The sequence below is a fragment of the Xenopus laevis genome, chromosome 4L, assembly GCF_017654675.1.
Source record: "Xenopus laevis strain J_2021 chromosome 4L, Xenopus_laevis_v10.1, whole genome shotgun sequence".
Lineage (NCBI taxonomy): Eukaryota > Metazoa > Chordata > Amphibia > Anura > Pipidae > Xenopus > Xenopus laevis.
Window position 1 is genome coordinate 29893286 of NC_054377.1, and position 56677 is coordinate 29949962.

At 39.2% G+C, this 56677-nt stretch overlaps 2 protein-coding genes across 2 annotated transcripts; both read left to right on the forward strand.

The window, feature by feature from the left end:
• The first annotated feature begins 5935 nt into the window (after window positions 1-5935).
• Window positions 5936-9784, forward strand: cd248.L (CD248 molecule L homeolog). The gene has a single exon (XM_018257703.2). It carries the CDS (start codon window positions 6497-6499, stop codon window positions 8828-8830), a length of 2334 nt encoding a protein of 777 aa, XP_018113192.1. The 5' UTR covers window positions 5936-6496; the 3' UTR covers window positions 8831-9784.
• A 38834-nt stretch (window positions 9785-48618) lies between these two features.
• On the forward strand, window positions 48619-52069 carry foxa4.L (forkhead box A4 L homeolog). The gene is made up of 2 exons (NM_001087494.1): window positions 48619-48771; window positions 50337-52069. The coding sequence occupies exons 1-2, from the start codon at window positions 48703-48705 to the stop codon at window positions 51465-51467; spliced, it is 1200 nt and encodes a 399-aa protein (NP_001080963.1). The 5' UTR covers window positions 48619-48702; the 3' UTR covers window positions 51468-52069.
• The last annotated feature ends 4608 nt before the right edge of the window (window positions 52070-56677 follow it).

The following is a 56677-nucleotide window of genomic DNA, read 5'->3' on the forward strand; positions in this document are numbered from 1 at the left end:
ACAAGTTCCAGACAATGTTCAGAAGTCCAGAAACTGAAAAATGGTGAACAAAACAAACTGAAGAAGGCCCAAACTTGGGGCATCGATCTAGAAGAAACTTCTTTGAAGAAGGCCCCAATAAACGGGCATCAATCTAGATGAAAGAAAACAAAGACAACCCTCAAGGAAATCTCAACAAACTGGAGTCCAGAGAGAGCTGTGCAAACATAGAGGGGGTCTTACACCCGGAGGAATTACAGTCACACCTCCTCTAAGGAAGGCTTTTCGATCCCTCTCCCAAGGCATGATCTGGCCCGTGTGTCCTCATATGAAAGGTAGTAGTTGGGGTGCGGCTTGTCAACGCGGCCCCCATTGGATATAAGCTCACTAAGCCCAAAATGCTTCTCTTCCTGGAACTTCCCGCAGCTTTTGACATAGTGCTTCAGGATGGTACGGCCGTACCACCACTCATGAACTACATTGCTTAGGAAGTTCAGGTCACGCTCCCTCTTGGTAGCGTCGCTGTGGAAGAGGCCTCCAGAACCAATACCCTCCTTCCGTAGGAGCTCCCCGTAGATCCATTCATCAAGGTGCTTTTCCATCTCGTCATACACCCATTCGGGGGCATACGGCATGTAATAGCCCCACTGGTCATACACCTTTATATTGATGATCCTCTGGATCCTTGAAACGGTGCGCTGCTTCTTAGGGTCAGCACGCCCAGGGGAGACCCAAAAGGAATTGTCTACTTCAGGGCTCTTAGGAGGCAGTGGCTCAAAACAGAAAAACCTTGTATCATTCGATGAAGATGGAGTTGGCAGAGGTCCAAAATCCATTTCGGCCCAGTCTGGCTCTGGAGATGCTATAGAGAGAAAGCTGCTCTCCGCAGAGGAACTGGGTTGGGAGACATTAGCATTCCCCTTAGTGGAAGCTGTGCTCCGTGGAAGCGTGGAGGAAGTGCGGCCGCGGCCCCTACCACGTGTGGCAGGTGTTGCATCTTTAGCGGGAGGATCCAGGGAAATGCCCCCCATAGCAACAGAGGCTTGTTCTTCACCCACAGCCGTGGGACTTGAACAGCGTGGCATCGGTGATGGACAGGCAGGGGGTGCAGGCTCATTGCCAGTCACAGCTGCGACATCAGGCACCCTGGGGACAATCTCTTCTGGTGCGGGAGGTGCTGGGGACATGATCATTGGCCCTGGGGACTCCTCTACAACAGCTAGGGGCCCCATCCAGCAACCAAACCCACACACATGGCACGAAGAGCTAATTCTTCGGAAAGCTCTATCCCCTTCAGCACCGCAGCGGCCACAGTACGCCACAATCACCTTACATTCGGCAGTGATGTATTTTTCCCCAAAAGTGCCGTTCCACACATACCTCTTATTACTTGTTTCAGGTAGTGGGTCTTTCAGGGTAAAGTTGTTGGAAGCAGAACCGGCTTCCGGATCAGGCCAGCCGTCCCATCCATGATCCGCCATCTTTAAATCAGCCGCTCGCCACGTGGCTAAAGATGGTTGGCAAATGGTGTACCCGCAGCCGCAGGGTAATGGACAAAGCCGGTGTGGACTCCGCACAGGATCCGGCCACAGCCGTGGACCGGTAAAGGTGCGGCACTGAGGACCTTGACAAGTTGGTATAACCGTCTGGGTATCCGCAGTGAGGAGCGGGAGTAGCTAAGTAACTATCCGCTGGTAGAGTGGAGTATAAGTACCTTACAATACTCTCCGTAGCAGTCGCTAGGTTTGTAGAGCAGGCCAAGGCGGGAGCTGTGCTAATACACGTCCTTCCTCGTGAAAACACTCTACAAAATGGCGGCGGTGACGTATTGTCATAGACCGCCTCCTTTCCCAAGCGCGCCAAACAGTATCTGCGCGGGACAAGATGGCGCCTGCGAAATCTCGCAAGGGCGACAATGGCGCCAGCAAAGACTCACAGTGCAAAACAAAAACGCCAGCGAATATGCGCCTGGCGGAACGTTAGTGGCGCAGGCGAATAAGGGGAACGGGGAGAACCACCAAGCCCGAACCCACGGCCTTACTATGCGCACACCAAAAATAGCAAGTGCGTGCAGGACTGCCCTTTGCCTAACGGGTCCGGCAGCCTGTCAGCAAAATTTAAAGGTACAGTGCACAATTTCACAAAAATTGTAAAAACACAATATAGCCTGGATTGGGGGCGGGGCCCCACGTTGGGCGCCAAAATGTAACGCTTTCTTGGCCTATCCCGCCAATTAGGGGTTAAGGGTGTCCAGCTAGTGTATGAGCATGGGTTACACTGTGAAACTACACTCAGGGAGGAGCCTTCGCTAAATGGAAGCTTCCCCTTTAAGATGGTGTAAAACTACAACCCACAGGCTAATTAGTGTGAAAGATAGAATAATGGACGCCAGGAGGTTCTTAGATAGTGAAAACAAGTGAAATGGTTTATTTAGCCCAAAAGGATATGCAAAGGCAATTGACCACAGGTTTACTCACGCAGGAGTTGTAGTAGGATTTAGCACATCACAGAGGAGAAAGGATAGCATTGATGATGATGCAGCATGTACAGATGTCACTCCTCAAGTCAAACAGTAGGAAGAATATCTCACTCCCAAAGACCAGCGACCAAAGTGAAACAGGATCGATCAAGTAGGGGTCAGGCAGTGCTCTGCTAAACTGAATTCCCTATCACTGAGTTCCTTACACTAAAGGCACCTTAAAAGCCTTTGGGAGGCTACTCCCTGCTATTCTCCTCGTTGGAGCACAGAACTGCTCATGCTACCTTAATCTAGCTATCTCTCTCTCCTAGAGAGACTATTACAGATCTGCCCTAATGATAGCTAATCCTCATTCACGGGATTGCCTGGTTCCCGACTTCAGCACCAAAGGTACAGGTCCCTTTGGGGTAAATGGCTTTACTGGGGCCTTGGTGATCCCAGGCTCAATGGGAAACACCTAGCAGCACAGACACCAGGAGCCAAAGAGGAAGAGGCCACTCCCTACACAGCACTATATAGCAGTGTGGCAGGGGAGTGTCATTACACTCTTTGTCCAATAGGTGTGGTTGTTACACTTTACCAGTTACAAGGGCTTGGCCCAATAACAAGGGAAAAGAGAACTACATACAAAAAGGTAGGGGATTAACTCTATAGGGATAGGATATCCTATAGGTCCCTACACAGCAATGCAAAATCCAGGCATACAGGCAAAGCTATTAAATAGATGAATGAAGTATGCACACATCTGTGTCTACATGCAAAAATGCAGATCAGACAGATCTACTTTATATAAATAATGGACAACACTGTGTTAATTTTGCTGTGAGCCACAATGCACCTAAAGCCTATATCTACTTTCAGCCAATGAACAAGTTACCACCATTCATTCTCGTTAGTCTTTGCCTATGGCTGGATCCCTTAAAGGAGAACTAAAGTCTAAAAATGAATATGACTAAAAATGCCATATTTTATATACTGAAGTTATTGCAGCAGTCTAAAGTTTCTGCTTCTCAATAGCAGCAATGATCCAGGACTTCAAATATGTCACAGGGGGTCACCATCTTGGAAAGTGTCTGTGACACTCAGTGCTTTCTGAGCAGCTGTTGGAAAGCAAAGCTTAGTGGTCGTCACAAATTATACAGCAGAAATTAAGGTTGGCCTGTCATATAAACTGATGCTACAGGGATGATTTTTAAATTCTGATGCTAGTTGCACTGGTTTCTGTGCTGCCATGTAGTAATTATCTGTATTAACTACTAATCAGCCTTATATTGTGACATTTATAATCTATGTACTATATATTTTGAGTTGGTCCCTAAGCTCAGTAAGTGACAGACAGTACAGAGCATGTGCAGTGAATCAGCAGAAAAGAAGATGGGGAGCTACTGGGGCATCTTTGGAGACATAGATCTTTACTGCTAAAGGGTTGTGGTTGTCCTGTGTTCCCTTCCCCGTTTCACTCTGATAACTGCTCTAGATATTGCCATCTGCAAACAATTAAAAGCATGTATATTCTCTACGGACTTCCACAATTGGGAGAATTGTGTAGGATCAAGTTTAACTCCTCTCTGCCTTGGAGGTGAAATTCCACAATGGCTTCCCTTTTATTAGCTTGTTCTTCAAATATTGTTTCTGTTTGTCAAGCAATATCCGTCTTGATTTAGGTCATGGTGAACTCTAATAACATTCAATAATGGGTGCAATAGCTGAAAGAACATTTGCCTTTTGTATAATGTAACTCAATCAAAAACCAAATACAAAAATGCGCTCAAATCCTATCACCTTTCTAAATTGATTAATAACATGCAGACTTAATTCCTGCAGCGCTCACCTCTTTACTGAGTGGGTCCGGGTGCAAATGCACCGATCCTGTCGCTTAATTCATCACATTCAATATGCATTGATTATATACAGTCCACTCACCGCTCCTGGTCTCTGGTCCGGGTGCATTGGGAGGCTTTCACAACCAACACGAAACCCTTACCCATGAGTATGTGTGGGATCACACAAAACATGTTAGGAAGATTGTCTGGTAAATAAAACTGTTTTACTTCACCGCTGTCTACTGATCTGTTGAGTGCACGCCGTAAGGGTATCGAGGCCTGTTAGCTATATGCAACCCTCCAGTGCATTGTAAGGCCCCCAGCATAACATAGACACCATTGTTTAAACAGTTAGTTCACCTTCCGGTTAATGTTTATCTTATAGCATGTCCTATCCCTAGCAACTTGTTCTACTTTTATTCTGTTAAAGATATATCAATTTTTTTTATAGTTTTTGAGTTATTTGTCTTCAGGGAGGTCACTGACCCCAGCAGCCAATACTATTGCTCTGTGAGCTTACAATTTTATTATTATTGTTACTTTGTAATGCTTATTTTTCTATTCAGTCCCTTTGGCGGGGGACCGCATTGGCTAATTACTGTGTTTCTCGTCCGGCAGCCTGATCTACCATCATCCAATTGTTTTGCCCTCAAACCACAATGCTACAATTCCTTTCACCTGCAGCATACCTCACATTATAAGCTGCATAAATAAGACACTTTGTACGGGGCACGATACTCCAAGTATTATCAACCCTAGCCAGCGTAGTGAACAACAAGAAAGAGTACCTTGTGCATGTTAGCCCCAAGGAGCACAAATAAACAAGTGCTCCAAAGCTTGCAAAAATACAGCAGGAGGTGAACTATACTATGGTATATTCTAAGGCAGCTCAGAATAAAGCAATATGCATTTTAGGGCTTCATCGTTTTACTAGGCACCCCAGAAACACTGTAATCCAAAGGTGGCGGCATTCACAAAAGAGCTGTGAAAGAGCAAGGGGACAATATTCAAATCATATTGTATTATATATAAACAATGTATTTATTAATTTCCAAAAAGATTATGCCCTTCAGAACACACACACACACACATACTGTATATATGCACAATGTATTATAATATCTATGAGGCTTTTAAACTAGAAAAGAAAGGTCCAACTTTAACTTCAGTAATCCAACCCATATCTCGTTTATTTATTGCCCTTTAGTTCTCTAACTCTAAACAGTAAGTGAAACTCTTATTTCATATTAGGCACAGTTCTACAATCAGATCATGTATATAGGTACAATGCCGTCACAATACACTGTTCTCATACATGTATACTGCATACAGTATCCCTCTACTTCTTTCATTGTAACTCTATTCACAATTTCTCTCTCTCTCTCTCTCTCTCTCTCTCTCTCTCTCTCTCTCTCTCTCTCTCTCTCTCTATAATATTTAAATAGCCTCTTATTCCTTCTTTCACATCTATATCAATTTCTTTACTGATTCTCCTTTCACTAACTCCCCTACTCTCACTCTCTCGTCCCCCCCTCCCCTTGTTCCCTCTTGCTGCCAGAATAGAAATATTTGTTAAATCTCAAGGGGTCTAAAAGCAGGAGTAAATGAGAGGAGAGGAAAAGAAAAAAAAAAAGATAGAAACAAACTTTGTCCATACAAGGATGAAAAGGGGGAGGCAGGGGTAAGCTGAACATGTGGGAGAGAAAGACCTCCCTCCCAAATCCAGAGGCACACAGATAGACAGAGCGATTCATTTTAGTCTAACCTTCTGTAAAAAGGATCAAGAACAAGAGAGAGCAAAGCATAGAGAAAAGGCAACTGAGAGAGAGCAGGCACTACAACCTCAAAGACTGGGAGACCACAAGAGAAAGAAGCTGCTTATAAATCACTGCAGCTGCTACAGGGAGACAAGCAGAGACTATAATAAAAGACAAAACCATCCTTACCGAGAAAGGAAGAAGGAGAAAAGGGATAAAATTACAATCACTCACTAAGATATTTCAAAAGGGTCTGCACGAAGAGGCAAATACATCCAGCAAAGATATCAAATGGAACTTCATAAGCCAAAAATAAACTAAAGGCTCTATAAAGAACGAAACATATTGCAAAGCATTCTACAAAACAGACTGAGAAACAGACACAGCTAGAGGCACTACTGGATATCTTTGCTTCTAACAGTCTAAACTACTATACTGACATATTGCAAAAAAACTGTATGCAATATACTAGGAGAAAGAAAATGATCACATTGAAGTTCATCCTTACATTTCTTGTTGTCATTCCACTGTCATCCTCTAATGAGATTGGGGAGCATGATGCTCTCTGTGGTCCTGGTGACTCTTGCTATGCACTGTTTTACCAAAGGCGTGGTTTTCTGGAGTCCTGGAGAGCCTGCAGAGAGCGTGGGGGCAATTTAGCCACCGTAAAAAGTGACCAAGAAGCAGCTTTAGTTGAGCAACTTCTCACCTCTTCATCAAAATCTCGTGGTGATGTGGATCAGCTCCAGCTAAGGTTTTGGATTGGGCTACAGCGTCAACCTAGGCAGTGTGCACCACAAAAGCCCTTACGTGGCTTCACCTGGACTACTGGAGACCAAGACACAGCATTTACCAATTGGGCCCTTCAGCCTGTGTCTTTGGGGCCCCCTGGCTCCTGTTCAGCCCCCCGCTGTGTGGCTATAGGTCTGGGTTATGGAAAACCAGAGGATGATTTCAAATGGCTGGAAGGTACCTGTACTTTGCCTGTTGATGGGTTTGTGTGCAAATTCCGCTACCAAGGAATGTGTCCAGCACTGTCTGAAGGTTCTGTCCGTTATTCTGTGCCCTTTGGCTATCATGGTACTTGGCTTGATCGCCTTCCTTTTGGCTCAGTGGCAGCAGTGTCATGTGAGGGGCAAAAACAAGATGTTTCTGTACTCTGCATGTTAAAAGAAGATGGTACTGTGGGGTGGAATGTAAATGAGCCACTTTGTCACACTTCTCCTGACCAATGTAGTCGATGCCAGCATCTTTGCGGGGATGGAGGTGCTTGTGCTTGCCACGAAGGGTACAGTCTGCAGCTGGATGGATATTCTTGTGAACCAGATGATGACATGAGCTTTGAGGATCATGGCATAGTACATGGATGTCCATGTCAATATCGTTGTTTAGACCTTGAAAAAGGCAAAGGATACCAATGCATATGCCCAGAGGGTTACATTCTGGCTGCTGATGGGCATCGCTGTGAAGATATAGATGAATGTGAAGAAGATGATGAAGGGCAATGCGAGCATTCTTGTCAGAATACCCTAGGTTCATATGTCTGCTCATGTGACCTTGGATTTTCCATCCTAGAAGAGGATCCTAGTCGTTGTGTGGATGTAGACGAATGCCAGATTGCCAGGGTATGCCAACAGATGTGTGTTAACTATGTGGGTGGCTTTGAATGTTTCTGTAGTGAGGGCTATGAGCTGGATGCAGACAGAGTGACTTGTAAGCCTATTGGGCACTCAGAAACTAGATATCCACCTGGTGCACCTTTTAGCACATCTGAGGAGAGTGAGGAAGAGGATGATGCATGGTATGGAGAAGGGGTTGAAGGGGAAAGTTTTTTGACACAGTGGGGTATGCCAGAGACAGAAACCAGAGGAAGCAAAGTTAGATGGGATTCCAGTGATAATGCAGAGAATGAGTATGGGTTGACAAGACAGGAAGAAAGTTGGGATGCCACAGTTCAGCCAGAGGTTGTCATAGACACCACCATGACTCTGCTGGATGAATGGGAAGAGGTGACATATCCTGTGGTATCATCAACACATAAGCAGCCTGGGATAAGTTATCCTCCTTCTGCCTGGGAGGAGGAGGAGGAGGAGGAGGAGGAGGAGGAGGAGGAGGAGAAGAAGATGGATCCTGTTGTCTTGACCACAGCTTTGTTAGCCCAGAACACATTAGTTGCAGAAAGATATGACAGTGAAAAGGCAACAGATTTCCCCACAACATCAATGAGCTCATCTACAGCTTCTTCAGATCTGGCACAGCAGCTATCAACAACTGTCAAATTAGCAACAGACAAAGTCAGTGTTACTGAAGTCATAGAAGCAGTCACCACTGTTAACCCTATAAAAGAAAACACTGAATGTTCCACATGTTCATGGAAAAGTACCAAGGGCCCGTCATCATCATTAGACCAAAATAAAAATATGAACCATCCACCAACCACATTGGGGCTGAATGTAGCAATAGACAATAGTTCAACAACTGTGGCTCTACCAGGACACCAGCTTAATAACTCTGTGGTGGATACTCCAGTATTTTCCACATTTTCACCTATGCCACCTCAGGAATCAAAGGGTAAGAGGGATAACCGGTGGCTGATTGTAGCACTGCTGGTCCCTCTGTGTGTTTTCCTGGTTATTATGTTAGCCCTTGGTATTGTTTACTGTACCCGATGTGGAGGGGAAACAAAACCACGTAGTATCACTGACTGCTATCACTGGGTGACTGGAGCAGGACCTGAGAAAGGTGTTGCCCCCACAGGTGTAGAAACACAATATACACAAGCAGTTGTTTGAAATGGAATCAATATTACATTGTAAAAGAGAATAGTTAGAGGAATGTGTAATTCTTTTTCCCTCATCTTGAGATACGCTGTCTAAAACAGAGTTTTGGGTAGATCTGGGACCACTGTATCTAGCTTTTATGTATGTGTGTCAGCTCCACTTTATACCTCTCTTCATTTTGCCTTCTGTTCTTTCCCCTATGCAGCTCCATCAAGTTTGACGCTATCCCTAATTCCAGTATTAGCTATATCAAGTATACATTTCTCCTTTATCTACAGTGGCTATAAGGCACTTACGGAAAATAAAGCTGTTGTAATGGTCCCATTGTCACTAGGTTTCTGAAATAAACCAAAGGTGTATAATGTTTAATGTTTCTATTACCTTGGTGTGACCATTTAAAGGAGCCAGGTCACAGTAAGGTGACTAAAACTTTGGGCATTAAAACCTATGGTTTATATCTTTTGCACTAATGCATGCTGTCTGTCATTTACCCTTTATCTCCAAAATCAGTGACTTCATGGAATAAATGACACGCTATCCTAAAATGAATGAATGAAGTCAATTCACAAGATAGCAAAGCATGCATGCCATATTAACGGGGTTATTTATCAAAGGTTGCGTTTGTGAGGTTTTTATACCTCGAATAAACTCACAACTCAAATGTTTTCTGATTTATAAAAAACTTGAATGGGAAAAACTCAAATTAGTGAATTTGGGGTGAAAATACTTGCAAACCCAAAGATCTTCAAGGCGTTCAAGGGACCTCTGCCATTGACTTCTATTTAGTTGGAGTATGTTCGGATTCGAGCCATTTCCAGCTTCAGGTTATAATAAATCTCGAAAACTTCAAATTTAAAAATAAATAAATAACCCCCTTAGTGTTGATTATTATCACGCATAGCATTTTACAAAAAATTAATTTCACTCTCACATTGTTTTCTTAGGTTCATGTTGTTGTCCTTGTTTAACCCACAGCAAGAGTTCTGTGTATGGAGGTGCCCCTTGCCCAAAGTGTGCCAATGCATCATTTTTCTTATACTAGAAGTTGAATGGATCAGTTAATTAACTGATAATCTTGTAAAGTCATTTATGTCATTGGTAATTCCTTTTATCAACACGTAATGTAGTTTGCCAATGTGGCAGCAGCACACCCTGTTGGAATGGGAACCTGTGCTCTTAGATGTTAGTCAATGCTTTAATTTTTTTTTTCATTTTTAAAAACATTTAATTTGCCTGTTCTTTTATGTTTTGTTCTTAAATTGTGTTGCATACCCACTGCACTTATATATAATCCTATAACAATTTTTTAGATTTATTACAAAATGTATTTTTTTGTTCTATTTCTTCCTTTAGATGCCAGTGTTATTATGGCATAAGTGGTGCAATGGGTCAGTAGAGAATATCAGGCACATAAATGGCTAATTTCATGTCTGTAATGCTTCTAAGCACTGGGATACATTGCAGTGTGATGTAATAATGGTTCTCTTGTTCTGAGTGGGGTTGCTGTTATATTGATATGTTATTTTACTGAGTAATGTATTGCGCTAAATATAATTATGGGGGGCGGAGAAGTCATCAAGCCAAAATACCCCAATTGTTCTGTTCTGTGAATTGAACGAAGCTGTTTGAAAGTTTGTCTGGTTCTTTTCTCAAGGGTTCAATTCACAAGTGTAATTATACTCAGGTAAACTCACAAATTTTGTATATTTTATTCTAGTAACCAATTGCAACGAGTCAGAATGTTGCTTTCATTAGTGTTTCTGCAGTGGATCAATGATTGATTGGTTGCTAAAGGTTTTGTTAGTCTCACATCTGTTTTGGAGCAATAATTATTTGCCTTACCTCCAAGCAGTGAGAAAAAAAATTCTAGAGAAAAAGGATCAGGTGTATTTTCACACCAGGCACATTAATTCACAAACAATAGAGGAATATTGTAATCATGTTTCAATCTTAAATCGTATTATAGCTCATGGGGGGTACTTGTCTCCTATGGACATATTTATAAATGGTTGAACAGACCATTCACCACAACATTCCTTCACCATTTTCATTTGTATAGTACATTAGAGCTCTCTTCTGGGAATGTTGTGGTGCTCTGTTCACCCTTTAATAAATATGTCCCTTATTAGTGAGAAGATATGATAAATGTACTTACTTACTCAAGGTAATTTCTACAAATTAACAAGTTTGTTTGTTCTTTTTATCTGTTTATCCCTGCATGCACCTCACCATTTATTCTTACAGAAAGAGTCAGACTGGTCCTCCTACGGTCCACTAGAGAATCCTGCATCCTTGGTCACTGTCACAATTAGACTGGAACAGATCCACAATGGTATAACGGTTATATAGGCTTATAGCGGAAATCCTAAGGTAGGGCCCTCCAGGGGCTTTGGCTAACCTGGAGATTCTCTGGTACTCTGGCAGGCCAGTCCAACTCTGTATAAAGGTGTCTAACAGTACAACCACCAATCCTAGTGTTGTTCTTTCATGATTCAAAATATTGTGTTTTCACCACTTTAAGTGTTAAGGCATGCTGCATTTAATAATATGAGAATAATTTTGTGCTGAACATGTTCTCAGCATAGAAAAATTAAAATGAAGTACCGCATAGAAATAGCAACTGGGATGCATTTTTAGTGGGACTACCAGCTCTTGTGCTGTGGGGTGTCTCAGCAAAAGCCTGAAGTTTAAATGTCTTTGATTATTTAGTGAAGATTAATAAATACAGAGGGCCCAACAAAAGGGAACCCTGAGGCTGCTGAGGGTTCCAGGAATGGAGGAGGACCTGCCTAGATGCAATTTTAATTTGTAAAGTTATCTTCCCAGAATGTCCAGGTTACAATGCTATGTTATTTTGAATGCTAATAGAAAACCTAATGTATCTGCAAACTTATATTTATTGATATCTGTGAAGGTTCTCATTCATCCAGGTCATGGTATATCTATAGTAATAAATTAAATCAACTGGACTTGCTGTATTTTTCTTTTTCCTTGAAGACTTTCACTAGTCATCTGACTGGCTTTCTCAATTCAAAATGTTCTGTACAAACATATTTCTGGTTATTTACCCTGCAATCTTACTCTAATTAGCATAATCGGTTTAGTAAAACCAGCATGGGGCTGATGGTATTACCTTGATTGGAGCTATTAGGAGTTGTTAAACTGTCCAGGTACAGGTGCTAAAATTTGCTAAAAATGTGGCAGCCAATAGGTAATATCATGTATGCAGTGCTTGCAGTGAGGAATGTTCAGACATATATGTGGGAGAAACCAAACAACCATGACACAAACATATGGTGCAGCATTGAAGAGCCAGCTCCTCTGGTCAGGACCTACACCTAAGAGGAAAAGGACATAAGTTTGAAGACTGCCATGTTCACATCCTGGACAGGGAGGAGAATTCGTTCAAAATAGGGGTCAAAGAAGCCATATATGTGAAAAAGGAAAATCCAAGTTTGAACAGAGGCGACACCTGCCACGTACAATGCTTTATTAGCACTTCTCCATAGATGGTTTAATAACACATCATAGCTCCAATAATGCCAATGTAATCAACACCTGATCTTCATGAGGTCTCTGACCCCGTGCTGGTTTTACTAAACACACTATGCTAATTGGAGTAAGATTCCAGGGTACATAACCACAAATATTTTTGTACAGGTCAATCTGAATTGAGAAAGCATGTTGGATAACCAGTGAAACGCCTTCAAGGAAAAAGAAGTCCAGTTGATTTGACTTATTACTATAACTATATATTTGTTGATGTGCATATGTGATGCCATACTGCTTGCTCTGCCATAGCTAAATTACGTATTTCTCTTAGACATCAATATCAACAGTGGCCAAATACCATGAAAACTGTAGAATCCTTGGTTCAAGTTGCCAAGATTCCGTTTTTAAATGAAACATCTATCAGACATGATTTCAACTTGGTTTTATTCAGCGGAAAAAGTTAAAATAGTCAGTATAATATAATACATTGAATTAAAAAGTAATACGTTTTTAATTTACAACATAAATTACAACTGCTGTTTAGGTTGGAGAGCGAAAACAACTCCCCTTAGGGTTAGCATTGCCTAACCCTGCCTGGCTGGTAAAAATTATGCTTGGTGTCAATTTTATAAATAGGAAAGAATGCTACTAGTATAGGAAGGCTGTTTTTTTTTTCAGAAAATGTGGCAGCCCTACATAGTGTGCCAGTAGTTAACCTTGCATTTACTGGCATTCCATTTCAGAGCACCAGGTAGAAGTGCTTTTTTGCATGAGAGCTCATACACCCCTTAGCGCTGTCTAAGGAAAGGGAGCACACATTATATTGCACACATTATTATATTTGACCTTACTGTCAATCAGTGATTCAAACCCACAGGCATAAACCAAATGCCTCAGCCAGATGGAAGGAAGTCATGCAAACTACAGTATGCCCTTTACGGTCTGGTTTAGGCATCACTTTTGTGCCATGTAAACTCACAAGCTGCCAGGGAGCAACTATAGGGATGAATGTCATTTAACAAATGCCATGTTACCTACAATGCATTGATTGTGTAACTCCTTTAAATGTGCTAAAAAAAATCTTCATTTTCTGCTAGCAGCAGTAGCAAAGCAAAATCTCCCTCCCACTGTGAATTATATTCAAACTGCATTTGCATCTATGTGCAAATCATGTGGCCGTAGCACATGCTTTTAATTTTTAAGCTTTTTAGTTGTCCAAGTGCACATCTTTTTATATCAATGCAAAATTGCCCTGTTCTTGCACCTTGTACCACAAGGCCAGACATGCCAGCAAAGCTCAGTCATGTATATATGTATTCTGGTACTTCAGCTTTGTGGGGCACTATCATTTTATGTTGACAAAGACAAGAGGTCCTCTGCACTCTATTATCAATATATTAAGGACATTAATCATTTTGTGCATTAAGCTACATAAAAATTTGTGTAGGACTGGCCGGACCAGGGATAACCGATGTAGTTGGCCAGCTTGAATATATTGCAATATATGGACAAACAGTACCTGTTTTGTTTAAATGGGAAGGCATTTTTTTAGTAGTTTAAGGCATAAAATATCTCAATGTCCTTAATATATTGATAATGGGTTGAGTGCAGAGGACCTCTTGTTTTTGTCTATGTGAATTTTGTGGTCACAACCTCGTCACACCCCTGGCTAATTTTTTCCCTTTTTTCCCATCATATAATGCATTATGACTAGAACTGAAAAATATGAGCAGTGTTAGTAACTAGTTAGAAGGGGAAAGTAAAAATGTCACATGATACATCAGAATGGGGGTAGGTAGTGTATGTTATAATTATCTGTTTTAAGTTTTCATAATGATGTGCCTGTGTTTCAAACCTACATCACTATGCATTTCCAATTTTGATTATTCTGTATACTGAGCTGAACTGTAAACAAAAAAACAAGTTTTATATAGAAAATTGCATTGTGCACAGATCAGTGGAATGTTGTACACAAATGTCTATAACTACACAATCCAGTGGCTTTTAAAGAACCATACCCCCAACAATGTTTAATGCATATAAACTGAACATACTGTACAATATGTTTTAACCAAAGAGGTGTCTTACATCGCTGAAAGCAGATCAGGGATTCTATTTATTTCTTCTTGTAAATGCTGTATTTGTATTTTGTTTTGGTTAATTGTTTGACAAATAAAATGTTCTTGAAATTTCCTACAGTCTGCCTGGTATGTGGAATCTGAAACAGGAAAGGTGAAAGCATATGGAATCCCTCTGTCATCCCATATCATGTTTCTGCCAACAGTTCATTTCCCCTTTCATCTAACTTCTGTACCTCTCTCCTTTCTATGTACACAGTATGTACACTCAAAAGATGAGTTCTCTAGCTTTCACCATCTATACACCACCCTAGGAATATACATACAGCCCTACCCATTTATTCCCATACTCCATTTATTTTAAATATTTCTTCTTTGCTTCTTTTCATTGAACTTTGCTATCCTAAAGTCTACCAATAAAGGTATGATCTTCATGCCACTTTTTAGCATTTTCAGCCTGATGTGAGCTTGTGTTCTTGAATCTATCTCATGCTGAGATAGCTGGAATAAGCTGTTCTGCCCTAAGAACTGCACCACATTTTAAGCTTTATTTATGAATGAAAGTAACCAAACCTTTCAGCTTAGTTGGGAGACCTAAGCACCCTCATTCTAACCCAACAGGCGGTGCACATAGGAAGGGAGCAAGGTTATTGTGGGTCAAAAATCACAGCATATCAGTTGCTCTAAAAATGTGGTTTACAATTTACATTGCATAAGCCAAACACACCGTCATGATATAAGCTTGGTGGAAGAAAAAAATGTCCTTCTGTAAATGTGAACTCTAGATGACAATAGGCAAAGTCATATGGAATCATCTACCTTGCTTGCTTGTTTTCTGCCCTACATGTTAAAAATTGCTACAGGTCTTTGCTCTTCAAAATGGAGAGCAGAGGCATGTGTTTCCCCAATGAATACAATACTATCTGCATTCAGCAGCTCTTCATTCATCTGGAGCTGGCAAATGCAAGTTAGGCAATGCTAGCATGGTAGGCCACAGGGGGGTCTTGTACTTAACGCCTGCCTTATGACAGGCAGTAAAACAAGGCTATGTTTCACCAGCCAGGGATTTGCTGTGGCCTTAATTTGTATACAGGCAAGATGCAGAGTGCAGCCAAACCCTAGATGTGCGTTCTGTTTTTGTTGACCTTTGTAAACTTTGTGTTTCTTTTTGGCTGCCTATATCAAAATTTTGCAAATATGGACAAGCTTGACTACTTGTTTATTTATTAATATCTATATTAACAATACACTATCCTTATGAGATGGCGCCATAAATCTGGCTGTGTCCTCGTTCTATCAGATTTCCCCACCCTTTCCCTGCGGGAGTGATCAAGAGTTAGCACAGAGCATGGGAACACGTCCCAGCACAGCTCATATCCCCCAGGCAGATAATCTAAATAAAACAGTCGTGCAGTACTTCTCTGTCTCCTAAATCAAACCCCCCTCTGTTTTTATTATACTTGCTCTCATTTTTTTGAGGTTTTCTTTATACAGCAACCCTTTAATCATCCCTTTCCGCTTTCCTATTCCCTTTTAATGCCTTTATTTTTACTTTTAAAAAAAACTTTGGGTTTGCTGGTTCACACAAATTGTTTGTTTTTTTGTTGTGCCTGATCGTTCATGTTGGGTTAAGTTCCATAGACTAGATTCATAGTAAAAGAAAAGGGAAAGAACTCAATGTACAAAACGTTCCCCAGTTTGTCTCACTGTTTTATCAGTTCTGTTCTGCCAGTTAGAGATTCTTATAGAATATATACTGTAAACCAGGGGTGCCCAAAAGGTAGATCGGGATCTACCCGTAGACCTTTAGCTGGGGATCAGTAGATCTCAAGACACTGTCAACAAACAGTTTGTCTAAATCACCCTCCTATTTCATGCATTTCATTCTTATATTTGTTATGTTAAGGTTTAATACAAGATATAATTGTTTGTTGAATACAACAATATACATTTTCATATGGAAGTAGATCATAATGGTGCAACAAAAGTAGACCTCACATTATTATGGGCACTCCTGCTGTAAGCTTTTGCAATGCAAAAGTTTTTTAGATGCAAGAGTTGTGCATTTTCTAAATATTCAAACAATAATATATATATATATATATATATATATATATTTTTTTTTTTTTTTTTTTCACCTTTGTTGGGAGTCAACACTATCCCTTAGAGTAGCATTTATTTTCCCCAAACCACAGAGTAAAGGGTGTTGCTCTGGGTCTCACTGCATTACTGGGAATAACCAATAGCAAGGTTTTCGTCTTTTCTGGTGCTCCCACACTGCTTGGTGCTCTCTCCCAGGTAAAATAAATTGAATTAAAAAAAAAATTGTGGCACAGTGGGCCCCGAGATCAGTGGATCCTGAGCAGTTGCCCCTTTTGCCCATTTAGGGAAATGGCCCTGGCCTTTGAGAGTATTATTGTAACTCCCACACCCAAAGATCACACAGGTGAATGAATGAATAAAACCAAAGTCCTCCATGAAGGGAAAATGTACCCCCCTTTACTACATGAGCCTTTGGGTTATTTTCCAGAGAATCTGTGCACCACACACTATGGTAATCAGAGGCAGGCCTAGAATGGGATTCTAAATAGGCCCTGGCATTTGAAGTACACAGAGGCCCAAACCCCCCACCACCACCAGCTCACTAAAAAGTGACTTTCTATGGTATCTTACAGCAGCCCCTCTGGCATTAGCCAAAATCCACAGATTGCAGGTCCATGCCTGATCAGAGGGACTTCATAATGAAAGAAGGTGAGGGAGGTGTTGTATTATACTGTGAGCTGAAGGGGGTCCAAAACTGTTCTCAGCAAACACAGGAGACCAGTGTTTGAACCGGAGTGAAAAAAGTGGAAGGATGCTTTGTGCACTGCGAGTAGTACAGTGTGCCAAAATACTCCCCTCCCACAAATGTAAGGCACATTCACTGTTATAATAAGCCTCACCCACCAACACTTTCAGGTTTCATCAACTTTAAAGCAAAGCCATTTTGCTATTTCCATTTTTGTATTTCCTTTTAATAAACAGTCTGATGCCCAGTATGAATAGATTTACCTAAGTATGAGGCCTGTAGGGACCCCATAATGAAAATTGTTCATATGACTTTTTTTTGGCTATAAATTCAGCTTCTGCAAACACAGCACCCTGCCTGTATAGTGTCATAACACAGCACAACCCCACCATATTCTATTTTATTCCAATATATTTAATGTAATTCTCTAACCGTTTCTCAATCAGCTACTGAGCTCTACTACCATTTTCTCATTGTGTTTCCCATATTTTCTCTATCTCCTCTCTCCCAGCAATCTTTTCTCTCCATTACCGTAGACATAGTATGCTATTTTTACCCCTCAGTTTTATATGCATGCAGAAGTAAGAAGGAGCAAAAGAAAGCTCTAGTATTACAATTAAAAAAGGATTCAAAAAGCTTGCATTCCCCCTGAGGGTTTCATAGAAATAAAGAAGTGGAATGATGACAACCCTCCTCAGTTCCAGCACCACGGGAGACTATTGTGGTTTCCTTTTAGTCTGCGGAATCAGGTATGTCTGTGTAGAAAATATATTTATTTCTGGAAGTTCATACAGCGACTTCTCATGCTATGCCTGGCAATTGACTGGCAAGTTGCACTAATTATTGCTGGCTGATTCTATACTAAGTGCATTGCAAATTCTGGAAACATCTCATCAAGGGAAACAGCTGCTGAAGGGGCATGGTACAGGCCAAGCAATAACCAAAGGAGAAACAGTGAAAGTGGCTTGGGAGAAAAATAGAAACTGGGCACCTGGGGTCACTAACAGAGGAGCTAACAGACAACTGTTCCAGTTGGGAGCCATTTATCATACTCCTCAAAACAAGAGTCTCTGATTATATTCTCCCTATAAAAAAAATCAAAGTCTCTGATTTTATTGTACGATCGTACGATTTTTCTTCGAATACAAAAAACTTAGAAATATGCGCTGGAAGGTCCCCATAGGTTAACATAGCACTTCGGCAGGTTTAAGTTGGTGAAGTATTGAAGTCGAAGTTTTTTTTTTAAGGGACAGTACTTTGATTATCGAATAGTCGAATAGTCTAATGATTTTACTTTGAATCAAAGGTCAAAGTCGAAGTTAAGCCTATTCGATGGTCGAAGTATCCAAAAATTACTTTGAATTTCAAAATTCTTTCGAAAATTCCCTCGATTTCACTTCGACCCTTGATAAATCTGCCCTTTAAGGTATGAAGATCCAAATTACAGAAAATAACCGTTATCTGGAAAACCCCAGGTCCAGAGCATTTTGGATAACAGGTCCCATAACTGTACTTTTGTAACTAGGCCTAAATAGCATTGTAAACTGATAAAGCATAACATTCACTAAAGGTGACAAAAGCAACAGTATTATTATTAAAGGGGTTGTTCACCTTTGATTGAACTTTTAGGGGCACATTTACTTAGGGTCGAATATCGAGGGTTAATTAACCCTCGATATTCGACCGTCAAAGTAAAATCCTTCGACTTCGAAGTCGAAGGATTTAGCGCTATTCGTTCGATCGAACGATTCAAAGAATTTTAATCCATAGATCGAACGATTTTCCTCCGATCAGAAATTGGCTAGAAAGCCTATGGGGACCTTACCCATAGGCTAACATTGATGCTCTGTAGGTTTTAGGTGGCGAAGTAGGTGGTCGAAGTTTTTTTTAAAAGAGACAGTACTTCGAATGGTTGAATAGTCGAACGATTTTTAGTTCGAATCGTTCAATTAGAAGTCTAAGTCGTAGTCGAAGGTCGAAGTAGCCAATTCGATGGTTGAAGTAGCCAAAAAAATACTTTGAAATTCAAAGTATTTTTTTTTCTATTCCTTCACTCGAGCTAAGTAAATGTGCCCCTTAGTATGATGTAGAGAGTGATATTCAGAGATAATTTGTAATTGGATTTAATTTTGTATAATTTGTGGTTTTTGAGTTATTCCGCTTGTTATTCAGCAGCTCTCCAGTTTGCAATTTCAGCAATGTGGTTGCTAGGGTCCAACTTACCCTAGCAACTATACATTGCTTTAAATAAGTGACTGGAATATGAATAGGAGAGGACCTGAATAGAAAGACAAGTAATAAAAATGTGTAGCTGTCCAGAGCACTTGTTTTTTAAATGGGGTCAATGACCCCTATTTGAAAGCTGCACAAGTCAGAAGAAAAATGGAAGTAATTTAAAAAACTATAAAAAAAATAATGAGGACCAATTGAAAAGTTGCTTAGAATTTGCCATTCTATAACAAAAAGTAAAAGTCAGCTTAAGGTGAAGCACCCTTTAAACAGTCTGTTAAAGAGCAGAACAAAAAACAACAAAACCTAAAGGGTCACTATAATTTGGAGAAGGGAAAAAAGAAGAAGAAAAAAAAAAAAAGCGGAAAGCTAGGTCATTCCTTTCCTAACATATGCTGCAGGGGTCTAGGTCACATTTGCGGTAGCCCTATAAGCTGCATACCGCAATGCTACTTCTAGTGACTTTGTAGCTCTAGCCACAGTGTACTGCTATGAGAGCAGATCAGATTGCAGAAGGAAACTGTAGGCAGCTGGGGACTTGTGATGTGAAAACAAAGCACATACTGTTCTGTACTGCTGTGTGATGGTCTTCAGCCTAAATATGACATATTAAAAGAATTAGAGTAATTTATTTCACCAGGTCTCATTTCCTTTTAAAAGAATTCTTGAGCACATACTCCTACCTTTTGTAACAAACAGTGTAATCCAGCACTCATGCACAGAGACACACATGCTCTTCTAGACACACAGACTGTCTAATACAAATACCAACATGATTGCCAGCACCAGGCTACTCTTGTGATCCTCCAGAGATGACTTGTTTTGTTTACATATAAACAGATCTATATGTATTGTTTATTTATATAAGGGGCTGAATGTTGATGAAAGTAGAGTGTTTAATCATCCCTAAACTACCCAAGAGTGCCACCACTAGTATCTAGTGAAAATAAAACTACCATGTGTAGGGGAGATTTATTTTTACCCTCATTCTATGGGGCAAATTCACTAAAGCGCCTAACGCTACCGCAAATTTGCCAGCGTGATGTCATTTCGTTACTTCGCCGATTTGACGTTACTACACTAATTCACTAACTTGCACATTTTACTGAACGTTACCTCTTGCGCCAGACTTGCCTTCACCACCTCGGACCAGACGAAGTGCAATAGAGTAGATAGGGATTGCTTCAAAAAAAGTTTAAAAAAGTTTTTCTAAGTCCCAAAAAATGCTGGCGTCTTTTCCTTTTTTAAGGGTGATAGGCTGAAAAAGATCGTAAATTTTTTTGGGGGTACCCTCCTTCCCCCCTACATTTCCTAACATATGGCACCTAAACTATACAGTGGGCACATGTATAGGGCAAAATAACAACTATTTTATTTTCTGAAGCTTTCCCAGGCTTGTGTAGTGTAATGTATTTGCTGCTACATATACGTCCATTGTACTTTAACTTGGCGCCATATTCAAATTAGGCATCGCTAGCGTAACTTCGTTTTGCTTGACGAATTAACGCAAGCGCAACTTCGCTACTGTCGCCTCCCTGAGGGCAACTTCGCATTTTAGTGAATTTGCGTAGCGCTGTCGAAACTACGCCTGGCGAAGTGCGGCGAAGCTTAGGCTGGCGCAACTTCAGATCTTAGTGAATTTGCCCCTATATCTCTATCTACTAGGCTACATCTGTAGAAGTATGAGTGGGAGTAATCATTCACACATAAAAAGCATGGAAACTCCACATGGTTTGGGATCTGTTATTCAGAAACCTGAAATCCAGAAAGCTCTGAATTATGGAAAGGCCATCTCCCATAGATAATAATGCAAATTTTTAAAATGTATTTCTTTTTTCTCTGTAATAATAAAACCGTACCTTGTACTTGATCCAAAATAAGGTATAATTAATCCTTACTGAAAGCATAACAACCCTGCATATGCAAGAAATTACCATATATGTTATGGAAAAGTTTATAACTTGGGGAAAAAAGCTTTTGCACATGAGGCGCTTAACATTTTATTATTATAGGACATGTTTGTTGGGTACATTATATTAAAAAGATGATGCCATTGAACACAATATATGGAGTGCATAGGTAGTTTAGGTGCCATAATACTCTCCCAACTCAACATTCAGTCCAGCCATTCACTTGGTCAGCCCATATATCTCATATATAATACAGAGGCTGTCACTGAAACTCTCACACACTGTGCACACATACATGCATAAAAATCTGGTATTTATACTGCACAAAGATCTTATTTGTTCCTACTCCTCAGAACTAATTGTAAAATTATAATGTAACTCGGTGATAGGGGTGGATGTGCTATCTGTTCCAGCTGACACAGAAGATCTGGCTGGCTGCAACAGTCATGGGATATTGATTCATAGTTCATAATTCAGAACCGCTCCCGAAAATGCAGAGCCCGGGGATTCACACTGCTCATAATGCTGTTCTCTTATTTCTAAAATCTATGGCACACAAATATGGGACAAAACAATCCATTGCTAAAGGAATTCTGCAGCATCACTTGATGATCCATGATTATCTCTAATATATCTCACATATTTTCCCATGGATTAATAGTGTCACCTGTCCATTTTTGAAAAGGATGATCTAGTTTTTAAGGGGCTATCCTGTTCAAAACTGCATGCCTGGATTTTATTGGCTTAAATTATACAAATGTGTTTGTTTGGGCAGCATGTGACGTTATAGTTCCGCCTACAGGGGCAGATTTACATAGGGTCGGATATCGAGGGTTAATTAACCCTAGATATTCGACTGCCGAATATAAATCCTATGACTTCGAATATCGAAGTCGAAGGATTTACCGCAATTAGTTTGATCGAACGATTCGAAGGATTTTAATCCATCGATCGAAGATTTTTCTACGACCAAAAAATTGCTAGGAAGCCTATGGGGACCTTCCCCGTAGGCTAACATTGCACCTCAGTAGATTTTAGGTGGCGAAGTAGGGGGTCGAAGTTTTTTTTAAAGAGACAGTACTTCGATTATCGAATGGTCGAATATTCAAAACTATTTTTAGTTTGAATCGTTTGATTCGAAGTCAAAGTCGTAGTCGAAGGTCGAAGTAGCCAATTCGATGGTCAGAAGTAGCCAAAAAAACCATTCGAAATTCAAAGTTTTTTTTCTTCTATTCCTTCACTCAAGCTAAGTAAATGGGCCCCCCAGTGTCGGACTGGAGCATCTGGGGCCCACCACAGTTGTAAGCTCCAGTTCGTTTAAGGGCCACCCCTGCCGAACAACGCGTACTGCACTTTTGGGAGGGAAAGACAGTGCCTGTAATTGTCGGCGGCATGAGATGGCCCGGGGTCGGTGGGGTCTGTAGGGCCCACTGGGTTTTTTCCCAGTGTCACACCAACTAAGTCCGACACTGACCACACCAGTTCCTTAACATCATCAGTCCCACCCAAGAATTCATAATGCCTCCTTTAACATTAGGGGAAGGTGGCAACCCTACCTGGGATCCATATCACTGTTTAAAGTTTGCTGTAGACTTTCAGCTCAGGTGTATTTGTACACAAAATTTCGTGCATCTGTGGGTGCTTAACCATGGGGAAGGGTGCAAGATGTAAAAAAAGATGGTGGCTTGCATCTGCCTTTTGGACTTTGCATCCTGCACTTTAAAGTTCCTAGGAAATAGGGTGATAGAGATTCTTTAATTTATTGAAATTGCACATCAAATAGTACACCATATGCACACAAATGCAACGTCTAACCTGTATTGCCTATATTGTTGCACTGCATGCAAGTTATACTGGGATTCAACAGAAACGTGGCATTGTGGGTAAAAACACATGGTGATTTTTCATCTGAATATATGCACTTCATTTAGCAAATGCTCCCAAAAGATCACAAATATTAGATAATGATAGACTGACAGAGAATTGCTGCACTTGCAGAAAGATGCTAGGGTCAAAGATCATTCTATTTGCTAGGGTCTACACATTTATTATACAGAAAAAGAAACACATCTGCTGTGTCCTGTCACTAGTATTGTTAGCGCTAGGCTAAGGAATGCAAGGATAGTTTCAGGCATACATAATACACTGATATCTTTTTGGGTACTATGCTGACTATGTGAGATTTGCTATATCCCATTTTAGGCATAGATTGACATAGAGAGATTGTGCTGAAACAGCCAAGGCTGTATACAAAGAGAGAAATGGGAAGTGGGAATAACAGCAATTTCCCCTAAAATAGGTTTGATACACCCAATAATAGAACAACTTCTATGAGATCTCTGTAAACAAATCTGCCAGATCTCCCTGTCCTGCATTCTCCTGCCATAGACCCCTTCAACTTTGATTCAGACCTTAAAGGAGATTGAAACCTCCAATCCAAGAAGGGTGCTGAATGTTAGGGAACCCCCCAAAACTGCACCGGCAGGGGATCCACAATCATATTAACAACAGTCTATAAACCATGTGCCACCATCCTAAAGGTGGTATTACACTGGCTGGCCCTTCAGTTTATCTGACTGAAGAGCCCTAGGCACTGAACAGATGATTACAATTAAATGCCTATTACACAAGTATGGCTCAATGTTACTGTTTGGTTTATTTGGACAAAAATCTGTAACTATGGGATCTGACAGGAAGAAAAATTGCTGCAACTCCTATTTACTCTTCACCTCATCACCATGCACCCACAAGCATGGATAACATTTTCAACTTGGACAAATCAAATATGATCTGTGCAATCATGTAGGTGGCAAAATGCACCCACATTTTTTTCTGTACCTGCTCTGATTAAAGTGAGTCAAGATGGTAACATTTCATTACTAGTGACAGATGTGCAAAGCAACATGGTAGCAATTGGCGCCATCTAATGTCTGAACTGAAAACTGAACAGGCAAGCTTTTACTATGGATAATGTTATCCCATCAGATATGAAGGAACTGTCCATGATTTGTGATTGCAAATTTGATAAATGAATAATGTTCAGACTTAACCTATTTTCTTCCCAAACATTCTGTCTCGCAACAGAACCTTTTAACATGTAGTTTTGCAAATACATTCCTCAAAATAACTGTTTTATAGGTTGAAGGGCCTTAGTAATTCTTGCTAGAAATGTAATTTTAATACCCAGAACTAGGCACATTTTACAGGAGAAATTAAATTGAGTAAATAATACAAATCTATCTAGTATGTTTAGGGCATTGGCACAGGGCCTCTTTGGAGACAGTGGTCTAGTTTGTGTGAAGGTATATACATTCTTCGTCTTGAAAAGTGTAGGGCTGGTTATGCTTTTAATCTATCCATGTTTGATTATTTACCTTCTATATCAGAAACTGCACTGGCCTAGGTAGTTCTGAGCAAGCATCATGATATCTTCTCCCTTCCTCGCACTGTGTGAAAATGTAGTGTGAAAATCTGACCCTTAAAGGGAGAAAATTAACATAAGCTTCATCATACTAAAATAAGAAGCTTCCTAAAAACAATCAATTAAAAAATCTGTACAGTTTCTTTCTGAAATAATCAAGTGTATCTACACTATCCCTCTCTCAGTGTCTGTTTCTCTTCGTTCTGTCTTCATGCAGGAGTTAGGGGTCAGATTTTCATTGACTGTTAGATATCTTATGGGGGGGGGGCCCCCTTTCCTAGCAGATATATAAGAGCTCACTCAAATAACTAATTCCAGTACAGGTATGGGACCTGTTATCCAGAATGCTCGGGACCTGGGGTTTTCCGGATAACGGATCTTTCCGTAATTTGGGTCTTCATGCCTTAAATCTACTAGAAATTAATTTAAACAATAAATAAACCCAATAGGCTGGTTTTGCTTCCAATAAGGATTAATTATATCTTAGTTGGGATCAAGTACAAGGTACTTTTTTATTATTACAGAGAAAAAGGAAATCATTTTTAAAAATTTGGATTATTTGGATAAAATGGAGTCTATGGGAGACAGCCATTCCGTAATTCAGAGCTTTCTGGATATCGGGTTTCCGGATTAGGGATCCTATACCTGTACAAACAAAATCTAACAAAATAACTGCCTTTTGCACAAATGCTGCATATAGAGAAACAGGATTTACCCTCCCTAAAAGATATATTGTCATTCCCAACCCAATTGACACCCAACTCCTGCATGAAGAGGAAGAATGAAGAGAGACAGATGCTTTACATTTGGCACCCCCAGGGGCGCTCCGCCAATGAGGCGAGCTGAGCCGCTCGCCTCAGGCGGCAGCGCCAGACAGGATTCCAGGGGCGGCAAAAAGCCGCTCCTGCACCTTTAAGAGCCGAATTTCCGGGTTTTAAACCGGAAATTCGGCTGCGCTATTGCGAGAGAGTGCAATTGCGCTCTCCGCAATCGTGTTCCTGCCTCCCCTCGCCGACAGGTAAGTCGGTGCGGGGGGCGGCATTGCAGGAGCCGCCTCAGGCGGCTCCTTCCCCAGAAACGGCGCTGGGCACCCCCAGTGATTTAACATTGCCTTCTATTTTAAAAAAAGAGGAGTTGGGTGCAATTGAATCCATATTACCATACTGTGTCTGTTTGTCATGGTACAGAAATTGGATCTATTATCTGGGAACCAGGTTATTTGGTAATTATGGTTATTTCCCACGAGTCCCATTTAAACAAGCAATTCTTCAATTTTCCTTTTTCTCTATAATAAATACATTGTACTTGATTATATCTGACCTACATAAACCCATATCTCTTGCAAAACAAATCTTGGGCTTTTTATCTTATTTAAATAATTAAGTTGGGTTGAAAAAATACCAAAGTTCAACCCCTCCAAATGAATCCCAGTGCACATTACTACACAGACCCATTGAAACTACAGTGTATATATACCAATATCCAGGGACGCCATCAGAAATCAGAAACTATAACCTTGGATATTATGTGTGTCCAAGAAATCATCCAAGCCCCTCTTAAAGGTATTAACAGAATCAGCCATCACAGCATCTTCCTCCAGGACATTCCACAACCTTATAAAAATCATAGGAACATGTCAGTATCAAGTATGTGCTGCACCCAGAAAAGTTCCCCTTAAAGCCCCCCTCAAAGCCGCCCCCATAATTTATTGGCCTCTTTATGCCTGACAAACGTTTCAGCTGATCTGGATAATTTGAAAGCCTCAAAAGCACGTCAACACCATCACTTCTGTCGAACCACAAAGGTTTTGCTTTGTAACGACTTTTCTTGCTTACAAGGGGAATATACTATCATGTATATTTATTAAGCAGCATTTTAAAGACATTGCATTTTTCTTCTGTGTTTAACCATGTAAAAGGCCCTTCCCAGTCAATATGTTGCAGAGATGACCTTATGCTAGCAAAGTTTGCATGGCTAAAGTTTAGTGTTTTAGTTGGTTAGAGTTTAGTTAGTCAGTTAGAGTTGTTTCTGCAACTTAATCTCAAAGGAGACCATGTTATAATTACTATTCCCTAAATGTTTAGACACGCAAATGGTAGAGTTCGGTATTATTAGTTATAACAAAAGAGAGTAATTTCTAGAAGGTTCTTGAACTGGCTGAAATAAAAAGTTGTCATTAAGTATATTAACAAACCCATAAGCTTTTTCCAACTTTGCAACCCCATTACCCCAGTCAATGTATGAATAACTGAAGTCATGCATAATAATAACTTAACCTATTTGTGAAGCGGTGTCCATTTGTAATAGTAGTTGGGCCTCAATCTAGTCGCTTATTTAGGGTGGTTTAAAGCATATACCAATGAAAACTTTCTTTGTATCTTTTTGCCCAGTCAAAATCTCAACCCAAAGGGATTCCACATCCTCCCCAATGCCATCCATGGTTATTTCTTTAGAGCATGGCTTAAATTCAGGCTTTACATAAAGACAAACACCTCCTCCCTTTTTAATCTTTCTGTCCCTCCTTAAAAGGGTGCAGCCATTTGAATTGACAGCCCACTTACAGGTTTCATCCCACTAGGTCTCAGTGATACCAATAATATGATCTAAAAGTTTTAGTCCATGCAATTAATTCTAGCTTTTCCATTTTACCTAAAAAAAAACAATGCATTTGCCAGCATTCAGCAGAGGTTACTACTTTTCCCTCTGATATTTACATTATTTAATGGAGAATTAGATTTAGAGTTAGTCTTTTTTTATTATAACAGAGGGATTTCCCTAGCTGATAAACTGCATACTCCCCTCTCTTTTCCCCATGACCCCTTACTAATCCCACTACCCAGTCTACCCTAGCTTCCCCACAATACTCTGGCTCACCTACAATGGTCTTAGTATATTAAGGCATATGTTCCAAATAATTGAAAACAAATATCCAGAAACCCCCAGGTACCAAGCATTCCAGATTATAATACCCAGACTTGCTATAAAAGTAACTGTTGCCATCTTAGTTATCGTATATAGGCTACAATTATGACTTCCACCCACAAGATGGCACTAGCCTGCTGGCTGTATTGTTTTTTTCCCCCCAAACAATTTATTCTTTTGTTTCAGAGTTCTGTTTGAGTCTTATTTATAGCATCACACAACTCAGCCAGCGCTTGATTATTTATGGCACTAGAGGCACATCTACCGCAACTACAATCACAATGGGAAACATTCTTGGCATATAAAATGGCCTACACTTTACTGATAAAAGCTCAACCATCTCAGAACAATAACTGGGTTTATTTCACCCACTAAATAGTGTTACAATTGCATATGATTGGTCTTTAAATAAAAAACTGATCACTTGTTACTAGGTGAAATTACATTTTCAACTGCCCAAAATCTAACTTCTCCTTTTTTCTTATATACCATCAGAACTGCTCAATATTGTTATTCCTTGAGTTCCTCTATTTACTGTAAACTTTTCCAGAGTTTCAAACTGTCTCGTTTAATAATATTATGGTGAAGCAAGCACTTCTGATTAATGATTTTTAAACTTATGAGAGTACTTTATTATGATGGATAGAAGAAATGTGTAACAATGTGTGTATAATAAATGGGTATATACATTGAACATACAGATTAAATACAAAGGGCGCAAACAATGATTAAAGGGGTTGTTCACCTTTAACTTTTAGGATGAAGTAAAGAGTGATATTCTGAGATAATTTGCAATTAATTTTCTTATTTTTATATTTGTGTTTTTTTAGTTATTTAGCTTTTTATTCAGCATTTTCCATTGTGCAATTTCAGCAATCTGGCAGCTAGGGTAACAATAACCCTAGAAACCATACATTGATTTGAATAAGAGACCTCAATATAAATAGGAGAGGCCTGACTAAAAAGATGAGTAATAAAAAGTAGCCATAGCAATAAATTTGTAGGCTTACAGAGCATTTGTTTTTTAGATGGGGTCCATTTAAAAACTGGAAAGATTCAGAAGAAGAAGGAAAATAACATACCGGTATAAAAAAAGGAAATCGAAAAGGCCAATTGAAAAGCTGCTTAGAATTAGGCATTCAATAACATACTGAGAATTAACTCAATGGTGAATCAGCCCTTTAAAGGAAACCAAGTCTACTTTGTCAGCCTTGTGCAAAGAATGGGTCAAAAAAAATCAGACAGCCTTGTGCAAAGAATGGGTCACTCTCTAGTGCAGAGTGGGCAACTGTGCTCTCTTCACTGGAGGAGATGAATTTCAAGTTTTAAAATCTGTTTGCCTTTTTGCTGCCCCTGGGAACTTCAAGACCCAAACGTTTGTTTTAAAAATGTGACTCTTCTAGTGCAGAAAGTACAAATGTGTGCTCTGTACTAGTGATGCAGCTCTACTCTCCCCTGTCAGAGCACAAAAAAGGTAAGCGAAAGGGGTGTGGCATAGGGAAGGCTGCCTCGGGTTACCCGGGGTGGAGAATTGCCCCTGTCTTTCATTTGTTTTTGGAGGCCTATAATTATAGAAATGTTTATGCATTCATCTACGAAAAAGGAAAGAAGCCCTATGTAGCGAGTCTGGGACATGTGAACAGCATTGGATTGGAGGGTCCGAGGCCCACCGGAGCTTCCGCCACAGGGCACACCCTCCAGGACCCCTGCCCCAACTGCCAACCCCCTCCAGGCCCCCCAGCCACAACCCCTCCTGAATAGAGACATAAGGGATGGGGTAGAGTTATGGCCATTATGGGATTTGTAGTTGTGGGAGAATAGTAGGAAAAGGAAAGGGAATGTATTTAAAGTCGCAAAGAGCAGAACAATTCACACCAATACGGATAAAAATCCACATCTCGGAATGTAATATTGTTCCTTAAACTGTTATTGCATTGCAAATTTTAATTGTGCACTGCGAATTTTAATTGCGCACTCTTAAGTAATGCTTGAAAGTGTTGTAATCTTTTGGAGCAAACATAAACTTTTTCAGTAAGAAGTTTTATTACATTTACTGCGCATTGGCGCAAACTAGAAAATTTGCAAACGGCCTTCCACTGTCGGAAATGGTCGCTAAACAGTTTCCGGGTTCGCAAAAGCTTTATTAAATTTGCACAAAGCAAAATTTGTTGGCGCAAAGGCATAACTTTTCACATTGCAAATAGTTTTTCCGTTACCGGCTCTTATTACATTTCCCTAATAGGCTTTAAACAGAAGAGAAAGGAAGTGGTGATCCTCTTACCATGATGAAAAGCAGGGGACAAGGTATTACCCCTCCATCTCGCCTTGTGGCCTGGTGGGCCTGCCCTACTGGGTAGCCAAGAAGGAAGGGAGGAGAATAATGTTAAGGTGGAGCTGATGATGAATAGCCACTTTCTTGTTCTACTTGATATTGGCTTCATTGGACGGAGGCTTAGTGATTGAACAGTCTGGTCGAATCCACTCTATTTTGTCGTGGCAATATTACTTGTAAATGTGGAAAAGAAAATGAAAAATAAACAACAAAAAAATTTAATTTCACAATGTAATATTGTTCATTAATCCATAAACTGACAAGTGATTGGGCTTCTCCAGTGGCACAGATTGCCTACCAATGAGTTTTTCCCATTCATTTGAATCCAGAAAGCTATATTTCCCAAAGTCAACAAAATGACCTATGTACCATTACTCTAAAAGGTAGAATCTATATTACTACCATCTTGTAACTCTCGTATAGATTCTATGCCATTGTAAGTCTTAAAAACTCCTGATTTCCAGTTAAAATGTCTGTGGTTTTCAATTTTGAAAGAATATAATACTCCTTGGTCTAACAGCCTTTGCTGCCTTCTGCTACGTTGTTTCAAAAGGCAGAACTAGATTGCAGAATATTGCAAATACTGTTTACAGAGTCATGTGACAGAAATGACATCAGAACTCACCATTTATAACTGATGACATCAGAACTCAACAGTTTATTGTATAGATATGGAATCTGTTGTCCGGAAACCCGTTATCCAGAAAGCTCTAAATTACAGGAAGGTTGCCTCCCATTGACTCCATTATTATCACATTTTTAAAAAATCATTTATTTTTCTATGTAGTAATGAAAAAGTACCTTGTACTAAGATATAATAAATCCTTATTTAAAGCAAAATAAACCTGTTGGGTTTAATTAATGTTTAAATTATTTTTTTAAAGTATGGCGATCCAAATTATGGAAAGATTCCTTATGCAGAAAACCCCAGGTCCCAATCATTCAGGATAACATGTTCCATACCTGTATTGGATTATTGAGGTCTCTATCTCCTCAGACTCATTAAGCCAGCTCTAGGAAAGCAGACAGGTAGCTGCAGGGCACAACTAGATGCTTCAGTCCCACAGGCTTCCAGCCCATGCATAACAATTTAAATGTTTATTTATTTGTTGTTAAAGAAGCTATATGTATACTTGCAAATCAGGATCATTTATTAGAGAAGCAGTGAAAGCAAAACAAACATAGAGATGAAAGAGGCAGTAAATAAACTTGTATAAATATTGAATAAAATAGTGATGGTTATTTTTTTACTTTAGTAAATGTTTTAGTTTTTTAGTAAATGTTTGCACAGTGTACCATATTCCAAGCACAAGTCTTCTCAGAATAAGCCCTATGATGCTTATATTCTTCTTTCTCTAAAAGGAGTTTTGACCTGAGTATGACTCATATGTTTCCATAACCTTCACCCAAATAAACTCACAAACAACAGTTTGGGTAAAAAGGCTGCAGCTTTATTTATTCACATGTACACTACATTATTACATGATTACATTCATGTAATACACATCATCCTAACCTAAACTTTATATTTATATAACATTTTGACTAACATGGCGAACATAAGTGCAAAAACATTGCTGCTTACAAAAACCTAGTCTCAAGACTAATAATATTGCTCTTAAGCCTAACTCCAAGGCTATATACCCGGGTAATTGTTTTTAAGCGTTTTAAAGTAATTTTTATTATGTCATATTTACAGATTCACTGTCCACGTTATGGATTTGGAAATGCACAGTTATGTTTCGTGCTGTGATTAATATGAAACTTGTCTACACATTATGGGACTTTGTAAATTGTCTGTATAACTTCTTTCGAATGGGGTCAGGCTGAATAATTACCTAACAGCAATAACCTGCATCCGATTACTACTAATGATGGGTGTGGTTTAAACTATATAGGGTTGTGTGGTGCCTTTTTGTATTACACTTGACAAAGAGCCTAGCTCGAAACATGTTGTGTCGAATAAAGCACTGATTTTGCAGCAACCCACTGCGTTGGACTGAAATTCATCACTTTCTTGTTCTAAGTAATATTGCCACCCTGATCCTACCCACCATGTTTTTATACTCAATCATAAATGCCAGGGTAATGGCCCTAAATCCAATACTGTAATTATATGTACTACTTTGTATATAGATATGTATAGGTAGTAATCTAGCAACTATATATTGAATTAATTGGATGACTATTCACTTTTATTAATCAAGTTGTGTAAACCGGTGGATTTCTAAAACTGTGTATAAAGCTGTGTATTTTCTCTTATGCCACCTGATCATGTGATTTTCTGTGGTCATTTTATTATAATACACAAAAGCCATGAATATCTTGTAAATTATATCCTTATAAACATTGAGTTCTGATGTCATCAGTTATAAATGGTGAGTTCTGATGTCATTTCTGTCACACGACTCACTGAAACTTGTGTATTATAATAAAGTACCCCCTCTTGTAAAATATAAGAAAATTATATTTTACCGAGGAGTTTCATGACCATATAAAAGCACAAGGCCGAAAGGCCGAGTGCTTTTATACAGGTCATGGAACTCCGAGGTAACTTATAATATAATATAAATGGTGCTAAGTGATGTCATCAGTTATAATCGGCACTTAGTGATATCCTTATAAACAGTGCTAAGTGATGTCATCAGTTATAATTGGCGCTTAGTGATGTCATTTCTGTCACATGACTCATTGAAACTTGCGTATTATGATAAATAAAGTACTCCCTGTTCCCTTTGACGCATTTAGGTCAAAGGGAAAAATGTAGGTGCCAAGTGAATTCCTATTGTAAAAAATGTCATAAAAAGTGTTTTTTTCTCATTGAAAGATTGCTGTTTACTTAAATAAAAATTTCAAGTAACTGCTGATTTTTATGCTGTAATTTAAATATGATTAAGATGAAAATGTATACACTTCTTTTTCATATGGTGATGACTCTTTTTTGATACCATTGAGAGATCTATGTTTATCTCATATTGTTATAAAATAGCACAATTACACACTTTTCCTGCAGTGTGAGCTTTCTTCTGATTCCATCTAGAACAATCTCAGCCAGGGAGCTGTGATTTCTAAATCAGATCTGACCATTTTATGAAGTTTATGAAGTTCCCCCTAAAGAGGAAGCTGACCAGGGCCCCCCACTGACATGGACTTCACTGGTGCATGGGGCATGTTAATAGGCAAGCACAGCAGAGCGGATGGGGATTTTCAGAGGCAGATTTAAGAATGGGCACAGTAAATGGTGACTGCACAAACATCCCAAGTGCAGAGGGTTACAAATTCCTATAGTTTTCTTCCTTCTTTGAACATTACCCCCTTTATGAGCGAGCAAGCCAGCCAGCTGAACTCAGTGTGCAGATGCATTATGTGCAGGCACTGTTAACCAATCAGCACAGATGCAGGCATTAGTATTGCAAGAAAACTTTATTGCCCCATCATTGCAGTTGCATCAGTTTAGTAATTGAGCCCTGGGGAGTGTATTCAGAATCCAAGGATTTCTCCCTGCTTGGTAAATGGTCAAGTGTAATATTCTGGAATAACTTGTAAATGTGTTTAGAGACTAAATGCCTTCAATGGGTCTCATCCTGGTAGAAGGATGTGTATTGGGACCATTTACATGCATCTGGGGGGTGGGAGGGCAGGGCTGTATAGCTGAGAGGAAATGTCCTTTAAACCTTTTTTATAATCCTTCCTGCCCCCCCCCTCCTGCTCATGTAAGGTGTCTGAATACACATCAATTCATTAGCACATCTGCAGTTTCACTGACACTTGTCCATTCTCCCTCCTAGTCTCATTTAGTGCATATTATAGCTTTATTCCTTTCTCTACTCTTTTCTGCTGTTTTTTCTGTCCTTTTAGGGCTCATGTAAAAACATAAATGCAATGTGCAAAGTGCAAAAAAATACTTTTTTGAATGTGGTCCAATGTGAAAAAAGTTCATGGAAACAAGAAAGCCCTGGAATTAACATCTGCCACAAGGAGGTGTTACTTCCAGGGCTCCCTTTGGATATTGCGCCTACTCACAAAAATGACTTGCACCCAACAGTGTTACATAGTTAAGTTAGGTTGAAAAAAGACCAAAGTCAATCAAGTTCAACCCCTCTAAACAAGAGTACACATATATACACACATTCATATACACTTAAAAAACTATGTATACCAATATCTACATTAATTGTAAATTTTAGTGTCACAATAGTCTTTAGTATTATTCTTGTTCAAGAAATCATCCAAGCCACTCTTGGCATTAATAGAATCTAGGGAGGCACAAAACCCTATTATTTGAGATTCAGACAAATCCCAAATCCTTCTTTTTGGATCAGGGCGAACCCTGAAATCCAAACCCAGAAATTGCTGGTGAAAAATTTCAAGGTGGAAAGGTCCTCTGCTATTTGTCTATAATGCCCCCTAATATACTTGTAAAGTATAATTATGTCTCCTCGCAAGCATCTTTCCCGAGAAAACAACCCTAACCTTCACAGTCTGCCCTCATACTTTAAGTCTTCCATCCCTCCAACCAGTTTAGTTGCAAGTCTCTACACTCTCTCCAGCTCATTTATATCCTAAGGACCAGAGCTGAAGGTAGAGAAGGAGGCAAATGGCCTACTGTTTAGAAAAACATTCTTGTTTGTTTGATTAAATATTAGATGCTGTAGTCCAAAAAAATCTGGTGGGCTGAAGACCGGACACCCCAGTTTTGCAAGCACATATCCTAAAAATGGATCTGATTTGGCATAGGTTTGTAACCTGCCACAGGACACTCAGAGCTAGACATGGACTGGCAATCTGTGGATTTTGGCAAATGCCAGAGGGACTGCTGTAAGATACCATAGACAGTCACTATTTAGTCAGCTGGCAGGGGGTCATTTGGACTTCTGTGTACATTAAAGGCCAGGGCCTGTTTTGAATACCAGCCCAGACCTGGTAGACAGTCATTATATATTGGGTCTGTGGGGGCTGTTTGGACCTCTGTATACTTGAAATGCCAGGGCCTATTTGCTCCTTGCAACTTGACAGTAACAATGGCAACCAATTAATTTATTGATTTCATTGTTCTAGCTGTAACTAATATCCAATCCGTGATATTTTGCTATGTGTTAAGATGGCATAGTCTGTCTGCAGCTTTTATAGACCCATGTATGGGGCCCTCGGACTGCTTCTCTGGTTGATATCTGTCTGAAAATTGATCAGATATCAATCCAACACGTTTAAAAATCCATGTACCACTGTATTCCTGTCACCGAGATCCAATTGTTGGGCCCTAGGTACCACGTTCGGATCAGCCTCATGATGGGCATAACGGGGGAAGAGATCCACTTTGGCAACCTCACCAAAAAGTCCAGCATTGATAAATGAGCCCCACCCAGTGTTTGTAATCATATTGAAACTGCATGTGAGCTGGGTAATCTGTCTCAATATACACCCTACACTCCTGTCAACAAATGATCCTTGCTGCTTTCCTGTGCCTGTCCTATCAATGGCAAGCGTTATACTACTTGTGTCAGCCATATAAATAGTTTGGTTTTAGGAAAAATATTACCGTATTACACAATAGTGTGTATGTATTTATATACATATAGTGTATATATATATATATATGGTTTATTATATATAGTGTGTATATATATGGTATATATACCATTTGTATGCTGGCCCATAGATGTGAAATTAAAGCCATTCATGTTCCCAATTACAAATAAAAACAACCAAAAACCTGTCAAATCAGAGCCACCTAAAATGACACTGTAGAACTGGTGCCAATGTTGGGTGTTAAGTTAATAAGAAAACTATGGCCCAGTGTAAACATGATCAATAAGAGTGAGAAGAGAGGGGTTGTACCATGTAAGACAGAGATTAAACAGAAGGAGTTTTGGAGTATATGTGATACCTTTATTGGATCAGTTAGACAGCCCTGTAGTTTTTTTTAGCATGACTTATCTAGGACAAAAGAGAAAACTAATAAAATATTTAGACTGATCTCTTAAGGCAGAGAATGATTAAAAATAGGCATAATATTTCTTTGGATATGTCCAAGTGTGTGCTATAACTTCCCCCCACATTATGGGAAACAATTACTAAAGGGCAAAGTAGGCTTTGCTAGCGAAAATTCTCCAAAACGACAATTGGCAGGGACATCCCCAATTTACTAAAAGGCATAGAGGCCAATTCGCTTGCTAAAGAACTCAGCACTAGAGAAGTTTAGTGCCCTTTTGCCAGGTGAATTTTCGCTCAGACGACCGATCAAAGTGCAAACTTTCCAATACCTTTTCGCCAGAGTCTGTTTTGCCAGGTTATACCTGGTTTATTTATAAGATGATGCTACATCCTCAACGATCTTATGTCTGTGACATCATATCCTGTATGCCAAAAAGTCATAAAAAAAGACAAAACGCTGGTGTTTTTTCATATTTTAATATGGGATTATGTTTAAAAGTTGTAACTGTTAAATATATATATATTTTTTAATCATTTGAAACTCATGCCACATTTGTTTTAAGGGGGGCTCATGTCTAGGACAATAGAGGATCTATTTTGTCTTTATTTTGGCCACTTGAAGCAATTTCACCAACACAGCCATACATATGACCTATATGTACCCGCCATATTTAGATTAACATAAGCAAGTTAACGAAGTTTTGCTAAGAAGAAAATTATGCTAGCGAAAATTCTCTTAGAAATGTATGCGCTGATGAATTTTTGATGGCGAGAGGAAACTTCTCATTTTGATGAATACTCATAATTTCTGTGAATGAACGTCTGACAAAGTTGCGCAAAATATGGCAAAGCCTTCCAAGGCATAAATTTAGGCTTTAGTAAATCTGTCCCATATCTCCTTGTTAACCCATTACTCATACATTCCATAAATCCCAGGGCCGTGGAATATTCTTACAACATATTTATTGGTGTTGGAACGTAGATGACAACTGCGGACATGGAAAAACATACTGCAAACACTATTTTTCTGTGTTAACACTGTGCTAATCAGTTTCTACCCTCTGACTCCAATAATAATAGTTTCTGTATGTGGGGTGTGTGAAAATGTGTTCCCCTTAAAAAAAAACTCCCATGCTCATGTACTCAGTGGCTGATTTATAAAGGATCAAGGAAGAGGGTTGGCTAAATTAAGGTTCATATTCACTGACCTGGTCTTTATTACAATTTTTGCATCATGCTCTATTTTTCGCAATCACATTTGTTTAAAAAAAAATTAAAAGCTCACGGCCTAAAACCTGGTGAGTTCCTTATTATCTGAAAAAAATAAAAGTGAATCGATGTTAAAAAACTATGACTGCCTTTTTAAAATTGTTATACCCATTCTCTTACTGGATTCTTAATAAATCATCCCTAAATGCTGTTTCCAATATAGCAGTGTACCCATGGCAAATTAACAATGTATGCCCATGTTCATCCAAGACATCTATATAATGGAAGTCCATATCTTGAAATGCGGAATAGATGTTGCCAACTTTCAGCCATACTTTCCTGATGCACCCAAATGCACCTAAACATGGGAGCACATATCCGTGGGTATAATGATAGATATGTATACATGCCATCAGATTATGCAGTATAGCAGTTTTTTTTTTCTTTACAATGTCGGCGTATTTGGGGTTAGTCTGGTCCTTGCTACCAACCTCTCATTTGTTTCTGTGGCTGGAAGAGGTCTGCACATATAAAGACCCCCTGTGTTCTTGCTAATTTTCTCTATTCAGGAAGACCCCATAATGCTGATTTGCTCAGCAGGAAGCCATTAGGAGTGCATACAAGAACTAAAAACCCATCCCATTCAATTAGGATGCATTTAAACAGCTGGGTGATGTGTGTGGGACAGGGGTGGGATTGCTTCCTCTTTGTTTAATTTAACCCTATTGTTGCTTTCATTAGCTCTCATTTCTTCACATACGAAGGTCTGTCTAACTTAGTTCACAATTCATCTTTGTTTTGCTCTATTCCAATATACAAAGGGAATCCTGTATTTTACTCCTAATCAATGGCAGGTGTCAGGTACTGGCCTCCCTTACACCCGTGCACTATACCATGCTATTATTAGTAGGCATAACTTTAGTAGGCATTGGCACTAGAAGCAGGGAATTTTGTGCACAACAGCTTTCATAGAACACACAAAATTGGGTGCATTAAAGGGGCAGATACATAATTTTATCTTTCATTAATGGGAAAGTGGGGCGATGTACAGATATATATTTCCATATTAATACATCCATAAAAGTTATATTATTATATACTGCTTACCCTGGGTGCGGTAAGTACATACAAAATGTGAACATTTTTTCATGTGGTTTGGTGCACTATATAGATTCCCAATAAATAACTTAAGGGTATGGCAAAGCAGATCTCCTGTATGTGGCACTCAATCTGTCATAAACCTTTTTAGATCAGATCAGATGTATCAAGTCGGGTAGTTTACTCCCACTTCCTGATATTTGATCAATTCCCATAAGTGCAATTATCAACTTCTGGCATAAAGTTACGGAATAATAAAAAAAGGCATGTGATAATTAGGGGGTTATTTATTAAAGTTAAAATGCTAAAAACCCTTAAAAAGTTTAAAGTTTTTTTTACTATAAAATCCAAATTAAAAAACAGTGAATTTTTCAAGATTTATTACAACACAAGGCTGCAAAAAGTCAGAATCAGAAAACACTCCATCCTGTAGAAGTCAATGGCAGAGGCCCTATTTGCAATATGAAGTACTCAGGGGCAGATTTATTAAGGGTCGCATTTTTCAAAACCGTCAGATTTGACTAGGTAATTATCCGAACTCGATTTGAGTTTTCCAAAAAATTCAAATTCAATTTTCGTGATTTATCTTACTCTGGCCCTTTAAGAATTCAAATTCGAATAGTTGCCACCTAAAACCTGCCATTCATGTATAAGTCAATGGAAGAGGTCCAGTGACAAATTTGGAGATGTTTGTAGCCTTCTTGACATTCAAGTTTTTTTTTCCGGAGAAAGAACTCAAATCGAGTTTGGTTGAATTCGAATCGAATTCAATTAGAGTTTTCAGGTCAGAAAAATTTGTCCGAGTTTTACATATTCGATTTTTTTTAATAAATAACCCCCCACTTGAATTTCGAGTCAAATTCAATATGAGTTAAAAAAAAAAGTCGTATGAATTCAAAATTCGACCCTTGATAAATCTGCCTCCCCACACTTTCCGTTTCTTATTAGGCTTGTCGCACAAGTTTGCCACAGAGCCAGACCAAGCAAGTCGTGAACCCTAGACAACCCTGCCATCCACCTTGACCCCCCCCCAGCAAAATGTTATTCATTACAATGAGAAATGTTTGTCAGCAATTCATATATATATATATATATAGTGTCATGTATTAGATGGCACACCGCTTCCAAATTACACCCGGTTGCACGGTTTAAACATTAATATATGTCCATAGAAAGAAACTAGCAACTACAGGGTATTCTTGAAAAATCAAAAAAGTGTATTAAAGAAAAGCATGTACAGCCATCGAATTGAAAAATCCGATAGTCAAAGTTTTTTTTTTGTTTGATCGATCGTAGAAATAATTCAAATCGAACGGTTCGGACGATTTAATTGATCGAACGATTTTCAAAAAAAAAAACTTTGACTTCTAAAAACTTAGCCAAATAGGCTATAGGTTCTAGTAGGTCCCCATAGGCTAACATAGCAATTCAGCAGGTTTAAGGTGACGAAGTGTCGAATTCAAAGTTTTTTAAAGAGACAGTACTTAGATTTTCGAATGGTCGAATAATACTTTTTTTCAATTCGAATTGAATTTTGGCCTAATCAATGGTTGAAGTACCCAAAAATTACTTCGAAATTCGAAGTTTTGTGTGAACAAAACATGCACAAATAAGAATAAAAAAAAATCACATTTTGCAATGTAATAATTTTCATTTCATATTGCATTGTGAATTTTAATTACATGTAGCACACTTGCTTGGAGGTGGCATAATCGTTTGGAGTAAAATAGAAAGTTTTTTAGTAAGAAGTTTATTACATACACAACTGCTGCAAGCTATAAAATTCACAATCATTCTCAAAGCTGTCAGCCCACGAGCTCATGAGGCAACTTCGGAAAACAAAGTGCTCCAAGTGCCAGAGGAAGGCAATTTGGGGAGATTAGTCGCCCCAAAGAAGAGGAGATTTGTAGCCGTGACTAATCTCCCCGGATCTGACAGTGTGTCTCTGCCATAAAAAAACAGGAGTAATTAGAGTCAACCAAACAAAAACAAATATTTTTGCTTGTTATTTTTTAGTAAAGTGCTTTGAACAACAAATGTTTAAGATTTATGTTGTACCTTTTAATCAATAATTGCAACATGTGTTCATATAAGTAAGTCCTTCTTTAGAGTCGACATAAGTAAAGCTGAGCAAAGTTCATGAGCATACATGTGGCAATATCTGGCAAATAAGTATGCCAGTTCAGAATTGTGTTTGAACTAAACTTTTAGGAATTATGATCCAAAAAAGGTGATGTGCTCATATAGGGAAGACTGCATACTGAGTGGACACAGAGAGTGGACACAGAGTAAAGGTGGCCATACACAGGGAGATCCGCTCGTTGTCGCCAAATGAGCGGATCTCTCCCCGATATGCCCACATTGAAGTGGGCAATATTGGGCTGATTCGATCGATGGCCCTAGGGCCCAACGATCAGATCAGAATGGAGGCCAAAAATTTTTTCTGGGAGTTTCACAAATTTATCGGCGAAATGGGACAGATTCATCCATCACTAATTCTGACTACAAATGGTAACACCATTATATTATATGGCACATACATTGAATTGCAACACTTTGCCAGGTGAAAATTCGCTCACACAACGCTAATTCACTAAAATGCGAAGTTACGTCCAAGGCGCTGAACGCTGGTGAATTTTACTATCGTTTCTTCAGCAATCATAGTGACAATGCAGTAGCATTCAATTCTGCCTGGCGCAACTTCGTTAGAGGTATTCGCTCAGGCTAATTTGCATACGGCGGGAAATTCTAAAGTTGAATGGACGCATATGTTGCAGCAAATACATTACATTACACCACTCCAGGAAACCTTAATAAAGAAAATAATACCTTACACATGAGCCCACTGTATAGTTGATATTCCATATGTTAAAAAATGTATGGGGGAATACGGTTACCCCAAAAAACATTTAAGGACTTTTGCAGGCTATCACTCTGAAAAAAGGAAAATATGCCAGCTTTTTTGGGACTTAGAAACTTTTTTCCACCAAAAATATGATGTAAGTAACAGAAGATTGAGGAAGATCTATGCACTCCAGTGCACTTCACGTGGGCTGAGCTGCCGAAGGAAAGTCTGGAGAAAGAGGTAACGTTCAGTAAAATCTGCATCTTAGTGAACTTGCAGAGTAACGTCCATTCACCAGAGTGAAAATTCGCCTGGTGATAGAGTGTGAATGACTGCTAGCATCTGTCTCTTTCACTAGCGAAGTTACGCCTCTGCCTGTTAGTAAATCGGCAAAGTACCTGAAATTGGTAACGCTGGCGACGATTCGTTAGTCACTTCGCCCTTTAGTAAACCTGCCCCATTTTTCAGGAATTGGAAACAGAAGTGAAGAAAATGTAAACAGCAGACAAACACTGCTTTCAAAAGCAAATATATTAACCAATAGTTTTAACACCAGTGTAATGTATATTGGAAAAATATTTTTCCTACATTAGGCAAAGGACCCTTTTAACTGCTTTATGCCTAATACTGTGCCTGCTCTTTATAAAGAGGCTAACTGTCCAAAGAATCCGAGAGTACAGGCTACAAGGGAAAAGTGGCATTTTAGGTCCCTGGGGGTGCGGTTACAGGATAGGTAACAACACTCATGTTTAGTTACCAACTCACATGGGGTGCTTCTCCAATGAGGCAAGTTGAGGCTGTCGCCTCAGGTGGCAGTGCCCCACTAGGTTCCAGGGGGCAGCAAAAATGCTGCTCCTGGTACTTTAAGAGCGCATTTCCAGGGGGGGGGGCAGAGGCCGGCAGAGGGGCCAGGATCGCCCCTGCAACTCACAGCCACATTATAAATAACTTCTGACATGTTGTATTGTGCATAGAGTAGTGTTATGTATGTATTATATGCTTACAAGATTTTGGCAGTATTGTCAGTAGTGTATATTATCCCTATACTAAGCTTTTGTATGGTAAAAAGAAACTCTTTGTGCATTTAATACATATTATATGCAGGGATTCCATGTTTATTTGCACACATTAGCAGGCACGTTAGCCCAGGAAACAAAGAAATGAAGCAACCAATGTGTTAATTGGTTTGAAATAGGGTGACAAGCCTTCCCAACTGCCTTTCCACAGAACCTGCTGAATGTTTGTGAAGAGGAGATTCCCTCCCGACAAAAAAAAAAGTGTCAGGATTTTACACAGAAGTTCACGATCCTGTGATTCAAAAGTGTTTGAGTGTGTCCAGGTGCAAACACAGTTGGCATTTATGTGCTGGCGAGTATCCAAGACTCCAGATGGTATGTTAGTTGCTAGCTGTGACACAACCTCATGAAATAAACCTACTTAGGGGGTTCTGGCTACCAACATGGAGTGCTGTTTAATAAGCCAATGAGCACGGCAAATTTCCTGGACATGATCTCCAAAGAGAGTTACCATAGTCTTGTGTGCACTGTGCGTCTGTGCTGATTTGCATTGTAACTATGGTTAATTGAAATGCACAAGATATAAGTAAAAAAAAAAAATTAAAACAATGTTAAGATACAATGCAACAAATTTAAATAATATAAAATGTAAACACACAGGCACATAAAAGCTGCAAATGACACTGTATTGTACCAAACAGATACCCCTTGAGCCAGTAGGGAATTGTAATCTAAACAAAAATCAGTCTTTGTGATTTACCAAATAGATTAAACAAGCTCCTGTGTGATCCTGCCATTGGACAGAGAGTTGAACAATTAGATCAATCAAGGTCTGGATTTATAAATCGGGCGTCTCTAGGCCAGCACTACCCATCGCCCCCTCCTCTGTCCCCTTACTTTGTACTCACCCGCATGCGCTAGTCCTGTCTAGATGGCTCCAGAGCACTGGGGATTGGCACGCAGGAGATTTGAAGCGCTAGCAAATATGTCTCCAGTGCTCGGAACCCATTCAGATGCGTGACGCCCCTGAAATTCTGCCGCCCTAGGCCTGTGGCCTTCCCACAAATCTGGGCCTGTTATCAAATACAAGTGGCTGAACCAAGCAAAGATCCACTAACCACAATTTTATCTTTACATGCGATGAAAGATGTATGAAGTGGTTTTAAGGGTTGGGGCTCAGTGCATGCCTAATGTTTTTTATACAGCAAACCATTTCAGCTATCACTTCATACAAAAATATTATTAGTACATTGAGTGTGCTAGTCTGTAGATTCTGGCAAATGCCAGAACGGCTGCTGTAAGATGCCATTGATGGACATTATTTATTGGGCCTGTTATTATGCCAGGGCCTATTTTAAATCTCAGCCCAGACATGCACTACATGTTGCTGGTTTGGAAAGTGCGTATATGCCTTTTTGCATATTGTACTATAGGACAATCACCCTTCTAAAGCCTGTAGAATAAAGAGCATTTGTAAATATGACAGATACTTTATAACAATTGAAACATCAACTAACCAGAAGCCCATTGGCCCAGTGTACCCCCTTTTGTCACATCCCTGCAGTGTCAGCCAAAAGGTAGATAGTTGCTTAGGGTGATAGACAAGAGTCAGCTGCTGCACTGTGACTTCCTAACCTTCATTTTTCCACCATATTCAATCAATATTGTCACCTGCCTTATAGAATTTCTTTCATGAATTTTAGGAGTTTATGTGGTGGGTGCTATTATTAACTTGTACCACCAGTAGAACCAGAGTGGTGATCATTTGACTTCCTTATTGCATTATAACAGCAGTGATGTCTAATAGAGAAGCTATTCCCATATAGTGGTGTCTAATGTAGAATAATTACCGTGGCTGTGTATCTAACACCATTTAGTGTAATCTGCTGGCAAATCCTACCTGGTTTGGCAAAACCTGTGTTTTAATCCATGTAATCCCTGTGTGCATTAATGAGATTCTCTCATCACATAATAGGCTGTCTATATAATCCCATCATTCTGTACACAAAGAAAAGCTGTGCTATCTTTTGTTGCATTATTATTCTAGATATCTAGATATCAATCATTTATAAAGTATTTATCAGTGGTGTAACTAGAACCCCACAGGCCCTAATACAAAATTACACCTGCAGCCATAGGAAAAATAATACTATGGCACACTAAGGCAGGGGTCCCAAACCTTTCTTACATGTGAGCCATATTTAAATAGAAAAGGTTGGGAGCAACATAAGCATGAAGGAAGTTCTTAGGGGCGTGCTCAATGAGGGATGTGATTGATAATTTGGTAGCCCCTATGTGAACTGGCAGTCTATAGGTGGATCTGTTTGACAGTACACATGGTCATTATGCCTCCAAAACTTGCCTCCAAGTCAGAAATACAAAATGAGAACCTGATTTGAGGCCACTGGGAGCAACATCAAATACCTTGGTGAGCAACATGTTGCTTGCGAGCCACTGGTTAGGGATAACTGCTCTAAGGTGTCCCTTGGGTGCCCCCATAGTAATTATACTATTGATTTATATTGTAGAGTCAGTGATTTTCTGTGCCTCGGGTACAATTTTTTAAAACATTTCTACTCCTCCTTAACAGATTTCACAATTGGTGAATGCAAGTACAACTTCTTTCAGTTTAAGTGAAATTATCTTGCATGAATCTTGTGAGGCTATTGCTCCAAATACTAAATATAAAACACTATCTTTATGGTGGAGAGTCTATATTTTTACCCCCTCAGAATAAAGATGAGTCATAAAAATTCAGTCCCACCTGAATAAAAAGTAGGGATGCACCGAATCCACTATTTGGGATTTGGCCAAATCCTCGAATCCTTTGTGAAAGATTCGGCCGAATACCAAACTGAATCCTAATTTGCATATCATGATTTGCATATGCATATGGGAAAGGAAAAAGTGGGAAAGCCTTTTTTTACTTCCTTGTAAAAGTAACATAGTAACAAATTAAGTTAGGTTGAAAAAAGACACACGTCCATCAAGTTCAACCTTTTTACTTTTTTTAACCTGCCTATCTGCGAGTCGATCCAGAGGAAGGCAAAAAACCCCATCTGAAGCCTCACCAATTACCCTCAGAGTGGGAAAAATTCCTTCCTGTCTCCAAAATGGCAATCGGACTAGTCCCTGGATCAACTTGTACTATGAGCTATCTTTCATAACCCTGTATTCCCTCACTTGCTAAAAAGCCATCCAACAACTTCTTAAAGCTATCTAATGTATCAGCCAGTACAACTGGTTCAGGGAAACATCTTCCGAATATTTAGTAACAGGATTTGGTTGGACCAGGCACAAGGATTGGCTGAATCCAAATCCTGCTAAAAAATGGCCGAATCCTGCCCGAATCCCGAACCGAATACTGGATTCGGTGCATCCCTAATAAAAAATCATTTTCGCTTTTTTAGAAAAAAAAGAATAAAAAATATTCATATCGAGGTGTGTTCTTTGGTGCCATTGCTAACTAATATGATCCAATGGCTCTGCCAGGTTTCTTTCTAGACAGCAGTAATTCTTACAGAGCCACAACCAGTGAGTTTGAGTTAACTTTTAGTATGATGTAGAGAGTGATATTCTGATACAATTTGCAATTGGTTTTCATTTTTTTATAATTTGTGGTTTTTGAGTTATTTAGTATTTATGTATTTATTCAGGAGCACTCCAGATTGCAAATTCAGCAATCTGGTTGCTAGGTACAAATTACCATAGCACCTATGTATTGATTGGAATAAGAGACTGGAATATGAATAGGATAGACCCTGAATAGAAAGATGAGTAATAAAAAGTAGCAATAACAATATCGGTGATCCTCATTTGAAAGCAGGAAATATCCATAAGAAGAAGGCAAATAAAAAAATATAAAAATATATTATGAAGACCATTTGAAAAGTTGCTTAGAACTGGCCATTCTATAACATACTAAAAGTTAAATATATAAATATATATAAAAATAAGGTCAATTCCCAACAACAGTCAATCACCTGCTGAGAAAATTGGCTGCCATAGACAATTACTATATATCAGTATGTTCACTATGGGTATTTTAACTAAAAATTGCCTTCCAATGTGACTTAAATGCAGTTTAATGTGAAAGATGTCTGCTGCTAGCTTGAAAGGTGACCATGCACATCATTTCACCTTGTTTATAGTAGAAGGTGCTCCCACTCCTCTCCAAATTGTTTGGTAGCATGAAAGGGAAAGTAAAACTTAGACATACACTTCATGTAGTTATTATCCTCTCTTTTACTGAAATAGTATTGTACAAGGTACAAGGACAAATGCTTATTTGGATGCCAAATTAAGTATACTATGATACTATTTATAAAGGTACTTGATCCTACACATGTTCTCCGCAGCTTGTGATGGGGGGCATTGTACCAGTGCAGAATGAATTGTGGGCAGTTTCATGCATGGACAGTGGCTAACTAGTACTGCAAGCAGAAATTTCAAGGTCTGTCCTAGCAGTTTCAGTCCATGGATGCAACTGATGTGCAAGAAGGGAATTGGTTGTTACTGCTGTTGTGGACACTACTTAGCAGCCACCAACAATGACACATGAATTCTGGGAAAATATAATCCAATGCGGTATGAAAAATATTGTGAATTGTGTCTAAAAGTGCACATGCATTGTAATACTCATTCAGTGTATATTTTGCTTTATATATATATATATATATATATATATATATGAGTGAGAACTGCTACATTTCTTCTTTGTTCAGCTGAAGCCTTCAACTTGGATAGCTTCACTAGTCGTTATAAGCTTGTGGGCCTGTTGCATTGTTCTGCTGCACTCTGTTCAAAATTCCACAGATGAAGACAACAATACAGGGGGGATATACAACTTCCTCGAAGACGGAGGAGTATTGAAAGCTGACCTTTTCCACTTCTTGTGCTTACTGGCCTACTTAAAATATACAAAATACTGCCTGACTCTTTAGTGTGCCCCAGCTGTGTGGCCAACACAGTTAGACCTATGTGTGTGTCGGAAGTAATATATTCTTGCTAGCATTTTATAAGGGTTTTGTATTTGCCCACACATTGGAGGAATATACAGTGTAACTCTAACTAAACTGTGCAGTGCATTGGGCCAGGCTGTTCTGTAATTGTGGGTATGGGACATGTTATCCAGAATGCTCGGGACCTGGGGTTTTCTGGGTAACGGATCTTTCCATAATTTGGATCTTCATACCTTAAGTCTATCAGAAAATCATGTAAACATTAAATAAACCCAATAGTACCTTGTACTTGAAGGTATCTACTCTTGAATGAATGCATAATGTTGACAAAACAATCTGATTGGGTTTATTTAATATTTAGTAGATTTAAATTATATTAATCCAAATTATGGAAAAACCCTGGAACACCCCAGGTCCCAGGATAATCATCTATCCTTATGTGTGCCCTTTTTACGTTGAATTTACATCCAATGGGCCCATCTATTGCTGGGGGTCCAAAGCAAATGCCTTTTTGTACCAAACACAAAATTGTGCTTACATTTTCTATAATATGTAGTTACATTCTACACTAAAATCCCAGGGTTAGTGAACAAAAAAGAAATTATTTTGTACTGTCAGAAAGTTGTGTCCCACATATGAAAATAGATACAGCCCAAATGGCTAATCGCCAGCCTTATTAAAATTCTTCATATTAAAAATAACTTTTTGGGGCACATTTATCAAGGGTTGAATATCGAGGGTTAATTAACCCTCATATTCGACCCTCGAAGTTAAATCCTTCGAATTCGAATATCGAATTCGAAGGATTTCGTGCAAATACTTCGTTCGTTTGATCGAAATAAAAATCGTTCGAACGATTCGAAGGATTTTAATCGATCAAACGATTTTTCTTCGATCAAAAAAAGCTTAGGAAAGTGATGGGGAAGGTCCCCATAGGCTAACATTGTACCTCGGTAGGTTTAAACTACCGAAGTATGTAGTTGAAGTTTTTTTTTAAAGAGACAGTACTTCGACTATCGAATGGTCAAATAGTCTAACGATTTTTAGTTCGAATCAAAGTCGAAGGTCGTAGTAGCCTATTTGATGGTCGAAGTACCCAAAAAAATATTTCAAAATTCGAAGTTTTTTATATTCGAATCCTTCACTCGAGCTTAGTAAATGTGCCCCCTTATGTCTATATCGTAAGAGTTACACTTAAACAGATTCCCACAAACAAATGTCCAGCAAAGAGGGACAGGAAGAACATTTTCAGAATACTTTTTTGGAATAAAAATGCCACCATGGAGCTGTGTCTCTGTGGAAGTGGAACCGCTTGATCCTATTAGCATTTTGATGAGACGAATGGTGCGAGTGAAATAGAGAAGGATAGGAGGTGTGTGTGAAAGAAAGGAGGTAGGGGGCAATACTGACTTCCTTTGTCCTGAAGTGATTTGGCTCTGCAGGTAGCCAGTGTAGAGGTCACTGAATGATAGGAGAAGGGAGGAGCCTATTCAAACGAGCTTTGGGAACATCTTTAAAAGTCTCAAAGGTGGGATGTGCAGATTCAGATACTCCTAGTGCTCAGTTAAAGAAGACATTTCTGGAACTCTTTCTAGAACTGGAAGGTCTTCTTGTTGGGGAAACCATACCTCCGCTGTGGACTCCAGAACATGCTAAATAGAGTCAAATTGGAAATTAAGGATCCTATGGACTGGAATACCATGTACCAAGAGAATGAGGTAAGCTGCCCCCACTTATATGTGTGTATATATATATATATATATATATTTTCTTATGTAAGACCAAAGTTATCTATTAAGTGCAAACAATAAATAAAAGTGAATTAGAGGAACCCTACATTCATTAGAAATAACTTATAGCCCAAGCTCAGGTGTGCATTGCGCAATTTTTAGATAAATATTGGATACTAATTCTTCCATGTTTTTTTACTATACTGTTAAGAATCATATTATGGCACATTTATAATGTGTATGGCTCCTTAAACACTGTTCAGTGCCAAAGGTTTTTTGATTTGCCTTTTTCATTATACAGAAGGGAATAGAGATGGGGCATTACAGGAATCAGGGATAAGAAAGATCAGTATTCACTTTTACTGTTGAATCAAACGTTAAAAACAGGTGTCTACTGGCCAGAGTTCTGCAATGCACATTAATAGGGGTATTCTCATTTTATTACTTGGTACATAGCCACAACAATTGTGCAATAGTGATCAGAGCATCCAAGGCTAACAGTTATTACACATTAACTCCCTTTTAAAAAGCCCTGTTTAAAACACAAAGTATTCCACTTATTTACAGGTTGTTTGCTATTATAAATATAGGAGCACTAAACAAAGTGATTGATTGCATTGATACTCTGTGCTTCTGGACACAAATGTTTATGCAGCCCACATGTAATTAGTAGGGTTGTATTTGGGGCATTTTATTAGCATTTCCCATTGGTATATTTTCCAGACATGATATAGAAAAAGCTTGCAATGAAAAGTATTATTTTCCTCTAACGCACAATGCATTTTATTTAAAATAAAACTTGTCATTGTGGGATGACTGTGTTTGGAGTCGGAATGTGAGGACAACATTTAGTAAGCAATTAACGTGTATTGTTATGTAAGGGGGTCTTTGAAATGGGCTGCTGAAATGGACACAAAAGTGCTGATTGAGAGGAAATCGCTCAGTCTGAATGCTGTAATCCTTTTATGTATATGTGCAACAGGAAAAGTGTAGACTACAGGATGCATATTGGTGACTATCCATGTATGACTCATAAGCATACTACCCCTAATGCATTAGCTAGTGCTTACAATTAGTAGGATTAACTAATTTTACCATTAAGTATTATGGGTGATTTTATGCCTAACCTATTTCTAATAGAATGCTTATCCAATTAACAAACACAATTTAAACAACAAAAGTTAAACCGATAGACAGCAAAGTCAATGGAATCATCCTACACAACTACAAATAATGAGGGGAACTGTGACTGTTTTTGTGAGCATGGAAAAAGTAGCTGACAGAAAGGGAATATAGTGGAAAATATCTAACGGTTAAGTTGAATAGCAGAGACAACTCCATATTGTGTATGTGAAATAGTTTCTCTATAGAAATGCATAAAGCATAAGGATAAATAATAGATTAATTAAGTTTTAATTAATAAACAGAATATATAGTAACTGAGAAATAGATATTTCGTGTGTTGATGCATTCATTTTGCTGGATAATATATTTAATGGTTAGAATTTATTAGTACTCTGTGTTTAATCTCCATTTCTCTTTTCTCTCTCTAGATGTATTCTGGAATACACAACATGACCAATGTCTTGCCAAGCAATTCATTCTTACCAAATGATGTTTCCACAGTAACAACAAGCATGCCTTATATGAGTAATGGCTTACCAGGGCCTGTTACCAGTATTCAGGGAAACATAGGCTCTCTTGGTTCCATGCCTCAAGGAATGGTGGGATCCCTTGCTCCTCCACCTTCCACTGCTGCTTATCCATTGGGCTATTGCCAAGGGGAGTCTGAATTTCAGAGAGATCCTCGTACCTATCGTAGGAATTACTCTCATGCTAAGCCCCCATACTCTTACATCTCCCTTATTACCATGGCAATACAGCAGGCACCCAACAAGATGATGACACTAAATGAGATCTACCAGTGGATCATAGACCTTTTCCCTTACTACAGGCAGAACCAGCAAAGATGGCAGAACTCTATACGCCATTCACTATCCTTTAATGACTGTTTTGTTAAAGTTCCACGTTCTCCAGAAAAGCCAGGTAAAGGCTCCTATTGGACTCTGCACCCCGAATCTGGCAATATGTTTGAGAATGGTTGTTACTTAAGAAGGCAGAAGAGATTCAAATGTGAAAGGAGCAAGTCTGGAGAAGGAGAGAAAAAAGTAAACAAACCAGGGGAGGAGACTGGAGGAAACTTAAAGGAGAATCCAGTTGGCTATGATGACTGTTCCTCTTCAAGATCCCCACAAGCTGCAGTTAATGATGGAGGTAGGGACTCCACTGGATCAAGTATACATCAGGCTTGTGGAAGTTCTCCAGTTGGCCTTAGCCCTACATCTGAACAAGCAGGAACAGCATCTCAACTCATGTATCCATTAGGTCTCTCTAATGACGGCTATCTTGGCTTAGTTGGAGAAGATGTCCATTTGAAGCATGATCCTTTCTCTGGGAGACATCCATTTTCTATTACACAACTAATGTCTTCTGAACAGGACCAAACATACGCAAATAAAATGGAAATGTGTCCAACCACAGACCATCTTGTCCACTACTCTAACTACAGCTCTGACTATCACAACATGGCCTCAAAAAATGGACTAGACATGCAGACATCCTCATCCAATGATAATGGATATTATGCCAACATGTACTCCAGACCTATCCTCAGCTCCCTTTAAACATTTGTTTCTGTTATGCTTTACAGACATTTCATATTCAAAGTAAATGCCTTACTAATCAAAGCAGCTGTATTACCTACAAGTAGGTTCTTAAAAACCCAATCGTTTTTGAGACGCAGTGATCATGATTCTAAACCAGTACTTAGAATATCACTCAGTAAGAGAAAAGATTAAAAATCAGTATTTATTTATAATGCTTGATTGTCTGACCTAAAGGCTTTACCTACCTTGACTTAAAAAAACATTCATATAATATTAAGGAAATCATTATATGAACTTTATTCTGTATATGTTGTATAGGCAAGATGACCATACTGTTAAATGCATCACATTTAGCAAAATTATCCTTTACTTTCTAAAACAGTCAAAAAGTAATATTGCTATTATGTATTTTGGGTTAATATACTATACAAGAAGCAGATTTTGCTATGTTTAAATATGTATATATTGTTTCATGTTTTCTCTATGATATTTAAAGTTGAATAGCATTTAAAGGTGTCAGTTCTGAATGTTTTATTTCTATGTGTTTCACATGAAACCTGTTTTTTTTTCTTATGTCTTTGCTATTCTTGATATTAATATATAAACTTGTTCAATGAAAATTCTTTTGTGTTATGTGCCTTTATTGTGAGTAATATATTTGGCCACTTTCCTATAATACTATAATACAGGTATGGGATCCGTTATCCGGAAACCTGTTATACAGAAAGCTCCAAACTACAGAAAGGCCATCTCCCATTTTTTCCAAATAATCCAAATTTGTAATAATAATTTCCCTTTTCTCTATAATAATAAATCAGTAGCTTGTACTTGATCAAAACTAAGATGAATTTGTATTGGAGGCAAGCCCAGCCTATTGGGTATATTTAATGTTTACATGATTTTCTAGTAGACTTAAGGTATGAAGATCCAAATTACAGAAAGATCCATTATCTTGAAAATCCCAGGTCCCGAGGATTCTGGATAATAGGTCCCATACCTGTACCCTAATATACATAGCACAGGAATCTAATAGCAAAAATACACATTGTTGCAGGGTTGAAATGGGGGGGGGGAGTAAACCCCAAATGGTAATAGCTTAAAAATACATAGGTACAAGTGATACCACTCTCAAATGGCGGCAGTTTAATATGCATGGCTATAGAGGGAAACTACATTTTTATTAGGGTTCTATATACATGGGTTCCTAGGGTTACCATTAGCCTATGGATATAGTGCAATATGCATAGGTTTAGATATGTACCACATTGGTGCAGTGGTTCCATTTTCCTATAGTAAAAGCTTAATATGTATGGCAGCGCAGCAGGGGGTAACAATATGGGTGAAAGGGGTAGCATTCTCCTATGATCACAACTGAATATGCATGGGTACAGAGGGCACCAAACTCTTAGTAAATAGCTTAATATGATGTTTTAGCTTTATATACATGGGTTCAGGGGATTACCATTTTAGTATGGTAATAGCTTAATATACATGGATGCCAGGGTTATCATTCTCTTATGGTCATAACCGAATACATGAGTGCAGGGGGGCTCAATGCCCTTAGGTAAAAGCTGAATATGCATGGGGGTAGAGAGATACCACATTTTAGATACCGCTTAAGGGCAATGACGCACATGGGGCAGGATCTAGGGGTAGGCAGAAGAGGCACATGCCTAGGGAGCAAAAGTTGGGGGGCACTGGGCACATACTTCTTTATACATACCCCTAGTTTGGGCCCTCATCCCCCCATGGCAGGTAGTAGCCACACACTCCCGTTCACTCCCTGTGATGCCATCATGCATGCATGTGCTTGTCCACGTGCACATGGGGTAGACGTCTGGCTGGGTTGGTAGAGTCCTGTGCTGAACCAATTTATAAGGCCCAGACGCGACCCTGCAACCCATAGCCCGCGACCCAAACCGCAACCCGCATATTTACCCACTTTAATCCACTACCCGACTCACAACTGTCTTATCTACAACCCACTGACCACCATTAAACAGGAAGTTATGTTGCTACAAACTGGAAGTGATATCATTGAAAGTGGGCGGGGATAGTAAAAGTTTTGTAAAATTTGAAAAGGTGTAAAATATAGACGATATAAAATAAGAAATTTAGATCTGACCCGCACCTATACCTGCACCCGAAAATCCTACCTCATCCAGCAGGGTACCTGCTTTTTTTGCGGGTAACCCGTGGGTACCCGCTGCAAAACTGTAGCCTAAGGTGTCCGACTAGCTTGGCCTGACTCTGGACACACTTTTTGCTTTGCTGCCTGCAGAAGATTACCTTTCCTGCAGTTGTTAAAAATTTTGAAAATCCAGAAGAATAGGGGATCAACATGGTGATCTATATTAATCACAGTGAAATGCCTTCTTCACTATTCCTGTGTGCCATTGTAATTCTTACTCCCGGATTTCCCTGTTTTCTCCCATGTTTAGAGTTGCCATAGCCGCTGAGTAGCTTGCAGTGTCTTAACTAGTAGTCACTGGGCTCCCCCCACAAAAAATATTTGGAGGCACCTGGTGTGCCCAGCAACTTAGTCCCCCATCTCCTCTCCCCCCCCCCACTGCTTACACAGGCGTTTGACCATCACAGCGTACGTGCAAATATCCTAGAAGGGATATCTTGAATTCACCTTGTAATATAATAGGTATTTTGCACATAATGGATAATAACTGTGGATGTTCGAGTGAGATAATGCAGACATTTTTATTTCATCTCTATATACGTCACACTTCCACAACAATATGGCAGGTGGGTAACAGTCTCAGCTGGATGTAGGAAGAAAAGATCTTCTACAAGTTTCTCTCTTTACAGCAAACGCAATGAACCATTTCATTATTTTAGGATATGGCTTCAATTTTACTGTTTTCTCCTATGACCTTGTTACAAACATGCCTAAACTGTGCTCTCGCCCTCCTGTGAGATTTTCTACAGGGTCACATCTATCCTGAGCAAACAAAGCGTTTAAACAGGTGTGTATGTTTGTGTGTGTGTAGGGGGAGGTAATACTTAAAGGGTCTATTCTCTCAGACCATATGTAATAAAAGTGCAATAAAATAAAGCCTCCCACTGCAGAGCACCTCATGTAACACAGTGGTGGTGTGCTTGTGAAACCTTGGTCTAACATTACAAATACAAGTAATCAGTTATGTAACATACTGGAAACACATGGGACTGGGAAAGAAAATATATGTGACATGATACATGCAGAATTTTACTTGCAAATACCCCATAATCTAATCAGAGGCAGTATGATCACCCAGTGACCTCGCATGCAGTCATAGAGAAAAGGGATTTTCGTTAAGGCTAACGTTGGGTCAGTTTGGTACAAGGTTTGCCTCTATGTCATAAAAAGCAAGAAGTTTGTCCATGTGTAGTATACAGCAACAACCAATAGGATGATTTCTTGAAAAAGATGGCAAATAATGCTTATTGGTAGTGATGGGAGAATTTATTCGCCAGGCACGAATTTGCGGCGAATTTGCGCGATTCGCGGCCAGCGAATAAATTCGCGCGAAACGCCCGCGAAAATTTGCGGAAAAAATTCGGACGCCGGCGCTGTTTAGCGAATTTTTCACCGTTTCGCGAATTTCGCGAACGGCGCAAATTCGCCCATCACTACTTATTGGTTGCTGCAAGTGACTAGACCTGAAGCAAACTTTGCACCTTTAGTGAATTAGTGCTTTATTGTGAGTCAGCAATAGCAAGTGCCTTGAGATGCTGCTCCAAAACATGACCCTGGCTAACTGCTTGCTGATTATTTGCTATTACTAGCAATGTTCCCTCTAATTCCTTCTTGGCTATGTGCGCAAAAATATTCTTTTGTGCACCTTTTTTAAACGTGTGCCCATTTTTGAAAACTGTGTGCACGTGTCAGAATAAATGAAAAATGTTGTGTTTTCACACAAATTTCTTTGAACGCACTATAATTTAGATGCCTACAATTAAGTGGGTTCTGGAGAGGGAGGGTTTGGCAGGAGGCATGCTGGCAGATGAACCCCCATAACTTCACACTATGCTCACTCTCATGTCTGCTCCAATAGGGGACAAAAGGGTAGCATTTCTGTGCTGTATTTCCATGGAAAAAGTCCCCTGACTGACCCTGGACAGGAATGTTGTTAATTAAAAAAGGAAGGAACTATGTACAGTCACACAACTACCAAGAAACACATTCCCCTACATAAAAGCAGCTATAACTTTTCATAATCTACTTGTCATTTTACTTTTTATTGGAATTTATTTACAGTTACACAAAAAGGCATACTCACCAATGAAAATAACAAAAATAATTCTTATACAATGTAGACAATACTAATAAAACTGAGCAAGGCCAACATAGGGCCAATAACAGATAAACAAATCAGCAACACAAAAAAAAGAAGAAGAAAAAGAAATTAAAAAAAAGAGGACTCATTCATCAATCAATGGATTCATATACCATATATTGTACCTGTACATTTTCACAGGCCCCTATTAAGTTTTAGATGATAGGAGCCCATCCTGCCTATTTTTTTCCAAAATATAATTATTCGTAGCATTGTAATATTCCAATGTCAATTGTATAAAATGTATTAGTTCTGAAATTGCAGGAATTTCTTCAGATTTCCAGAGGATTTTTTTTAAAATTTAATGGTCAAAGACTACAACAGTAAGCAAATAATTAAATAATAAAACAGTAGCAAAGTTCGCACCACATCTAGTATCCCACTCTAAACATTAAGGTCAATTCAACCTGCTGATTGGTTATAAAGGGTTAACAGACCTGGTGCCTAGACAGTAAAATTATTGGGTATTGGGGTATGGAGTTTTTGAAAGTTCTCCTGATGCTCATTATAGGTTGATGTCAGCAATGCGACATTGTCCCAATACTTTCACACAGATACATTAGGAAATGCTGCTGGTGTGTTTTTTTATGCCCCCACAACCATCAAAGGGCTCATTTGCAAATTCAAACACACTGTGCAAAGTGCAAAAAATGGCCATAATCAGCTATTTTTTGCACTTTGCACACTGTGCTCATTTTGGTGGCGTCCCTCACTAATACAGTGTCATTCTGCAAGGTATGAAGCAGCAGGAGGCACAGTCCACATTCTTATTGCCTGACCTAAAGGTGGCCATACACACAGAGATATTATCATACAAAACAAGGTTTGGTACGATATTCAGTGCATGTATTGTGGGAGACGAGGCAACTGATGTTGGCAAAAGACAGATGTCTGTCG

Excerpts from the sequence above, each read along its gene's own strand:
- cd248.L (XM_018257703.2), top strand. The coding sequence starts at position 6,497 with ATGCAATATACTAGGAGAAAGAAAATGATCACATTGAAGTTCATCCTT.
- foxa4.L (NM_001087494.1), top strand. The coding sequence starts at position 48,703 with ATGCTAAATAGAGTCAAATTGGAAATTAAGGATCCTATGGACTGGAAT. Across the intron at positions 48,772-50,336 it reads CCATGTACCAAGAGAATGAG|ATGTATTCTGGAATACACAA; the intron begins GTAAGCTGCCCC and ends TTCTCTCTCTAG.